Raw genomic sequence first — 72,089 nt, forward strand, 5'->3', positions numbered from 1 at the left:
CGGCTAAGACGTCGTGACGTAAGATGCCGTGGGGCTGCTCTTGGTACGTCTCTCGGCAGGGCGGACCATGTAAGTGGCCTCGTTGGCTAGGTGGGAGTGGGAGGGCTCGCTACTCAAGCCTCCCAGGTGTTTTACACCGGTGGTCAGCGGTGGAGCCAATCATCTTATCCGGCGCAGGGCGTCAGCTTCGTTGACGCCGAAATACATGAGAACTGCTACAATATATTCTCCTAAGTTATAAGAAGAAATGATATTTTATTTAGTTATAAATAAATTTCAGGACTGACCATTGAACTTGGCACCCATTTAGATCTCAATTATTTTGTCGTTGAAGTCAACAACCAAGGCCTATATCTTAATATTGAACTTTTTGATGGGATATTTATATTTTTTTACTATAAATATATTAAAAAAGATATTGATTGCAAAAGAGTTTAAGGTTAACATGTCAAAATAATATATGAGGTGTCTTTAAATAATAAGCCACCACATTAAAAAAGATCTTTATTTAAAAAAAAACAAACGTACTTATCAAGTACAATAAATTCTAACATATACAATTAAATTAGTAAAATTATATAACATTAGGCGTACTTATATGATTTTTAACAGCGATTTTTAAATTGAGACTAAAACATAATTATGGAAAACGACATCAACACCTCTTTAATTTAGTAACCTTTTTTTTTCATTAATGTATATATTTTTGCTTTAAAACTTATCACTTAAATGTAACGATTTTTTTTAACTATTCATAAATGTAAAAGAACAAAAATTATTATCATTTCACGTGGATATGTATGATATTATTCGACAAAATTATTATTTATTATTCAATAATAAAACACGGAAATATAAATTAAAAAAGCCTTAGATTAATCAGCGATGTGTAACATTTAACATAACTTTTATACATATTATATATTACACTTTATTCACGCACACATACATGAAAAAACACACATGAATAAATTATATATAGCACATACCGACAAACATTCTTAAACAATAACATAAAATTAGTGTAAAATATAACATTGGTAATTAGAGATGGCCATGTTGATTATTATAATTACATAAAAAAAATATTATTATATTAAACATTAAATAGACCACGCTTTTCCATCCATTGCATTACAAATTTTCTCATTTATGACATTAGTTCCGGAATAAAGAGCTTAAATGTTACACATGAAAACATATTATTATACAAACGTGTGATTTGATATTAAATCAAAAACAAATGACTACCGAAAATGGCAGTAGTTCAAATATTATTCTATTATTTAACAGGAATATATTTACACATGAATTACATTCGATCTATCTATACAGGGTGTTTTCATATTAATTTATTTAGATTTTTTTAAAAGCCATCTATATACAAAACGACTATATTTTCAAAATGGCTGACAATTAATAAACGGTTTCCAACTGATTTGTGTTGTATTTAAGCAGTTACATCGACGTCGGGGCCATAAATAGCAGAGAATTATAAAATATAAGCTGTGGTCAACTATCAAACGATTGATTTATTCTCTTTGGATGCTACTAGTTCTGATTGCTGGCGTATTTGGAATGAATTGCTTTTAGTAATGAAAATTTAAATAATTTAAAAATGATATTACATTTTCGATATATACCTATTCTGTTTCAAAAAATATTAAGGAAATATAACAGGTTCTTTTATATTGAGGTATATATTTGATCATTAAACATAACATAAATATTTAAGAGCAGGGATGGCCTAGGTATAAAGGTGCATCTTAACTGATGATTGCGGGTTCAACCTAGGTAAGCACCACTGCATTTCGAATTCATTAATTTGTTTTAAATTTATCCCATGCCCTGCGGTGAAGGAAAACGTCGTGAGGAAACCTGCATGTGTCTAATTTCAATGAAATTCTACCACATGTGTATCCGCTAACCCGCAATAGTGGAATTAGCTAAAAACCTTCCCTCATAGGTAGAGGAGGCCTTACCCCAGCAGAGGGTCATTTAGAGGCTGTTACTTTATACTTACTATTATTATGTAAAATATGTTTTTATTTTTGATTCAATCAAAATCAATATGAATATCAATGAAGATTTAGTTGTATATCTCTTTTAATATATCGAAGTTTGTTCGTTACAGAATTAGAATTTAGAACGTGTATTCAAACTTTCATATAAGTTTGTTTCAAGTTATTACTTTGTTGAAACAACGAATGCTTAAGTTTCTCTTGTTCTAAGCCGTAAGTTTAACGAACTTCACTGGCCTAGCTTAATACGGGTCATTTAAATTTCTGATTTTATGTTTGTTGGAAACCGTTTTAACAAATATTTTATTTAATATTGTCTTTACGTTCCACGAGAATCGTTTTAGAAACATATTCATTACCTAATGATTTATTTACAGTCTTCACAATTTGCTTATAAATGAACGATGAAACATTTTTAATATCTATAAATAATTACGCGTGTCGTTCCGTTTGTCGATGTCTTTCAAGTCGTGTATCTTTTCGGATACGCGGTATCTGTAAGAACACGTATTTAGATCAAATGGAATGAATTATGGTAATGTCAATTTGCATAGTACTTTTATACGGTCTGTCGTATGAGTTGTTCGAATTGTTTATATTACATACTTTGAACGTTTTTTTCTTCTAACCGTATTCACTGGTGTTGCTTCGATACACAGCACGATTAGCCTCGTGCTGCACGGATACCTGAATAGAAAGAAAATAAGGTTAGATTTTTTTTTTTTAAATAAAACTGCTTGTAGTAAAATAAACAGTCCAAGACTGACACTCATTATTATATATTTTTTTAAACATTGCTTTAATGATAGGGTTAATTTCATCCAATATCAATTTAGAATTGTAGACCTTAGTTTAATTGAAAATACATATATATATATTTTTTTTATGTATCGATAAATATCATGATTATATAATGTAAATGTTTCATGCGTCACAAACGTGATATTGTTTTAAATATTATTATAATATAAGTTGTTTAAAAAATAGCACGATCATCTTTAGTATTATACATAGGCATTATGTCATTATAATTGTCATACAATTTTTTTTTTTTAAATGTACAAAAATTTACAAATAGCCGAAAATTAACAATATTCGAATCGAAACTATTATTACTCGAATCATATAAAATCGTACTTGCTTTTATGTTTATATTACATAATGACAACTTTTCACGTTTGGTTGTGATTTTTAGTCGAGCCAGCCAGTGTATATATTCGTTATACGTGACCGAAATCTTAGATCGATTCCAAAGCGACTGCATACGAATTACTGTGATAATATTTCTTGAAGGAAGTCGTATTTATCGTGAAAATAACCATCAAGGAGTTACTGTGTTTCAGTACAAGGTTATCAATTAGGCACAAGGGACATATTAACACCTCAAGTAAAATGGTCGGCACCATATTAACGCCGAAATAGATTATTATATATGAATATGTATAAGGTGATTTAACCTGATAATGTCGTCCTAACCGTTGGCCAATCTCAAGAGAGACTCACTAACTACGCAAGACATATTACTTTAGTATACAAGTGCTATACATCCTCATAATCCGATAAGACGGCAAATCCGACACGACCGGAAAAAGTTTAGGTGCAGGAACAACAACTTTACATACATTGCAAAGTACGGGAAGTGCACCCTTTCAGCTTATAGAATTCATGATTTTTCGACAGAAAATCCCTTGTCTGGTGTTTGAATCCATGATGAAGATTTACGGCAGAAGCGATGTTATAGCTAGCAACTAAATCCACGAGACAGTCAAAGATATAGGTACAATTAAAAAGGGTATGAAAAAAATTAGCAAAGGTAGACGAAGAAAACTCGTGTGGTCGACGCTGGAGGACGCGCAGAGCTAGTCAGTTCGTGACAATGACAAATGTGTTAAAACGATGAAAATAAAAAGCTATGATCGTTATTTTACCTCAAATATAATACAGACAATTTGAAACGGTACTTTTGAATTGCATAATACTGAAAATCCTATTTAACAAAACAAAATGTTTCTATAAAGAGATCGCGTTTTCGCATTTGAAAAGAGTCGCGGGCAGAACAGCTCGTGCAATAATAACACTCTAAAAAAAAAAACACAATACAGATTTATCGAATTAACGTAACCGAATATTTTCGATGTTCCAATTTCGAATTAAGAAATGAGAATAAAATTTTCGAGAGAGAATATTGTTTCATTGAGTTGAGCAAAAAATCAGATGACCTAAATACGACACAGGTCGCATTGAAGCCTCGTGGGTTATTTTTCTGTTATATAAGTCATGTCGTAAAGCTATGCCTTACGATCGTCTGCTTGAAGAGGAGGCAGTGTACATCGATTCAGCTATACTGTTACGCAAACATTACTTAAACCCAATCGTTTCTTATGCTTTCAAATGTGTCCTTGATAAACTCATTTTGAGTTTCATTTTTTTTTATAGACGATATAATTTATGCGCTAGAGTCGTAGTAACGATGTTAATACTACTTGTATCAATCATTAATTATATTCTGCTACAATTATGTTACATGTCCTGTTTTATTTGAAATGAAATTCCATAATACGAAAAATATATTTCGTAGTACTTCTTATATTTGTAAATTTACTCACGTTTCTTGGTCCAGTAACTTATTCGAACGCAGTGAAGAGGCAAGTCCGAATTTACTCGGGTTGCTTGTGTGCCAAGCGTCACAGAACGCGTCCATAGCTGGTTCGCCCGTTGGATTCGCACCGTGCCACACCGCTTTTGTTGGCCTGGTTTAAACAATCATTATATATCATTTATTATAAAGACTCAGATTATATTTTCTAACACAGAAGTTTTTTCATGATTATTGCTAATGGATTTTTTTTACTCCGTGGTAGGACTTTGTGCAAGCATGTCTGGACAGGTATAACCCAGACATATTCTACCGCCAAAAAACAATGCTCAGTATTATTGTGGTCCGGTTTGAAGAGTGAATGAATCAGTGTAATCAGGATACAAATTTTAAAACATAATATAAATGTTGATAATTTATAAAATAATATAATTTCATTATAAAAATCTATTCGCTCTAAAATGAGTCAGAAATTATAGTAAATAAAAAAGATATATTTTGATATGAATAAAATTGTTCATAAATACATAACATCGATAACGATCGAAGGGTGAAACCACGACTGATTTTGTTCCAACTAGTTATTATAGTTTACGAGATATTAAATAAATATACGGTATACTCTCTGCTACAATGTTTATGTCGACAATAATTGATGCTTTTATGTTCTTTAATGTTGACTGTGGTTTTAAATTATTTTCGTATAAAAAATAATTTGTATCAATCTACAAGTAAATTTACTAATATATTTGTTATAATAATGAATCTACGATTATATAATGATTGTTTATTTTAAATTAAATTTAGTTAGATTGATCGCATTTAACAGATACCGCCAAAATTAAAAAAGAAAAGGAATTCGGTACAAATAACACAATATTTGTAAATGTCGCTAATTTGGACGGAAGCATCATCCTATCCTATTTGAGAATTATGAATCTTTCAGCTATAAAAAATGAGATAAGTGATCCATCAAAATTGCAATACCTGGTTGATACCTGGCCTATACCAGGATGAAAATCTTTGCTCGAGACGTGTGAAGCAAATTTAAATAATAAGCTTCGCAGATAACTGTGCTGCAACCATATCGGAAACCATAAGGTCGTAAATGTTATTACTATAATAGCAATAGTTTTGATCCATTTTATGGAATAACTAATTGTCCTATTTATCCCTCCAATTATGACTAAATTTTGTGCTCAATATCGAACCTGTGACCTTTTACATCGCTAGGCGGTCTGTGTAAATAAAAAAAAAAGTTATTAAAAAAATCTACTATTTTGCGTGATTGACATAAACAAATTGTTTTAAAAAAAAAAAACAATCCTATCTCTAACGGTGCTGATGTACCAACATGATCCTTTATATTAAAGGAAGATATAAACTGCAATCATAAAATAAACAATGAAATTTTAATAAATACAATATAACATTTCTATCCAATAGTTCTTCGTATTTCCACAACTAATTGAATACGTCACAGTACAACTTACCAATCAGGATCTGTCATCACGTTCTTGCCATTGAAGCTGTAAATCTTGGGCGCATGCGTGAACAGCGCACCTGATCCATCAAACATTTCACCCCAGGAATTGAAGAGCATGTCTCCTCTTATATTCATTACTGGCATTTCTCTATCCACCCAACTCACAATGGCGTCGATATTTTGAACCCTTAATAAAAATATACATAATGCATTAAAAAATGAACATCATTTAACCAAACATCGTCGTGACGTCATATGCTTGATATCTAAGTGTTTTGAATTTCCAATTTAGTACAAAAACATTTAGCTTGAGCGAGTATAAAAATGTCTCTAATTCTTGTTTTATTAATATTACGAATACTTCGAAAGTTTCTACAAAACTAATTTTGAATAAAAATTAAAATAAGACCGTTGTATGAATTATTATAGAAAAAAAACAAATTAAGGTTGGAAAATAATTACTGTCGGACAGTAATACCAGTAATACCGTTGTTTTAAGGACGATAAAACAAAAGGTCAATACAAAGCCTTGGCATAAAAAATTTAAAATAAATTAAAATCTTGAATTTAATATGTAACTGAATTCATTTATACGAGATTTCAAGCAAAGCCACAGTATAGTAATATATAGTAAGATAAGACGGTAAAATTCAAATTTGAAATATATATTATAATTCTATCACGGGCATTTGAAATAATACTTACAAATAAAAGAATGGGCGTATAGGTTGATGAATTAGCGATGAACAAAGCTACTAAAATGTACCGACTAAAAAACAAGTTAATGCAACACACTTATTATATTATTAAAAAAAAAGTCTTTGTGTTAAAATTTAAACAAAATATCGGAAGGGGACAAACAACTGCGCTCTTTAAAAGGTTTCGTTCGGCGACTTCGGTTAAAATGTTTCAAGTAATTTTCGAGTAACTTCGAGGTTTTACGTCAAGTACCATGAAAGTTCAAGTTGACATTTCTATTGTGGGCTATCGCGAAATGGTTTTTACGATGAAAATATATATACATAATATTCAAACTCACGCTGAAATGTAACTTTATATTATTGTATTATTTTATATGTTCTTATGTTTAGTTATTTAAGCGTAACGTAGTTCATTTGTTTTACTCTATATAAATATTTACTGAGTTATATTCAATTTTTTTTTTTTTTTTTAAACTTTGTTGGTTGTTGTTGTATGTCTAGTTGACTTTAATTGTTTTGGGTGGTTTTTTATGTTGAATTTTAGAAGGTATATATTTGTCATGTGGGATTACTAACTTAGCTGTAATTAGCTTAAATAATTTAGAAATGTATTTTTTTTTAATTGATGTATAATGAATATGCCAACTAGTACTAGCAAAGTATCTATTTATTATGTAAAATCTAAAAAATAAAAATTATCTTAAAAACCACTTAGATAATTTCGTACTTATAAAGTTTAACCAAATAACTTTAAAATAACTCGTAAGGGAACGAAATAATTTCACAGTTACTAACCTAGTTTACCCATTGACATGGGAAAAACAAACAAACGTAATTCACATCTACATTATAAATGTAATTATTATATATATATATGTATATATACATCATGAAAAAAAAAAATATTACCTCGAAGCAATAAATGCGTGAAAGTTGCCCTCAAAGCCGGCTCTCTCAGCTTGTCTATGACAATCGTAGTTCGTACTGCTTACTCCGTGTAAATCTCCCGTGTGAGGTTCATTTAATGCCACTAAACGTAACTGGTAAATAAAACAAAAAACAATTATTAATCAAATATAGGGCGAATATGCCAGTGCAACTATAGGCACAAGATACATAACAGAGTTCCCCAGGTGAGTGGCGCATTGGCCATATTAGAAATGGTTAATTTTTCCAATACCGCCAATACCTATGGCCAATACCGTTTTTCCCATACGCGCCAATATCATTAGAGAAATAATATATTTGAGTTTATGATTCTGAATGATGCAATTATGTTACATAGACTTAAATGGTTTACATGCAATTCAAAATAATAAATAGTAAGATATATCATATAAATATAGAAAGAACATAACACCCACATAACATTAAGTAGGATTTGAATGGCAACTTTGATACACACTAAGATAATAATAAAAATTGCTGTATATATTACAGCTGTCGCGGTTGGTTGTTTTCACAACCATACTTATCAAAAACCAATGCCCAATTAAAAATATGATAATATTTCAATGTTAACAGTATCCTTTTAGAGACGCAATTTGTTGGCCCAACATATTGGACCAACGTGAGGCTTTAAATTAATATTTTATATATAGATAATGTTACTAAATTAATAAAGTGCAAAGATTATTTAATTTCTTCATTGTTAAATTATTTTATCAAATAACGTAAGTTTGATATTAATAAATATTAAAAAACTAACTATAAAAAGTACAAAGGAGATATGATTAGACTGCAATTGAAATAGTACGAGGTTGGGCGCCATTTATAAATATTGTCATTATTACTACGGATTAAACAAATATTTATATCAGATTGATAAGATTATACCAATATATAAGGTATAGTATTTTCATAAACAATATATTATTATTAACATTTAAAAAATAATTATAAAATTTCTTACCACAGGACCTCCGCCGCCAGAGTTCTTGTTATGAACTAGGCTAGATGTTTCTAGAATGCTCTGCAATGGTGTTAAGGTTGGACCTTTGCCGAGTGGACTCTGAACTTCCAGCAGCGATCCCATCTGTATTAAAATAAACTTATGTATATTAATATGAATTAAGTAATGAATTTAAAACATATTTTTTCAATTATTATATTATTTCTATTACTTAATATACAAAATATATCCTTTAATGTGGTTGTCAATGGCAAGATCTTTATTCAATATAGTACTATTTATTCATTGTCAAAATTCTATCACAGGTTCATGTTACGCACGTATATTAACTTGTTCAATATATTTATGACACCAGACGAAATACCAGATTTGAAGCGGCTTCCTTCTATCGCGGTTACTTGTTAAGAATAGAACAGGAAAAATATATTTTTGTTATTTCACCATTTATTTACCAGTAAATGACAAATGAAAGAGCTCAGACTCAGGTACAATGTCTACGTAATTTCCGAAGCATGGGAATGTCCCAATTACCAATTCCTAGACTCCAGGCTGCTACTCAGAATTTTTAACACACTCAATATCCTTTTATCTGACCAAGCCGGCGTTTGATCTCAGTATCCCGGGTTCTGCGGCCTTAGAACGAGCAACAAAATCAACGAGGCAGTCAAGTGGTTTATTAAAAGTGCAATAGTAGTAATAATAATCTTGTGATTGAGTTGTAGAATTATTAAAACACTTAACACACAAACACACTACCACCAGCTATGTGTATAAGTATAATAAGCAATTGTACGTATTTACAAATCAAGTAATTGTTTTCGGGTAAAGTACTCAATTTGCATTGCTTTCGCTTACTAAAATCATAAGGAAAAATAATATTTTCCTGTCAACTTAAAACCTCATTGCTATCAAATTTTCGTTGAAACGTATCCTCAAAAGCTAAAGCGAATTTAAAATTTGAGATTCCCTATTCATAGCGTCGTATCCTCAAAATGAATTTTCTGTAACCAAAGCCGTAATAAAGAGAAACTTGGTAAAAAATACTATCGTATAACGTTTGAGGCTTTTTTAAAAGGAATTAAATAACACATTTTCTAAAGAATTACTTACAAAAGTACTTTAATACAAAAGTATTTCCTTCGCAAGTAATAATTACATTATTAGTAGATGTGCTTAAGAAAATAATCTAAGAACATTCTATAAGCTAGCCCTCTCTTTGGCCACTCAGGGTACCTGCTCTATAAATATTCTATCAGCATACATCAATAAGATGGCCTAATGTTTAGAACGCGTATATCTTAACCGAGGACTACCGGTTCAAACCTTCGCTAGCATTGCTAAAATTTCTCGTGCTTAATTTGTGTTGAAAACTTATTGTAATTCGGATACATGGGTATTTACCAACCCGCATTGGAGCCGCGTGGTGGTATTAGCTCCAATTCATTCCGTCAAAGGGAAGTTTCCTTAGTATAGCACTGTGACATTAACAGGATGTTTTTCGATATCAATATCTGATGTACCTGGTGTATCAAATTTTTGATCCTACATTTAGCCGCTTTAGTTGATTTATATAAGTAGTTTATATTGTTGCAGTATTAGACGAAATAATTACATACTGCTCGGACACCCGCAACAATAAATCCTTTAGTGTGCACGACGCGACGTAACGATAGAGTTAAATATGCGTGGTCACGAGTCTATTGAGAGTACGACGCGTCTTCCGCCGTTGATTATACTAGATTTTTTCTCTTTATTCATATTAGATTATTTTTTTTCTACTATGATGTTTTACATTTTACATTAGCAGCCTGTAAATTTCCCACTACTAAAAGGCCTCCTTTCCCTTTGAGGAGAAGGTTTGCATATTCCACCAAGCTGCCCCAATACGGGTTGGTGGAATACACATGTGGCAGAATTTCGTTGAAATCAGACACATGCAGGTTTCCTCACGATGTTTTCCTTCACCGCCGAGCACGAGATGAATTATAAACACAAATTAAGCACATGAAAAATCAGTGGTGCCTGCCTAGGCTTGAACCCGATATCATCGGTTAAGATGCACGCGTTATAACCACTGGGCCATCGCGGGTCACTATGATGTTACAAGCACACTATCATAACTCAATTCATCACATATGTATTGATCTTGGCATATTACTTCACTTCTAAATAATTTATATAGTCCATAATACGTTTTTGTAACCAAAATGTTGCTGTATATTAATAACATTAAATCCTTTCGTAGCAAAGGTTTACATTCAATGTTTCTTAATTTCCATCACTTGGCACTCGACACTACTAGTTTTAATATTTTCCCTTAAGCATATTATCTTAATAGCGGTGAAACTATTAAAGTCACGATCGCGGTTAAATCTTGATTATATTACACTAGATGCAATCGAGGCTTCGCGCAGGTAAAATAAATAAAAGTAAACAAATTCGCTTTATTATTTAATTTTCATACAATTTATTCTTAAACGTTGTGATCATCATTATTATTATCAAACATTTATATTTTCTATTTAGGTGGAATTTTACTTATTTAGGCATTCTAATTAGCATAACTTTCAAAGGTATTAAGTATTCGGAAAGTTCCCTTTGTCAAACATGTCCACGTTGAACTACGAGTATCATGTCATTGAATTTCATGGATTTACTATCGATATATGCCAATTTTTAGAACACGTACTCTTAACCGATGTTTGCGAGTTCAAACCCAGGCAAGTACCACTGAATTTTCATGTGCTTAATTTGTGTTTATAAATCATCTCGAGCTCGGCGGTGAAGGGATTGTGAGGAGAGCTGAATGTGTCTAATTTCAACGAAATTCTGCCACATGTGAGCAGCGTAGGAGAGGAGGCCTTAGCCAAGTAGTGGAAGATTTACAGGCTGTACATGTGAATTACACCGTGAATAGGTTTCGACAGAGTCTACGTAGACCTGTACGAAATTATTAACATATTAATTAATAGAGATAGGCAAAACTTTTTTCACATAATTATCATAATATATTAGTTATGTCTCCAATACATCGTAACGTAAAACATTTAATAACAATCACGTAACAAACGCTCACGGCTCGTTTAGTTAATAAACAATATTAATTAATGAAGCTTAGTTAACGAAAATGTTGCCATCGAAAAATATTTAATATCGCGATAATTAACTCAATTTTCCATGTCACACCGGTATTCCAATTAACCGGCCACAATTGTGTATTATCTACATAGAAAACCACTGAAGCCGCGCGACGTTAGTGTAGGTACTAAAATTAATGTACATTACTCACAGCAACATATTGCCATCCCTTGTTGACTCGCAGGAGGAGAGCTTGCTCTCGTAATACATATGCCAAAGTTCCCCGAGGACTGTTTGTTCCCAGCTATGCGGGACAAAAGAAAAAAATAACAGGTCTATATTCTGTAAGACAGTCTCGCTCATAAAGTTTATTACATGTATAGAAAAAAAAAAGTTTGTTAGATAAATAACATATTAGAAATTAAAGATTAAGAAAATTTATAATCATATTTTAATGAATTAATTTTTATAATCTTTGTCAATATATACATATATTGTGTGAATAAATTGTTTTACAGAAAAAAAAAAAATGTTTAAAACTCACCTCACGAAGATCACTAATAACGATCTTTTATAAATAACATTTTGTTTTTTTATTATTATTATACTCACCCGTAGTAAAGACTCTGTTGATTTATACAGTATCGTACCGACGATAGTTCTTCCGTCATCTTCGTCATCGAATTCCATATTTTCAGAAAGGGGATCCAATGGGTCTCGAAAACCTGTATTATGTTTTTAATTTTTGATAACTCATAAGACAACAAACTTGAATAAATAATACACTTCGAAACATATAGATATGTCTATGTTTCGAAGAACCTTGAAAGTTTCTTGGTCAAGTTGTTGACATACGAGCTATACTATAAAGAATAGAATCAATTGTAAGTTATAAACACGTATATTATTAAATTGGTAGAAAAGATTAAATATAAAGTTTCTTGCCGGTTCTTCTCAGTAGAATCAAAAATCCGAATCGGTTTTATATTGTCGTTGCGAAACGACGATTCAAAGTATACGTAAGAGCCTACTTGAATGAAGTATTTTCGCATATAACATACATGTCACGTAACATACTGCTTACAATTTAACGCATTATTTTTCTGTAGGCTTCTACTTTTCCGTGGGTGTCTATCGAAATGAATTCCAGTTAAATTATAAAAGCTTCAAAGATTATAAATTATCCCAATAAATTCTACGTTTTATAGTAAACAAAATCACCGTTCACTATCTTTCATAAGTTTACAATATCTCGAGATAGATTTTAATATAACGATATTTACAATTTCTAGCATACAAAAAAACCTGTAGAAACTATAATGCTACTAGCATAGTGTCTTGCTACTTTTACTATATGCAATTTGGTTGCTATATTACGTAATTATTATTACCAAAAATGTTACTATTGTTTAACTGTTGTTCAATTAACAAAAATGTTACGTTATTATTAGTACCAAAAATGTAACATCAAGAATCTATCGATACTCTTCTTTGAAAGATTTGTTAACACAATAAAAATCACGTTTGATTACTGAATTTGTTAATGTTTTCCTAATTCTTTTCGAAAACATATTTAAATAGAAATAATCGTTGAATTTGTCAATCACTATGGTACAATGTACGCACTTTACGACGAAGTCATGTTTAATATATATTTCTTAGTAATATGCTTTTCGGTCACAATCATAAGCCTTTAACAAATATTTCACACAACTATTCCGGATATGTCTGTGTGTATAATTATATGACGGTCATTATTATCAGAATAGAGGCCAACACCTAATTTTTCTCTAATATCCTGAAGCACAGATACAGAGTAAACACTATGAAAAACTATTAATAAATGTACTTCCATTCTAGGTCGGGTAGTGGTACTTTTTTCTAAGAAAAAGCAAAGAGCCATGTACCAAAACCCAAGAATATTCAACTATTTAAAAATTATTATCACAGTTGGGCAGTATCATTCTCCTTTCAAAGGGTCGTAATTTCAATTAAATGTTTAAGCTCTTGCAACTATACCATTATTTGTACAGTAGCTAGTTTCAATATTAATGTAAAATTTTAACGTAAGTAAAATAAAATTTCGTAAATGAATATACTTCAAGCAATTTGGACAAAAGTGATGGAATTTAATTTAACTTATAATAAATATTCAGCATTCGTAAATAAAGACAGTTGAATAAAGCTACGGTCTTATTAGTTTTGTTCGAAACTTCGTACTTACCAAATTGTTCTTGCCTGAACTGCATCAAATTATTCAAGTTTCTCAGAATTTGTAACGAATCCCGCGGTTTGCCTATACAAAACAAACCTTCGTTAAAACTTTCATTAAAAAAAAGAATTGTGATCCAATCTCACGTATCTCTTTAAGCATCAGTAATAATTAATACACATTTAAAATTATCATTATCTGATATTTATATTTTAAAACAAATACATAACCACTTCGATGTATCATTTCAATGTAATAACAAAATAATATCACTCACCTGTGCCGGGCTCACGCCGGTTAATCCCTGGGCTATCGGTCAACGTGTCGCTTGGAAGTTCGTTAGTGTATGCACCTGGGGGTCCGGGCGGTCCCGGCGGCCCAGGTGGACCCGGCACGGGTAAATATTGCATGCTTGTAGTTGGCGGACCCGGTGCTCCCGGCGGTCCTCTCGGGCCGTCCTTCCCCGGCGGCCCCTGAGCCCCGTCATACCCACGATCGCCTTTCTCACCTTTTACCTTTCGAGAAATGAATAGCTATCGTAATTTATGTTCTTCCGCTATATAAACGTATTTTGATTTTAGATTTACCTTTTCGAGGTCCGTTGGCGTGATTCCAGAATCTCCCTTTTCACCTTTTGGCCCCGGAGGGCCCTGCTGACCTACGGCGCCCGGTGGACCCTATTAAACCCAAAATATAAGACACTTTATTATTTTATATGGACTAAATGCTTTAATTTTATACCAATTAAATTTTAATAATTTATATGAGAACCTTGTTTTAATGAATATTATAACTTTATGTTTCATACATTTTTACAATTGTAAAACTTTCGGAACGCTCATAATTTATTTTTGCTCGATTTGAAAACTCGCGAACGTTCTCCTTAAAAACCATTTATTACATATTATAATACTACTAAAGCATAATTATGAACAATTATTTTATTAAAAAGCTGTTTTTAAAAATATATATTATGTTTATTCACATACCGTCCAGCCGGGCAGCCCTATGTCACCAGATAGACCATTTGTACCAGGCAAACCAGGGGGACCAGGTAGACCTGGAGGACCTCTTGGTCCAGGGGCTCCTGGATGACCTCGCTTTCCCCTGGGACCAGTTTCACCCTTATCGCCCTAGTAAGGTAAATTATAATAACTGAATGAATTTATACCAAACAAAAGCCAAATATCAAATAGCAGTAGTATTTGGCCGGATTTAGACTCATGATATATCAACTAGGCCATAGTAAAGCAAAGTAACCGCCCGTTAATATCCCACTGCTGTGCTAAAACCTCCTCTTCGTTTGAGTAGAAGGTGAGAAAATTATTCCACCGCCTTGCTTCAATGCGTATTGGTGTACATACCAATAGCATATTTTTATCTGATAGCTCACGATGTTTCACTTCAAACACCGACGATGAGATTATAAAAATCACAAATCAAGCGCATGGAATTGTAAGAATTAAAGTCTTGACCTTCGGACTAGTTTCATCTATTTTATCATCACCATCTTAATATAACTGTATTACCTAATTGTTATTACAAGTAATTATGAAGAGCATTATTTGAAAGAGTATATTTCAAAACCAGATAATTATAAAATATTATTATCAAAAATTCAAAATTTTCTTGCACCAGTTTCTTATGAAAATCTCTGATGATATTAAAAAAATAGGTACGACATATTTCGTTTCTGATATCATGAATCATGTTGCTAAAAATATAATATCAATGAACCTTAGTCATTATGGCAGCTTCTTCTCTTGATATTGCCACTGGTCCTGGCGGACCAGCCTCGCCTTTATCTCCTTTGGTGCCAGGTAGCCCTTGAGTTCCTTGGGTTCCTGGCAGTCCGGATGGTCCGATGTCCCCTCGATCGCCTGGCTTACCATCAGTGCCAGGAAAACCTTGGGGGCCTTCCATTCCTCGTAGGCCCTTTTCACCCTATTTCATAAGTGTTGTAATAATTTCATATAAGAAATAAAGATCATTTCAAAATTATTGGATTAATATAATTGAAAAAATGTTTGCAAGACGAATTCTTCTAACTTTTTGAACAGGAAGGTTTTTTTTTTAATTTGGAAAGGTGGTCAAAAAAAAGAAATGTTCTACTTGCAATTTGGCCCTCCTACATTATATATAACCTTCCACGGAATCAAGTTTAATTCTGCAATTCTTTTAGCTCCAAATAAGTAAGACAAAAATAATTGACACGCTATTTGTGTACAGATAAACACACATATAGATTTTAAATTAAAAGGCCTCAAAACGTTTACCAATTTTTAGAAGTTAAATAATATATTTATAAAAAGGTCTTGTTTTAAATAATACTTGTAAACGAAAAATTAAAAAGTAATTTAATAGTCGTCTGTGCCAGATCAAAATATGCGATGGTAAAGCCTCCTCTTTATAAAGGATTTAGCCTATTTTAGCTACGAGCGGTAACGGGTTTTAAAACTTGATTGAAATATAATCCAAACCCCTAATAAATGACAAAAAAAACCGTGTTATTTTATGAAAATAATGTATTTTTCACGTTACATTTATATGCGAACTCATTATTATGTATGGAAATTATCATTCCACTTCCCATCTCATCTCGCACCAGTTTTTAAATTGGAGGGAACAAGAAATTCTAGACGAAAAAATGTACCCAAACTGGCTTTCATGTTTACATCGGCTTAGTAATTACCTTTTCACCCTTCTCTCCTCTATCGCCTTTCAACTTCGCGACGTCTCGTGGCCCTGAGAACGTAAGTCATTTATATTCTCAGTACATTATGGAAGAGTCATAAAACAAAGGGTTATTAGTTATGCGAGTTCAGGCGGAATGGCAATACGTGTATTTTGTTACATATGTGCTTGTGTGAGGGTGCTTAAAACGTTGCGGTTACCAAAGTTTCATAAGGTGGAAGTAGAATAATGCGTATAAATTTTCCACTGCTGATCCAAGTCCTTCTCTTTGAAAAGATTTGAGTGAAAATTCTCAAGATGTTTTCCTTCACCGTAGATAATGAATAATGTGATTAATTATAAACATAAATTAACCACAAGTATATTCAGTGTATGAGTCCGCAATTATCTGTGAAATTTCACGTGTTCTCGTCACTGAGCCATCTCAGTTGTCGAAATTTAATGCTTAGCTTGTATTTATTGAAATTATAAATTATTACAAACGAAAGTTCATAACAAATGGATGTTCTTTGCGTCAGTTTGATGAATTAAGTATTATAAATCTCACAAGCTGTTGCTCGAAGACAATGAATATTCAAATAATATATTAACGTATACTGTATTTTCAATATAGTTTATCGTCTATCATTTTCAAAATGTATTTTAATACTATAAACATTTCAATCAAGTCAAAATCTTTATTCAATGTAGAAATGAATCATACATTGATTGTTGATTGTAGAAACATCTTAGATATAAGAGAATTGCTAAAAGAAACTCGTCGAGTTATTTTATATAGCTATATCATTTATTGAGATCATATATCAATTTATAAACGTAATAAATGGTTATATAACAACCGTATTATTTTATTTATATAAAGAAGAATATGATAAGATAGTAAATTGTAACAATAATTAGTGAAGAGTAGAAAACAAAGCCTCGAAACTAATGTATTAATAATTCATGAATCTTGACCCCAATTCACGGTAAGTTTCTCGAAATTTCAACCGTATTTTATTATGTATGAAGTACTGGTTAGTTTGAGATTTTTTATGAGATGTAAGGTAAATAGTTAAGTTTGGGACTTGTTAGGGAAATAGACACCGAAACTTCAAGTAATCGCGGACGCTTTTTATATTTTATGTCGAGTCAATAAATTGTCAATAAATAAATTTGTTAACATGTGATGAAAAAACACGCAATCTTTACCTGCTTGAGAAATATCGGTTATTGAATTTTCAGAAATAGCCAGCACTGAAGTTCCGGGAGGACCTGGCAGTCCTCTAGCACCTAAAACAAAAGCTTGTTATAGACATAAAGTATATAATCACTATAACGTGTTAGTTTTTTAGGATAAACAAACTCATCTCCAATCGTCCCGATATTTCGAATTTAATATTGGAGAGAAAAATTACGAATTTTATTCGAATAAAATTTACCATAATGTCGCAATACTAATAATTTTCTTAATAAAAAAACGACGAGCGTAACTCGAAACTATAACATTAAATAATATTTGAACTGTATATTTCGAAATTCGAAGGCATTGGAGAAATAATAAAGATTTGCCGAATCGTTGCCGTAAAGGCCTGAATACTTGCACGTTTCGCATAAATAAAGGGTATAGTGAAACATAAAATTTGATGGCTGAGTTAGTTTGATACCTTTTTCGCCCTTTTCTGCGGGACGACCGTGCGCGCCAGGCAGGCCAGGTGTTCCATCCTTGCCCGTTTGCCCGCGTTCTCCTTTCGCGCCATGTGGTCCACGCATGCCCACATACCCCTAAAACATAGTTATAACCTAAGGTCGAACAAATAACATCACGTTACGAGGGTCGATTTGACGGTTATTGCGTTACTCAGTGTATTTTCCGCATTGCCACTTACTGAATGGAAACAGTTCGGAGCGCAGATTTTATTTTGAATTTGGAATGAGTTACGAGGCTGATAGGCTAGTGAAGATTGTTTCTCAGATATTTTTATAAATAAAAAATAACGATCCAGCTATTTAGCGCCATTATTTATTTTTATTAGAGTTATCTGTAGAAAAACACAACCACGTGAACGGAACGAATTGAATTCGTAACATTAAATTTCGATGATATAACTACTTTTATTGAGCGTGATTTTTAATATCTATTAATATATTTTAAACTAAAGCATAAATTGGATAATTAGAGTTAAAATAAGAAACATAATATTTACTTAAAATTGTTTTGAAAAGTAAAATCTAGAATATTTTAAGATTTTAAGTCTCCGCACTGACGGGTTCGGATTTTTTTATGACGAGATATCATAATCAATAGAAAAACATGTATGTTCCTAAGTGTGTGCTGTATAATAAATTAGCAATTATCATATTGTAGTAAAATTTACTCGTTCATTGTTTTTGGAGAATGTAATTTAATTAACAGAGATATTTTTTAGGTTAATTGATGTCGTCCTCGTGACCGATTTCAGTCACGGTGTCGATTCTCAATTGAAAATTGCCAACTACGTCGTAGTTATATTTTAGTACTAAATTATGTTAGCACAGGTAAGGTAGCACAGGTAAACTCAATATTCTCTCACTCATATAGGCCAATGAGACATGGGGGAAGAGGTCAGGTCTGGGGTTTACGGCTTTACTTGTTTTCTGAGGCATTAGAGTTATAACTACCGACGTGTGATTCTCCTAGCTGATCTAACTGAGCCTTTATTGACAGAAATCTTAATAGGAACTTGAACCCAGAGTCTCGGTTATATTCGGCCCAGAGATATTTGAAATATCCCAAGTCTTTTAATATAGAATTGACGTATAATGTTTTTGCAAACAGGGCCGAACAATATATTCTTTTCTAAAAATATTTTTCGAATTAAAAATCGAATGACCGAACAGATATTCATTAAGATATGAAAATCGAAAGAAACATTTGAAAAGTATCCGTAAATTCACAAACTTAGACAAAAATATTCTGTTACAGAATTCCATCTGACTTACCCGTTCACCTTTATCGCCCTTAGCTCCGTGTAATCCTTTTTCACCTTTATTCCCGGGATAACCTCTTTCTCCTTGAGGCCCTGCGAGCCCCATTGGGCCTCTCTCGCCTGCGGGTCCAGGAATCCCACGATCGTTTGCGTATAATCCCGTTGATTCCTGTCAGAATTTTGTAATGAGAAATAGTTGGAAATTTATTGTGAATTTCGATTTGATGCTAGTAAAAGTTTACGATTTAAAAGATATTTCGAATATATTTTGAAATATTTTTAAAGAAACTGTAGTAATATTTAACCTCCTTGTTTAATATTATTTTGTACAGTTGTTGTTTGACAGATGTAAATTTTTCTGATCGACATAACTTTGCAATGACGAACATGCTATTTTCTTAATTTAATTATTTTAAAAATTGTGAAAATATTTAAAAAAAAACATATAACACAAAAGTTCCTAAAGATTCAAGTGTTATCCGAAAATTTTAAGACTAGTAAAATTTAAATAGAAACACTGATAATAATAATAGACTCTTGTACAATGTTACATCGGTCGGACGGTAGGGACGCGAATAACAGGCAGTAACTGCTTCAAATATCGATTTCAAAAATCCTTATTAAAGATCATTGTTAAGTTATTATTACGAACGGGGGTTCTTTTGGTTGGGGTCTCTTTGGCTAGTGTTTAGCTCTCATTTAAGAAAAATAAGTTAAAAAATAAATTGAATCCTAATTTGAATTACGCATTCCATCGTTCCATTGACTGTTATATATGTTATATTTTCTGTTTCTCATCACTAGCCCGTCTGTCAAAAAGATCAGAACAGGGTATAAAGTCATATGTCAATCTCAAGAACAGTGCACTTTTACTATGTAGAATAAAACCATCTACACGTTGTGTTACCTTATTACAGAAACAAAGACGAAGAAAAAATTTAAGCTTATTTTTCTAAAAGTGTCAATTAAATATGACTTCTTACTTTTTTTTTTTAAGATAATGTAGGCAAATTATCAAAAGGGCCACACGATTGTACATAAACACAATCGTCATTTGACATTGGCACTTTAAGAAATAGTAACCATCCCTTATATCATCGATGCTTCACCAACCTTAGGTTACACCCGTTTACTAATATTCCTACTTTCCTCCGATTAAGCGCAAGGCTTATATTAGGGTTGGGAAAGACAATACCCTAAAGGAACAGGATTTAAACTGCGAGTTTTACATCGTTACATCATCCATTTAGCTTTCGACTCTTTTTTAAATTGTATTAAATCAAATACTTGATGGGCAAATCAGGAAAAGCATTTATTTTAATTTTCTACCCTCCTGTCCTTCGATAATTATTATAAATATCAATTGGGTAAAATAAATTTAATTTGATTTAAGTGATTAAAAACTCAAACAGAATAAGGACATCGTTGATTTCGTTTTTATTTCTCGAAATATAATATTCTTGACCTCGACAGTCGAGCATCGAGGGAAACGAAGAAATAATTTCATTAAGTTTCACATTTTTTTTTGTATCATGTTTCAAAGTCTATATTGTAATGAAGAGATTTTATGATAAAGAAAATGGAAATGGAATGATAACTGATTACAAAGCAACTCATTTACTTAATCCTAAAAATCGTACAAGACCATATTTATTTTTTACATTATTCTTTAAGATGGATTTGAAAATTTAGGGGACGCCTGTTTTGAAAGGAATTGTTTGTAAGATTCTTTTTTGCGCATGAGTAGAAATCTTCAATCAACAATACCACTAGATAGCGTGTCGTGTCAAAAACGGCCGAGCAAATAACGTCTCACTTCGAAGTGAGGTCTTATTTCAGTTTAGTTCACTTTATAAAACTTTAGTCTCTTTATAGTATTATGTTTCATCTCATTATGAATGATCGAATCGAGTAAGACCCGAATGCAAAAACTATACAATAGGTTATTGACTTTCTTTACTTTTTAAAAATAATTGTTTCTTTAAATTGATTGATAGTAGCTTTAATAATCATCTGAACAAATATGCGATAGGTACTTACGATTAGTGCAGATGCAACAGCCCCTGGGGGCCCCGGAGGTCCAGGTGGCCCTTGAAAGCCAGGAGTGCCATCAACACCTGGCTCCCCCTTTGGACCCATTTGTCCTTCAATCCCCGGTACGCCAGTATCTCCTTTTTCTCCCCGGTCACCTTTAGGGCCTGGAGGTCCAACTGGACCCGGGTCTCCCATTTGTCCCTAATGAGTAATTTTCATAAATTAATAATTAAAAATAAGTTGTAAATCAAACAATATATTATAACGTTAATTCTTATAATATAATTATTTCCCAGCAAATATTTTAAATCTATATAATTCGTAGATCCGAAAGGGACCACCGTAAAATATTAAGCCCAAAAACTTCGCTGTAACAGGAGGCTTTTGCTAAACATTTATAGGCTTTATACAACAAGGCGATATATAATAGAAAATAAATAAAACACACAGGCATCACACTTACCGTTTTCCCTGGTACGCCTGTTGTTCCATCAGCACCAGTAGGCCCCTGAGGTCCTGGGGGCCCTACTAATTCCGTCATAGACTCTAATATCCGGGATAGATCATTGACGCTGCACTGGCATTGAGAAGATAACGATACCTAAACCAGAAAATATTTAACAAATAAGGATAGGTTGTTGTAAAATTTCTGAGTCAGTGATACTATCAATTATTTGAACGATTTTTGTATTCGATGTCCTTAAAATAATCAGAACATATAATTAAATATTGTAAACAACGGATAACAATGAAACCAGCTACATTTCTATACGATACATAAAACTTACATGTTCGTCTGTCCGGTCCTTTCCGGATGGGCTAATTTCTCCGAAACCCTAGCAAGACAATACAGTTTTAAAGGGTCACGTCATAATGTTATGTATTATGCGGAGGCGAGTAAGCAGAGAGATTAAGTGTTCTTTATCTCTTGTGTTGATTTATTAAAATTAATTACTTTATGCATGAAGGAAATTAGACTAATGATATGAGATACTAGTAGCTTAACGCGGATATTCTCTTACCTATATATTGTTTACATCTAGGTTAGTAGTCTGAAGATAATGTATCGCAAGTTTGTATTAACATTTTATTTTTTGCCATTAATGGTTACCGGTCACTAGACATCGGTACTGTTATAAATAATCACACTCATATCACCAATGCACCACCATAATTGAAAACTAAGATGTTACGTCTTTTTTACTGTAGTTATACTGGCCCACTCTCCTTTCAAACCGGAACGCGACAATACTAAGTGTTGGTGTATGGCAGTAGAATATATGGGTGGTATCTATGGTGGTGGGTGATTGGTATCTTTGGTACCCAGACGGTGACTAAGCCCTACCAAGTAAAAATATACATTTAAAAGCGTTGCTTAAGCGAGAATTCCAAATATTTATTTAGACATGCAATACTTATTATAAAATCAAGTAATCGATATTGTTTTATTATTTAAAGCTTTGTTTTTAAATGGTTTGCGTTTCAAAGTATTTACAATGTAAATAATTCCGATTTTTGAACTATATTCGTTTCTTAAAATTGTACCATAATTATTACTTATGTGTATCTGTGTGCTGATGTATGTGTTGCAATGAACTAAACAATAATTTATTTATTCATTGAAACAAAATTAATGTGACGCAAATTGATGTCATTTCATAGAAATAAAGCGATATTATATTGAGCCGCAGTATTAATCGTGATTCTAACACACTTTATTATATGTATGTATGTACATATAATATAGAATTTGAACATTTTTTACTAATATAATAGATAAAAAAACATTATTATGTTTTCAATTACCTAGTTACTACCGACAATATCATTATATTGTCATTATCTTTGTGGTAGCCTGTCTGGGTAGGTACCACCCACTCATCAGATATTCTACCGCCAAATAACAGTACTCTGTATTGTTGTGTTCCGGTAAGAAGGGTGAGTGAGCCAGTGTAATCACAGGTAGAAGGGACATAACATCTTAGTTTCCAAGGTTGTTGGTACATTGGTGATGTAAGGAATAGTTTTAGCGCCTTTGTCTAAGGGCGGTGGTGACCACTTACCATCAGGTGGCGGGCGGTGGTGGTGGGTATTTTATACAGTTGTTAATATCACTTGCATATACCTACCAGAAAACTTGCTGGAACGGTATTTAAAACCGCGAATTATATCTGTATAATTGTTTATATCAAACAATGAAATAGGCATTGGAATGCATACTGATATTAGCATAGAAATAATGATAATAACAATATAATTGACTATAGAATATGAAACAGTAATAATAATAATAATGATTACGTCAGTAATACTAAGCATTATCAATCTCTATGATTTATAAACGAACTAAATAATAAACAAATTAACACAACAGTTATAGACAGAACAGTAGTGTGGAGCTAATACGTGTTGACTTCCAGGGATATATTATATAAAAATATAATTGTATTGAATTAACATAACTTTGTATTTTAAATGATGGAATAGAATAACTTCTAAGCTTTTTGCCGGTTCCTCTCTTTAGAAAATCCCGAACCGGTGGTATCTCTACTTGATATAGTTTTGTTAAATGTCAATTTCAAAGTGCTATTTTGATTTTTAATTTTTAGATAATAAAAGTCGAATTCGAAACAAACATAGTCTAGGTCTATTTTAATATGTACATTAGGTATGTATAACACTATATATTATTGTGTTAGAAAGAAGGTACTCTAGGTAGTCTCACATAATTTGACAAGGAACTAAAAATTGAACATTGTCATTGCCATTAGAACATTATCAAACTATTGAATTTTCATATGTGTCTACACTACTGTATGGGCGAATAATTCTTTACGAGGTTAATCGAAAACGATGATTATTTTTACGTTAGCAGTTTAAGGCAATACTTCAAGCGTAGTTTCGAGTATATTACAAATATTTTGATGAAATCTTTGAAAATATTTTCAATGACTTTGATTTAATAAAACAGTGTTATTAAATATTTTGGTGTTGTAGAAAATTGAACGATTAAATAATATAATACTTACGATTTCATCTTTTCCTCCTTTATGGACATCTGTAGAATATTGTTATTATTAAAATCACTCGAAATATTATTAGTATTATGTACCAAAGAAAAACCTTTTTTTAATTATATTATTTAATAAATAATTTTATTGACACATGTTAAGAATATATCTAGCCCAGTCAAGATAGCCCAGAAAATTGGGACAATAACCTTGAACGTCTATTTTGTCCGCATTAATAATTAAAAATGTTGTTACTTAAACAATATTTACAAATATTTGCACAAATATTAGCATAACGGCCCACACAATTGTGTGTTAAGGAGTAATATGCCCATTTGTCTGAATAACATAAGCGGTACGTGTGTTGGGAAATGGCGTGCTAATTTTCCAAGGCAGCAGGACCAAACATGCAACTGTTATATCACTAAGCAACCTATTTACTGTCGAGCTGTTGATATTTTAATTGGTTTTTTATAAATAATTTTACTATAAGTACTCACACGGTGATGAATGTGATATGACTGGTAATCTGTTCTCATCCGGATTTACCTGAAACAAATAAATAAGTATTGTAAATGACAATAAAAATACTACTTCAACCATATTCAAAAAATATTATCTGTTAAGGAAAAACTAATAAATTAATTACATACTATATAATTAATAAAAGTCCTTTCTAAGAAACTTGTTTACACTTCTGATAACCCTCGAGCTGGTGCTTATTTGGCTCAAAAAACTGGTACAATGCTTCAGGACAATATTTTGGATGGCATATCTGTATATCTGTTATTTCATTTCGTTTGTTATTATTATTTATGCATATATTGTAAGTTTAACTTTGTTAATAAATTAAATAAAACACCACATAACTTAGTCTTTCTGCTTAGAATACCTGATGAGTCTGTGCTAGCCAGGCGGACTTGCACTAGTCATAAATAAGAATTGTATCTTAATTTCTGATTAAGTTTCCTCGTGTGTATTTAATTTATATCTAATTTTCATGAAGTATTAAACTAAACAGGCAGGTAGGCATTATGATCTGAAATGACTTTAATTATATCTAAATGTAGTCTAAGTTGGTGGAACTAATAATATAATTATTTGATAATAAAATTATAAGAAGTAATCGTTTATTTAATGACAACTTATTATTAATTAAAAAAAGGCGTTAACTTCATATTACGTTGAATAAATAATATCTCTATCATAAATTTTAGTTATTCGTTAATGTGTGTTTATAAATAAAATTGAATTAAATAAGTTAATTGAAGATGGTCTGATAAAATCAACTTTATATCGACACAGATTATAAATTAAAATTGTAGTAGAAACAGCCATTTTTTTCTTCTCTAGGTAAAAGGTTTAAGTTCATTTCAATATGCTGTCCCTGCTTGGAATACCCATTCGACACACGCATGTTCCCCTACGATGTTTTCATTCGTTAAGTAACTATGTTAAACGAAAATTAATTACGTAAATAAAAACTTCACGGTGCTTACAAATGTAAACTCGTGATCTGTGGAGCTTACATTTGGCACTAAAAATGAATTTTCCATTATCTGATATTAATTTGTTGATATAAAAAATTATATTCATATTTTACTTTTATTCTGAGTAAAAATACATTATTGATTGTCTATCATTGTCAAAATCTATTTTAAAATATTGAAGTATGTAATTAATAACAAAGTTGTGTAATGATAAAATAATGTACCATAAAACTTTATTCTCTTAGCAATACAAAATACATAATTTATTAATAACGGTTTTAATTATAATTACGAGTGACGGCATGTAAGGTACAAAATAAAGTTGTAAATTTTCCAGAGCTTGGCATCGACTTCAAACTGTTTTGTAGTACATACAAAGCCTTTTAGTAAAAATAATTTAATTGAATTATTTTCAACTTTATAGTGCATTTTGTGCTATTTATGAAGTGGATATAATTTTATATTTAATTTTTTCATTTCTGTTCGAAACGAATCGAAAAATAATCGTGGTCTTTAAAAACAGTTCTAAATATAATGAAACTCAAGAATACTTGCTTCTATATTTACGATATGAATAAAAAAAACACCCATCCAAATAGATCCAGTCGTTTTCGATATTAACATTTATAATAAATATTAAAATATAATGTCAATTTTTAATTTGAAATTTTTATGAGGGATATACTAGTAACTATTTAGTAAAATTGAATTTAAGTAAACCTTGATTATATTTGATTGCAACTTAAAGTAACACGCTGTATATTTCCCACTTCTGATTTAAGGCTCCCCTTCCTTTAATTCGAAGGTTTATAGCTGTATCCAACTAGGTGCTCCAATGAGAGTTGGCATGGCGTGTATCTGTGTACACGCGTGGGAAGAATTTCATTAAAATTAAAATTATGATGATTAAGTTTCCACACGATGTTTTCCTTTACCGCCTTAATTACACACACAAATTAAGCACATGAAAATTAATTGGCGCACCCGCTATCATCGGCTGAAATTCATGCTTAGCCATTTCGACTGAAACGTGTCTGAAGAAAAAGTTCTAACATAAGTTTCTCGTGTTTTTTATTCATTTCTTTGTTTATTCTAAAGAATCACGAAAAAATTATAATAACAATAAATCATATTATCGGAGTGTCTCAGTGACTCATCGGCATATTATCGTGGACACAATCTATCTAACGATAGTTTTTCGTGTTCTGGAACATTCATTTTTAGTGCCATAATTCTTTTTATATCCAATGATAAGTCAAAAGAAATTTGTTTTACAACCGTTTATAATTTATTCCGTCGTTGACAGAACTAAGTTAAACAAAAATGATTAATAGTTATTTTTATTATTTCCTATTTGTTTATAAACATACAGAAATCACTTTCAAATTTCGTTATTGTTATTGATTTTTATCGTAGTCTTTCATTCTTCTACCAAAGTGAATAATAATTTAAAATAAGTCTGTTATTCGGTAGTCTTTTTGGGGTTTATCAGAGTGTTGGAATAGAGAGTGCACCTGTGTTCGCACACACTTTTGCACAATATAATATATGTCCTGTATCGTGAGTTGATCTCCTATGAGATTAGTCACCGTGTCTGAAATCGACCGGACATCATAGAAATATCTTACGATTAGTGCTGTTATTGCTAACCATTAAGTGATCCACTTGCTTGTTTGCCGTGCTTCCTCCGTTTTAATTTAATTATCCATTTAATTTCAAAAGACCCTATAACCTACAAAACGTTTAATTACACTTAAAATATACCACTTATATTACAATTCGCCATTCTCCAAAAAATAATTAACTCGTATTCAAAAGAAAAGTGAAGTAAAAACCCATTCTAATGCAGTTCTTCTTGTCCTTTAGAAGGTATGGCTTAGGTAAAAGGTTACCACTATAGAATTATTCCACTATGCTATTTAACTTCAATGTGGGTTGGTGGATACAATTAATACACTCAGGCAAATTTTCATCTGACTCATGCATGTTTACTCACGTTATTTTCCTTTACTGAGCACGAGATGAACCATTAACTCAAATGAATAACACATAAAAATTCAATGATGCTTGCGTAGGTTTGAACCCGCAACTATTAGGTTAGTTTAGGTTATTCACGTGTTTTAACCACTGGACCATCTACATTTTTCCTTATATTTAAATCGAGTGTATTAGGTGTTTGTGTTTACGACAGAACACATTTCCATTTAGGATTGTCACCTTCGTTTAAAATTTTAATAATGCTGTAAACCGTTGACTACCTGTCAATTAACCGAGGTTTTGCGGTTTGGCAACCAACCGATCCTTTTATTGCTGTTTCACGTTAAGGTTTACATATAATTAAGTTAAAAAGGGACAGAAGAAGAAGGGTGAGGTTTATTTCTCTATGAAATATTAATGTTTATTTACATTTTTATGCAAATCTAAAAGGAAACATTTGCACAGTTTTTACGGAGGATAATTTTGCCTTCGTTCCGTGTAATTACTATGTAAAAGATTTTGTTGTTCTAAAGCCTTATTTTTTTATAATTGTTAACAATTACTTTTTATGTTTCAATTAATAGTTTGTTAAATTTTCATACGGCTTTTATTATAAGTGAGTACTTGAATTTATAATTCCAATTATAATGCTAATGGACTAAAGCTTGTCGAGCAGTGTGGTAGGTACCGCTGATGTATCGGCACGATCCCGCAGCCTCTCAGATCGTAAGGTAATAGTTAATATAATATTCATAGTAATAGGTAAGGATCTCACGTAAGATTATTATACTCCTCTGTTCATGGAACAGCTACTTTAAGTAAGTTTGAGTTGCTAGCTGATAAGGCAACAGATACAGGGCATAGTTTTTTGGGTGCGTGTTATTTTCGGTCTTGTTTATTAGCGCATTTTTTTTTATGGCATTGGTTGGCGGACGAGCATATGGGCCACCTGATGGTAAGTGGTCACCACCGCCCATAGACAAAGGCGCTAAAACTATTCCTTACATCACCTATGCGCCACCAACTTTGGGAACTAAGATGTTATGTCCCTTCTACCTGTGATTACACTGGCTCACTCACCCTTCTAACCGGAACACAGCAATACAGTGTACTGTTATTTGGCGGTAGAATATCTGATGAGTGGGTGGTACCTACCCAGACGGGCTTGCACAAAGCCATACCACCAAGTAAATTTAATAAAGCATTTGCGATTTATTAAATTTGCGTACTATAAGAACAGAATAATAGAAAGGTCAACTGTGATACATGTGCATTATATCATGTATGTGATCGCTAGTCTTCGAGGTTTGCTCTAAATTGTTCAGTAATATATACTGGCCTATAGATGTAACTATTGAGTATCCATTAGTGCGTGGCACGATCCACTTTCCATACGGATGGTGTTGGTTTCACAATTAATTTTGCAAACGACTGGATGAAAAATGTAGTAAAAAATTATATTTGAATAAAGCAATTTAAGCCGAGATGGCCCAGTGGTTAGAACGCGTACATCTTAACCGATGAATTCGGGTTCAAACCCAGGCAAGCATCACTGAATTTTCTTGCTTAATTTGTGTTTATAATTTATCTCATGCTCGGCGGTGAAGGAAAACATCGTGAGGAAACCTGCATGTGTTTAATTTCAACGAAATTCTGCCACATGTGTATTCCACCAACCCGCACTGGAGCAGCGTGGTGGAGTATGCTCCAAACTCTCTCCTCCAAGAGAGAGGTGACCTTAGCCCAGCAGTGGGAAAAATTACAGGCTGTTAATGTAATGTAATTTAAAAAAAAAAAATTCACAATTAATTCAAATTCCAAAGTACCAAAGTTTAAACTTTAACCACAGTTATAAGTTCGTTTCTTTCGTAACAACTGTCAAATTCGTTGTCATAAATATTTTTAATAGCTGCAAATTACTTTTTCGACATTTTTCTCCATCACTTAAAAAAAAAGTATTTATAGCATTGAAACAACAAATTCTTTTCAAAAAGGCCTATTTCCATTTCCGTGACGGTGACAGTAGATTAATGAAACGAGACATGCGATGGAAGAACAAAAAATACGCCTTAAGAGAGTCACGACCAGACTTCGACGAAGTTTGTTTAGATATAAATAATTCATACAAGTGTTTTAGAAACGAAAATTGCACACAATTATATTATTTTATAAAAGCAATACACGCATCGTATCATGAGAAACGCTTTATTCATACTCGTCCTTGAGTTGACACTTGACATTTGAAGTTATAGAATATCATGTTACAAAAAAGTTCATAAAGAATATTATTATACGTATAAAATTGTTTTATTAATATCAAGGCCTAGAAATATAAACTGAGATATCTAAGAGAGAGAATAGATACAATATATTTATTAAATAAAACATTATCAGCGTGCTGTTTGGTCTACCCGTACTCCAACATGTGAAATAAAACAAATAACTTATCCGAAGGTAGCGAGACTTGGACCATCGGTGAGATATATGCAGCTGTTACAAGCATCAAACTATCCAGTATAACTTCTTAAATAAAATCACAAGTAAACATCAGAAACATTTTATAAATCTAAAGTAATTTACCCTTACATTAGGAGTGTAAGACTGGAGTTAGTTTATTGATTTCACGTAGTATATATAATTTAATTTGTTCTTAATTAAAATAATCACTTCATTTCATTGGTGGAAAAGAGTAACTACTGACTGTCTCATTGGTTCTTCTCTATATATTTATTATTACCAGCCGTTTGCTTTACGGTTAATAATATTATAATAGCGTTTGATCTCAATTATTAAAAAGTAATTGTAAAGATATTTGGAATCAAATATATAATTTTGCTACGCGTTAACTTCGTCTTTGTATGAGGTCATGCGAGTCCTCCGTTCATTAGCATTAGCAGCCCGTAAATGTCCTCCTCTCCCTTTGAGGTTCTCCTCAAAGGGAGAGGAGGAGGAGGTGGAATATGCTCCAAAACCTTCTGGTTTTGGAGCATATTCCACCACGCTGCTCCAATGCGGGTTGGCGGAACGGTTCCTCCGTTCATCTGAAGGAAAATCTCTTCTCATATATATTTTATAAGTTATGAGTTGAATCTTAGTGGAAGGCCTCATGCAAGTCCGCCAAGTAGGTACCAATACTTAGTATTGTTGTGGGTGCGAGTGTGTGGGAGAGTGTACTAGTGTAACTCCGGGACAAACCATCTTGTTTTCCAACGTTGGCGCATTGGCGATATAAAGAATTACTAATATACTTATAGCGTACAGCGTAGTGGGCGATTATGAACATGTAACATCGGTTTGCCCATTTGCTCGGCCTAGTTATGCCATAAAAAATCTAATTTAGTCCTGTTTTTACCTCTAAAATGGGTCCAATGTTTGGTACACAAAGTTCAGATTTCTAAGTTAGTTCTAAGGATTCCTTTCTAGAACCACTGGTACTAGAGTCTTAGAAGCCATTATTCTACATAACACAATGTATATATTTGGTGAGTATGCTAGTAAATTCTAAAACCAGGAGAGTACCAGCGCATTTACTATCTCGGTATACTTGATCAGGCTTTTTACGAACAACGCCCTGTTATGTGATATTCATATTTACGTAACCTATGATTTACATCAAAGTTTTGTTTTATTGTTAAGTCTCTTTTAATTTCAATTTATTTTATTTTCAAATAAGTTTTATTCGTTTTTAATTATTATGTAATAATTTGATATAGTTTTATTTATAATCAAAGCGCCTTAAGTACTTAAGGCCTTAATATTGTTTTAAACATTTAATTTAATATAAAAGTACAATAATACCCGTTAATATCCCATTGCTTAAGGGTTCAAGAAAGTTCCAGTTAAGGCTATGGATTAGGAGCTTAATCGAACTCTCAGCTGGAGTATGGATTGACGGATATACATTTCTTAGTCAAGAAACATTCAAGTTTCTTCTTAAATGTTCCCTTACCTTTAATTGTACTTATATATTATTAATTCTACGATGTTCAAAATTATTTGTAAGTATGTTATCGTATTTCGAAGAGTCAAAAATATTGGACTTTTAAAATAAAAAAAAGTAACGCATCGTCATTGACCTAGTATTCTTGTAACGTAATTTTATTAAGGGTTGTAAGCTAAATATGATGACAAAATAATCAGACTTATTTTCTCACCACCAAATACGATTCGATGATATTTGGTTAATAACCACGTGCTCAGTCCATTTCAACTCGATAGTTTTAAACACGAAGGGTTCTGTACCATTATCTATAAAAACGGCAAAAAAAACAAGTTTGTTGTATGGGTAATGGTAGCCTTTAAATATTTTTTTATTCTGCTTCTTAGTATTTGTTGTTATAGCGACAACAGAACTACGTCATCTGTGAAAAATTCAACTGTCTAACTATCACGGATCATGAGATACAGCCTGGTGACAGACGGACGGACAGACGGACGGGCAGCAGTGTCTTAGCGGAGTAATAGGGTTCTGTTTTACCCTTTGGGTACAGAATTCTAATAAGTACAGTGACATTATGTATGTATGTATGTGTTGTATATTTTTAATTAATGTAATGTATGTATGTATGCCCTAGATAAGAATTACAGAACAAAGCAATATCAATCCTTTATTGGCTAAGCATTTCATAAAATTAAAAATTAAAGGTATACTTCAAATTGATATAAAAATTGGAGTAGTTAATAAATCATCTAACAAATATTTACAAACTTATAAAAGTGATACAAAACGAAGCATTTTATCGACGAATAAACGAACATGGATTCCTTACTCAGAACATTATTATGAACGACATAAATATTTCCAGTAATATAGTCGACTTATTTACTGTTACATGATTATCAAAATAAGCCAATGCTAACGATTTTGGTCACGGAACTCGTTTCAGTTCGTCACGCTGATACTTATTAAATATTCATATGCAATGATTTTTAAGCATCAACGAAATTATGATTTATAATAGGAATGTGCTCATAAATATTAATATATTCCCCCTAAAAGAAAAATAGTAACCCCTGTGTATGTGACTTAAGTTTCTGTAGCCTCACTGGCTACTTGTATTCTTATTGTTGTGTCCCGATTTGAAGGGTAAGTGAGCAGAGTGAGAAATAGCAATGTAAATACGGACATAACTTACAATGGTTGACCAAAACATATTTTTGGCCAACCCTTGGAACAAATATCTTATGCCCCTTCTGTCTGTATTTACATCGCTTCTTCTGTATCACTGTCACTGTCTAGTTTAGCCTATCAGAAGTTATTATAACGGAAAGTACAAGCTGGTCCTAAACTATTAATTAAATTATATTAAAGAAAAAAAAAAACATAATATGTTGACATCGACAGTCTTATACTATATATAATTTGATTGTGTCTGTGTGCGACTGTATGGCAATACGTAGCTCGTTTTGGCATGTCACACTAAAATAATTAAAAATGGTATATTAATCTTGTATTTTATCAACAAATAACTCGGATAGTCGTTTCTGATTAAAAAGAAAATATTGTTAAAATTCAAGTGGTGAATAATTTTGTATATCTTTAATACAATCTCGAAGCAATTAGCGTCACTACCCGGCACACGCGATACGAACACAAAAAGATCTAAGGAAACACGCCTCAAAGCCTTTCATCTACACATTATAATATTATAACTACATCGTTGGACTATTAGTTAGCTTATACGGCTGTAATCTCAAGGTGCTAGGTTCAAACCGTTCGAGCCGGTAAAAATATGGAGTCTTTCCGTCAGTAAATTCTCAGTAGAAGCCTGAAGAATCAGATTGCCGTCCCATCGGATTATATGAGTAATAGAATTGAAATTGTATCTGTGTGTGTATGTTACCTGTATGTATGTGTTCATTAATTCTATATTATACTTTTACTAATGTAGGTATATTTGCGAACAAAAATATTTTTTTCTTGTAAAATATATTTTGAATTCGTCAAATTAACTTCTATAGTCGACTTAGATTAGTCAATGTTATTAATTAATGATTGAATCATAAATACCTAACTAGCTTCCGCCCACTTCTATGCCTACATGTGAGGTCAGTGATAGGTACCCTATGTGATAAGCAATCTTTATTCCAAATTTGTCCTGTAGTTATTGCGTGAAACTATAGCAAAGAAGCATCCATCCTCAGAAGCTTTCTCGCTTATAACATTAGTTTATACAGGATTAAGACTGAAACTTAGTATATAATTGTTGTACTGGAACGAAGTTCTTTTACGCGCGGAAAAAGGTGTTATAACCCCTCCCGACTACCTTCCCCTCTATTATCTTTCTATTTTATATAATATTGTTTAAGCTATTATTTTTTTTATTGCTATAACAATTTCGTCACATTTAATTATTCTCAAACGCTGCCAATTTAATTTATTGGGTCTATTGTTTAATACATTATATATATATACATAGCGAAAGCTACTTCGTTCATTTAACTGGGTGTCCCATGAGACCACTCGTTCTTTCAACATTAAATATATTTAACAAAAATGAGAAACATAGATAAATAAAACTCGTACTATATAACATAACGAAGTAATTGAAAAAGTACTAAAAGTACCGACTTTCATAATTTATGAGTAATAAAACGTGTTTATTTTTCACTTTTACAACATTATTCATTAACATAAAAACTCAGTTATAAAAAGAGCAATAAAATGAAACGAAAACGAATTTTAAAAGACTAACGCTTTTAATAATTTCAGACAAAATAAAAAGCCTAAAATATTTTATACGACTACATTTGCCTGGTATGTAATTTCCATATTTGTATAAATTGCAACGAAAAAAAAAATCGCCAAACTAAACAATAAAAAAATGTACTTTCATAAAATATATTTATTATCTTCGTATAGTCAAAATATACACACATATATTTTGAATGTATAGTATATTATTTTAATTATTATATTTCAAATGGCAATTAGCAAATTCTGCCACATGTGTATTCTGCCAACCCGCATTGGAGCAGCGTGGTGGAATATGCTCCAAACCTTCTCCTCAAAGGGAGAGGAGGCCTTTATCCCAGCAGTGGGACATTTACGGGCTGCTACTGTAAATGGCAATTAGATTATTAAGTATTTTAACAAGTTTTGGCGTCAGTTAATATTTAACGGTAATGAGATTTATAGTTGAATCTTTAATTTGATAATAATTACACAAGTTACATTAATAACATATTGAGGGTCCACCTTATTGAACTATATTAAACTACATTAAGAAATATATTTTTTTAAATATTTCTATATAATATTTTAATAATTTAATTATAGGTATATTTAAAGTAGTCAAGGTAATATAATAAATTATCACTAAAAGTATATTCTCAAGTTCGTTATTTTTAATTCTTTAAAAACCCAACCCATGTTACGGTATGCATACTAATTTTGCTTTTTGGATATGCAAATGAGGTCGGGAGAAAGTCTTGTTAAAGTGCTATACATATTGCCTTCGGCTTTACAGAACATATATAACTTTTGATGTTGTAATATTATGTAAGGTAGTTTTTCAACTCCACGAACACGAGCACGTGGGCCACTTGATGGTATGTGGTGACCACTGTCCATAGACATTGGAGATGTAACAATATGTTATGTCCCTTGTGTTCTTGGTTACACTGGCTAACTTTAGCTTTAAGTCGAAACACACTAATACTAAGTATTGCTGTTAGACGGTAGAATGGCTTATGAATGGTTGCCTTAGGTAGGCAACCATTCATAAGCCATTCTACCTAAATATACTTACCTAAATATACCGATATACTTGCACATAACCAAAACCTTACGCCAATGCATGCTGTTGTTTTTTATTATTAAAAGAGCTTATAGACATATGATCTCGTAATTCTTAAGATATTACTGTAACAAAAAAATAATAAAACAAAAACATCTCAATGTCGACATAACATATTTTTTAATCTGTAGTGTAAAATTTACTATGTTATTAATGAGGTTAGTGCGGACAGAACTCTCCAAACAATAGTATTCTTACGATCTTTAGAATTATTATTACATTGTCGCTATGATCGCGGACTTGGTCCAATTTGGTTAATTTCGACGCGGTAATTCTCTGTCCTCGTTACTTTGATAGAATTTTAGATATTATAGTACTAAGTATAAAAGTCCCTAATTTTCTTATTTTTTGTACGATCAATGGCATCTTAATCTGTTCGTTTTTTACTAATCAAGATATTATGGTGTCACTGGAAAATTAAAAGATTTATTTGCAAATAAGCATTTGCCCGATTTTTTTGTTTTTTACATAAATTTTCCTTCCTATCGTGCACTTATCGTTTGAAAATCATTATGATTACATATATGACATTATAATTCGTTATAAAAAATCAATTGTTGAACAGTCTTATATTTCAATAAATAAAAGTTAAACCCAATGTGTAGTGTATTTTTATATTCAAATCAAGGATACTCAACCCTATTGTTATAATTTTATTCTACTATAAATACATATAGTAAAACTTCAAATTTAATCTTCAATCAAGTAAACTGAAGTATTCAAAATCTGACAAATAATAATTTAAATAATACACAATCTTATATTAAGCGTTGTTTGGTCAGGATTTATTTTACAATATAAAGTAAACAAGTTAAGACCAAATCCTAACTCCTATTCTTATACGACGTAAGCCCGCAACAGGACAGTATAGCTCTACCCTTACCCATACTAAGACGTGGGTAAGGGTAGAGCTTAAGAGCTTTTATCGATTGATCACAAACAACAGACATTTCTCTGAAGTCAATACTCGGTCTGACTTCAAACTGTATAAATTTTACCTGAATGTAAAACGGTACTAGAATATTATCAAACACAAATTACTGTACAGCGAATTCATATAGCTTAATGATAATAACTAGAATTTCCACTAAGCTTTGAATTTGTTGTTAAAGTAATATCATAAGTATAGTTTATAATTTTTGTAGATTTATCTCGGTATTACAATTTCGGAAGCGGTAGTAGATCTTGACGATTAAAATTTACTATTATAAAATACACTGAATGTCTAAAAATCAAAATCAAAATTTACTTTATTCAAGTAGGCTTTTACAAGCTATTTAATAGTCATTTAACAAACTATTTAACGTAAAGTTACCACCGGTTCGGAATGTAGATTCTACCGAGAAGAACCGGCAAGAAACTTATTAGTTATTCTTTTTTAACATCTAGAGAGAACAATATATTCATAAATTATTAAAGTATTTTTGGCTGATCAATTGCAAACCCTTCAGAAATTCTGAAGTTTATGAAAACTCGAACTAGTTTATGATGACGTCAATAATTACCACAAACATGTTAATTAAACATTAGACACATAAACGCCGCATACTTTATAATATTAATTTATAAATGATGAAAAAAAACTCGACATTGTTATTTCATACTAGCTGTGCCCGCGAATTCGTGCGCGTTGTTTGAATTTAAGTTATTTGGATATTGTATCGTGATTTTATTTTTATTCTATATATAATTCTAAAATAAAAGTAGTCTAAGTTACTCCGTTTTACATTCGCTATCTGCCAATGAAAGTCCCGTGGAAATCGGTTAGCCGTTCCAGAGATTATCCGGAACAAACAGACAAAAATTGAAAAAAATGTTATTTTGGTATATGTACCGTGTATGCATATGCATTTAGTACCGTGTACCTATGCATTTAGTAAAAATTGATTATTTTAATATCACAAACAGACACTCCAATTTTATTATATGTTCTATACATAAGAACTTATTATGTACCTCACTCTGGAAATGTTCATGTTTTATATGTGGATCCTTTAAATGTTATACTTAACAACGCATCACATTTCAACATTTCTGCGATGAATTTAAGATTTTTTTTATGTGATATGTGGCAAACGAGCAGGAGGCCTGATGGAAAGTGATTACCATCGCCCATGCACATCTGCAACACCGGAGGCTTTCAGGTGCGTTGCCGGCCTTTAAGGAATGACGTACGCTCTCTTTTTAATATCGACTAAATAGGTACTTATACTTTATCACAAATATATAAAAAAACGGTCTGTATTATGTGATATTATTGAAGACATGTTATGTTATGTCAAAACTTAAAATCGCAGAGACATGCGTAGATATAAATTTGAAAAAAAAATTAGCTGGCGTGATGTTAAATTTACTTTAATAAGAAATTTTGTAACACTAAATACGGGTTGAAATTTATTTTATAAACAATTTAAATAGCAGATTAAAACAGTTGTTCTAAACACATTCTGCTCTGAGTTGAATACAATATTAGGTACATTTTCGGCAAGAGTACCGCTTCAGCAAATCTTAGTAATTAGTATTCCACAAGTTTGACTAATGAAAATGCTTAAATGTTACGAAATTTGAATGGTTTAATTTAAATAATCATTTACATGCTTAGAATATATAACATAACTAGTTACTTTTAAAGCTATAACGTTTAGGGATAACCTGAAACACGGCTGATGAAATTAAACATTGCATCAGGTAGGCAACAATGTTACTTGTACGTATAAATAAATAAAAATTGGACAACATCATATTCATTACGCTGATCCCAATGTAAGTAGCTAAAGCACTTGTGTTATGGAAAATCAGAAGTAACGACATCCAGACCCAAGACAACATAGAAAACTAATTAACTTTTTCACCATCGACTCGGCCGGGATTCGAACCCGGGACTACTCGACCGCGGAGGTCGTCGTATGAGCTTTGTCTCTCACTTTATAGTATTAGTCAAACGTAGTTACAGTTAAAATTGTAAGTTAATACTATCCATTCCTTCTTGATCTTGTATATTTTAGATACAGAAACCTTTAAAGGTTCCGTTACATCACTAATATCAATATAATTAATTGCTAATAATTAGAATTTATTTACATAATTGTATAGCTGTAATGCTATTTAGTAGTAGGGAAACAATAATATGAGTCAATTAGAATAAATGTTAATTTATTTCGTAAAGTGTATAGTTGTATTTTATTTATAATATAATAATTAATGTTATTTAAATGTATCTTCATGGTTATACTATTTCAGTTTCAAAAACTAATTAAAACTAACTCTAACCCTGTTTATATAATCTGAAACATGAAGCAAGAAGTAGCACTAAGTAAAAGTACGATGCAGTGTCTCTCAAATATATACTCATTTATTATTAATTGTTGTTAAACTTAAAGAGATATTTCCACTAAAAGCTCAAACTAGTAAAATATATAATTATACTCACAGCTCTATGAGTGACAAACGATGTCCTTCCTTGAAGTCTAGCGCTGATTTTCGCTGGTGTATCTTCATCTTCTCTCTTAGGATCGAACCAGCCGAAGGCTGCACCAACAACCAGAACAGCACCAAGTATCATCAGCGCTAAGAATCCGCCGATCGCAGCTTTAGTCGTTTGTGATATAACCATAGCCATATTGTTAGCACTTATCACCTTTTAATCATAATTAATCACAGGCACACGCGTTGATACAATAAAACCTCCTTCTGTTTTTGTTAAATTATAAATTCTCACGAAGTTCGCTTCGTACATTTCAATTTCCACGTCATATTTTTTCTCCTATATTGGAATCAAAGGAACTTTCACAGCTCGTCAGTTATTGGGTTATGAATTAGAACGTCACTCGACCTAAGCGTTTTTTTTTTCTATTATTAATAACGTAGGCTGATATAAATTTAACGGATTTAAGGACTGTTTTAGACTTGCTAATTGTCCACTCAGTGGGTATGTTTTAATTGAAAATAGACTTAATTTCGTATCAGAAAAAAAAAACCAACGCAAATTTACAGACAAGAAGAGCCGTTGCTCTACTTATCCGACCGCCATTATTATTACTCCTGGTGTAATCATTTTAAGATTCATAAATCTGTGACGTACGTTTTATTTCGGTACAAATGGTAAATCTTGAAAATAAATTTGAGATATCTTGGACAAAAACTGCGCATAGTATTAAAACTGAAATCCATTATTATTTTCATGTTAGTTTAATGGTAAGGATCGGCGAGATTTTTATTTAAATTTGGAACAAATACTCTCATATCCAAGATCCTAATCTTGGGTACGAATGTATTTGGTCTTATTCCTAATTTAAATAAAAAAATCGCCGAAAAAATTATTGAACGTTGATATAATTCATACTCCTGGCACGTCCTTTCTACTTGTAGATGAATATATCCGCATAGTTATGCAAGAACAAGTAGAAGTTGAAGCACAGTGACGGAAAGTTTTGTGTTTTGTTGCTTTATGAAAAGTTACGACGATAACACAAGACAAGATTTTACGCGAGCTTGTTTGGGTAAAGACCAATAACGAATCACATATTCTACCGGTGAACAGAAATACTAAATATTGTTATGCTTCGGTTTAAGAGTGAATGAGTACTTCGTTCCCAAAGGAGGTTATCAGATAAACCCATTCGCCCGTACATCTACCTATTTTATAAAATAAAAATATATGAAAATAAAATGTGTCAAGAGAATCATGTCAATTCACCTATTTTAAAGATTTACACGAATAATTTTATAACATTCAAATTGATATTTCGAACTAAACTTATCATTGTAGCTATTGAACAAAAGGCCGTAATTTCAAATCGACGTTGCTGCTGTTTATTTCGCTTAAAACTAGTAATACGCGAATTGTGGTATCTAATCGAAAATTCTCTACAGTAATTACATTCTGATATATATACGAGAATAATAAGGCTTTGTGCATGATATATTTCTCCATTGTGATAAAACGTTATTGGATCTTAATAGGTACACGATAAAATTACGTATGGTTTATAAATTGGGAAAAAAGAAATTGCTACCTATTATTATTTAAAAGTATGATTACTGAACGTTCGTTTGTATTTCGAAAATAGAAAGAAAAAAAAATTAATCATGTAAGATTATTTATTTTTCATTAAATATTTCACCCTGAATACTTCATAAAAGATAAATAAATATAGGTATTTTTAACTTATCAATAGAGTTGATTGTAGACTATGTTTTTTATGAATAGAAAAATCAACATTGAGAAAAAATACTATATTATAATTTATACTCGCTTTAAAAGTGTACTTAAATCTACAGAATCACAGACGGATACATATTTCAATATGTATCCGTTATTATTACGTTCTGTTGGACAAACAGACAAATAGAGTAAAATAATTCATAGGTATTATGTGCTCATGTATATTGGACATAAATTGAGCCGAAATAGCACAGCGCTACGAACACATATGTATGTACATACAATCTTACTACAATTGAATTTTCCTGTGCTTGATTTGTGCTTATGATTCATCTCGTAATCGGTGCTCGAGAAAAACATTGTGTGAGAGCATATAGTAGATAAAAAACCGCCACAAGTGCGACCAGAACACAGATCCAAACTTCCTCAAAAAGAGGAAAAGCCTTAAAGCTAATTGGCTACAAAGGAATTTACACTTATGGAAATATAAGATATTGTTTACACCCTCAATGTCCCACTAAAGCCATGAGATTGAAAATCCGAAAATATTTCATGATCACTAAATATTAATGAAGTAATACGACCTTGTTATTCCAAAAGACTTTCGTGTATAATGCACTAGAATTTAAATCCCAAGAGCTTTATAAACATTGTCATTGACCAAGGACCAAAGGTGTAAGCTTACCTTCAAGTGACCTATCCATGATGTAAGCAAGCCGTAATAATATCATGTCAAACAAATTAATTTTAACAAATACATGGAAAGATTATTACTTGATTGTAAGTGGTCGCCTGTGACTCTAGGCAGTCTCTTTAGCCCCATTCTTTTAACATGATAGACAATTTACCCTTTATGTGGAACATTGCAATCAACTTAATTTGTTAGGCCGTCTGGGCAGGTACCACCCACTATTTCACATATTGTACCGCCAAACAATACTTAGTATTTTCGTATTCCGAAAAGAAGGATAAATGAACTATTTCAACTACAGGTAAATCGAACATTTGGTGGTGATAAAAAACGTTTAATATTTTTTATCAGCTTGCCTACTATTTTAAATTTCAAAATATCTTTAATATGGTAAAAAAATTGGTTATAGTAAGTATAATTTTAACAAGAACGATATACTCGGTCACATCTTATGATCCATACCATTAACTTGCTTTTATTTACTAAAGTGCATAGAAGTCGTTTCATCGTTAATTATCGAAAACTGTACTCAGATTTGACCCTGAATTTTTACTCTAGTATAGGAGTTTAAATTAAATAAATATGCGATGTTACCATTAATAAAAACATACACAGAAGCATATTCAGTTATACGTGATTTGGATTGCATACATTATACGAAAATGTTGAATAAGAAGTAGGTATCCATACAAATTTATTACAGTCTGAATGTATGAGTACTGCTCAGCCCACTTTTTGCTTTCGAGTCTAGTGTGTTAAGTGGGATGATATGAGTGCAACGCGGTCGTGGAGTGAGAATTTTCTCGTCTCTAGTTAGCCATTGGGTTCTTTTATGAATACAAGCTATGTGTTCTGATTTTTCACGTTTATAGTGGGTAATTTTTTTTGAAGACTTGTTTTTAATAGACAGTAAATTTTACTGTGAAGTGTCAGATCGCAATTTTTGCTTTATAAATAAAGTAGTTTATAACAAAGGAATACAACTTGAGGAAATCTGAATGTGGCGGACAAATCTGCCATGTGTAACAAGTATTGGAGCCGCCTGGTGGAGTAAGTTCCAAGCCTTCTCCCCAAAAAAGAAAATATTATAGCCCAGCAAGCTTGCAGCAGCATCATGGAAAGTGATTACCACCGTATACACATATACATAAACGTCTGCAATACAGGGGTTTGCAGATGCGTTACCGGCCTTTAAGGAAGGTTCCCAAGTCGTATCGGTTCGGAAAAACCGCAGACGAAAGCTGGTTCCACAGAGTGATTGTGCGAGGCAGTATCTTAAAAATCGCGCTATTGTGGATTTTTGGACACCTAGACTACCCGTGAAAAATTCGGTAGAAGATGCAGAGTGATCCAATACCTCTATGCAAAGCCAAAGGATCAAGCAGATCGGAAAGGGTTTGATCGTCGATAATTCGAACCGCTCTGCGTTGAATACGGTCAAATGGAAGAAGCTGGTACTGGGGAGCACCCGCCGAGAGATGGGAGCAGTACTCCATGTGAGGCCGAATTTGCGCCTTATATACTCTTAGGTGATGAGCCAACATGAAATACTGTCCTGCCTTGATGAGCACACCGAGCTTTTTTGATGCCAATTTAGCTTTAACTTCCAATTAACAACGGAACTGAACGAGGCTCGAAATAACAACGCCAAGTACCGATATTATCTGACGGCTATCGGAATATTTTCAAATCATGGAGATATGACAAATGGTGATTTTTTAGCGATTAACGTACAAACTTGCGTCTTTTTGGGGTTGAAGTGGACTGATATTTACAGGCTGTTATTATTAATTTACAATAAATACATTATATGGAGGAAAATATGTAAAGACATAGTTTCCTATTTTATTTTATTTTTATTATTTATATTATAGTAACGCAGAATATAGTAAGACAACCATGTACATAACGACATACATAATGCTGGCTGAGAGACTATCGTTAACCGAAACGGCTTACGATTCAGTCTTACAAGCTGTTCTAATAAATGTTTCACGCATAAAACCAATGTTACTCTCGTGTTCAATAAGACAAAATTTTCTGATAATAACTACTCTATCTTGTAATTGAAAATTGTTCGACATAATGGCTGTCAAAATTTATAACGATAAAACATAGTGAGCGGGTTAAGCCAATTAATCGCATGCCTACGATAGTCATCACCGTTGGCCATCCTAATCGGCTTATGATAGATTGGCTTAATATGAACTTTCAAGAGGGGGGAATCCCCTGTTTTGAAAACGTAGAATATAATCATCACTATCCAGCTAACGGAGTAGCCAAAAAAGTTATTACATGTTCGGATATTTCATACGGTTACAAAAATAGCTTTAATAAAATATAATAACCCTCTTACCAAAGTATAGTTTATTCATTTATTTTTTATACACATTATTTAGAAAAAAAAAACATGCACTTAAATTTTTTTATTCAATAAACTAGCATTATATTTACTTATTGACTATGATCGGTTCGGAAAAGAAAATATCCTGCCCTCAGAAAAACTGGCGGAACAAACTCAGCGGATTTTTGTATGCTTTGTATGTAAGTCTTATAAATGATACCAGGTTAAGAATAACATTTTTTGCTGTAGTATTACTTGTACAGACTGTTTTTATAGTCTTTACTAATTTTATAAATGTGGAAGTAACTATATCAGTCTGTTTGTCTGCCACTCTTACACAGCCAAACCATTGAGCGAAAATTAGAACAATTTGGTATGAAAGCATACTTGAACTCCATAGGCTACGTTTCATACCTAACATCTGTCGAATAAAATAAAATCGATAAGCATAAAACTTTTATTATGTTTCATTGTTTTGGTTGTTGTTGCTATCACTTCCTATTCAGCAGAAAATTTTATAAGAAAACTCGAAAAGTTTATTTTACCAAATCAGTATAAATTATACTGATTTGGTAAAATAAAAAGCAGTCTAGAGTCTGGAAGCTGGACTGTGTTTAAGCTGCGATGTCTCCGCGAGCCCGTGGTGTTCTAGAATCTGTGTTTCCGGCCGTGTCAAATTTGCTATCCTATTTCATACTGAGAGTAAGGAAACAGACAATGCATAGTCCATGTGTCGATATAGACACTCATACCTATAGCATTTGATTTGTAAATTTTGGTATATATTTTGTAAGAACAGTTTATATCTCATATTTATATCTCATATCATCTCATATATGGAATTGGTAATTGTAACGTGGATTGGAATTAAAATAATAAACAATACGTAGGTACATCGTTATATAAATTATCACGCGTCGTAGACAAAAACATTTCCAATTTTAAAAATACACTCTGTTTCAATGGATTGAATTTAATTTAGATTTTTTACACAGCTAAATTAATTTTATTTATTTATGAACACTTTTAATGGACTAAGTGGTCGTGTTTCGTTTGTAACAGCGAAAATTGTCAATCATTTCGTATATACACTTTATAAAAATAACAATGTTTGTTTTATCGAAAGGTGGCTGCAAATAATTTAATACATTTATAAAAATCCCAACTGATAGATACGAGAGGGTTTCAAAAGGTACTAATTTTTTTATCATAAGATTTGTGAAAATTCTAAAATAAAAATAGCTTGAAATTTGAAATATACAACAATAAGGTATAATTAGTTGTTAATCAGTAACGTTTTGACCATCTTGTTTATCGTGACAAGCTGACTCACTGAGGCACGCTCAAGCTCAATACCTCACATGAATCTTAAAAACTTCATACCGCTTCAATCATCACACGAACGTGGTAATATTATTCTATTGGCACTAAATTGAAATTGCTTTCGAAGGATGTAAAGTTTTATAAGATCTTACTATGTTACAGGTTAACATAATATAAGATAGTAAAGAATATATCATCTTCAAAATATTTTTACTCATTTATCCAAAGTTATCTAATTAGACATATAATTAAGAATATTAAGCAAATCGTTTGAATGTTTTTTAAAACTTTAACCGTTAAAGTAATGGTGAGTAGGAATGTTTTACTTTGAAGTACTTTGGTCACAATCAATTACTTTGTAACAAACTTATTTTAAATACAAATATAAGGGAGAAAGTTAACGTATCGTGAGAGCTGACGCCATACGCCATACGGGCAGGGAGTTACAAATACAAATATTCGACCTACTTTTAGTTGTAATTTAGTTTTCGGTCATCACCGCATCTAACAGTTGTTCTGTTTACTGACCTCGGAACTTTGTAAATCTTAAATACTATTAATTTAGAATATCCAATAGAAAATAATAAATAAATATTATTGGAGTACCTATACATTTAATAAAAAACTGTTTAAATAACACACAAAATTATTTATTTATAGTATTTTTGACGCTAAATAAGTATAAAGCAATGTATATTTATTCATGCCCCCATAAACAAGCAAAAGCAATAGCAACGAATCCCCTTGTTCCATAGGGGTTTGTAACCCTTATAAAACAAGGGGGGTGTTATAAATATTATTGCACGCCCTCGAGACCACGAAGCCGATTCGATTAATTTTTTAATTTTTAATCTTCAAATTCAATTCACAATCCGTGAAATATCTTCACGATTCACGATTTATGATCATCATACTATATTTTTAATGTGTTTTATGTATGAGGTGTTTTTTTTATGGTGACTGTGGGTGTCACCTGATAACGAGTCACCACAGGCACCACAGATATTAGAATTGTATGAAATATTTACCATTCCTTACATCGCCAATGCGCCACCAACCTTGGAAACTAAGATGTCTCCCGTGCCTGTAGTTACGCTGAGTCACTCACCGTCACGCATTGGTCGTGGAATATCTGAATATCTAATGTTATGCTACAGGAGAATCCTTAATTGGTCTTGGGATGTTGGATTTGAAATGGCAATTTTTTTTTTAATTCACACTTTCTAGCCATTAAACTTCCTTATCACTCCTTGTTTGGTAATATGACATCTGAATAAACCGTTATTATTACATAGAGTATATAAATAGACAAGACTTCCAATATCCTGAGGTATACTACCTCCATCCTGCATCTGCCTACATTTAAATAAAATAAAAGAGACATCCACATTAAAACACAACAGTTATTTAAAAAAGTGCTACTAATACTAATGAGTTAGAATTATAAATACTGTTTGCGAACAGTAGAAAACATGTTTGTATGTCAAAACAAATACGTACAAAGCGAGGTCGGAAAGGAAGGACAGCACTTGACGTGTATTGAATGTACAGGGAACTTGATAACCTAGATGTTATGAAAAGCTCTAATAAACAGCAACATGACATAGATATTCCTACACATTATACTACCAAGTATAATTGGTACTCTATATTTAATGGTTTGATTGTGTGTAGGTTATTCATAAATGGGCTATATTTAGGCACATACGTGAATGTGTGCGTCTTTTATGTTAACTCGTAAGAAATCCGTGCTTATAAAACATTACCACATTTAAATATTTAAGAGCGTTTTTAACGGAAAAGCCGAGATAGCCCAGCTAGAACGCCTGCATCTTAACCGATGATTTCGGGTTCAAATCCAGGCAAGCACCATTGAATTTTCATGTGCTTAATTTGTGTTTATAATTCATCTCGTGCTCGGCGGTGAAGGAAAACATCTTGAGGAAACCTGCATGTGTCTAATTTCAACGAAATTCTGCCACATGCTTACTTCACCAACCCGCATTGGAGCAGCGTGGTATATGCTCCAAACCTTCTCCTCAAAGAAAGAGGATGCCGTATCCCAGCAGTGAGAAATTTACAGGCTGCTTATGTTATGTATGTTTTTAACGGATTCGCTATTTACACGGCCATTCTTTTTTTTCTAAAGGGAATTGTTAACCTTAAATTGATATACATATATATTACTGACTTATTAATAGAAGTTATTGATAATATCAAAAATAAATATTACTGATATTTGACGTTTTTAAAAAGACTACAAATCTGTGTTATTTGCTTTTCCTAACCCTAAAAATTTGTCGTAAGTTATTTCAGAAAGCCAAATTAAATGAGCACATTATTTACCGAAAAACCAATTTAATATATGTACATAATATCTATGAGAAAATAAGGAACGAAATTTGACTCCTACATAATTATACTGAAGGTTATTATTACTTGAAATGAACGATTCTTTTCCCGTTAACCAATCGTAGCTTTTAAAAATACCTAATAATTAATAATCATAAAAATTCTGAATGAATTTCACATAGATAACTGATATATAGATGTATATTTTGCGCTCGTATAAAAAACACTTATGACTTCACGCTTCGCCGAATTAATTAAAAAAATTATGACGTTTAAACCAATATTCTATAAATTTAAAGAATAGTTTTCATTTGTTTTTTTGTAAGTAAGGTTATGTTTAATATTTATATAGTGGTGGTGATGTCGTCATGATCAATTTCGGCTAAGGCGGTTAGTCTCAAGGGAGACCAGCGAACTACGCAGTATATACAATAGTGTACAAGTATGTGTCGAAACACGTGGTCACTCCATTTCCTTACTCTCATAATCTGACGGCGGAAAACCTGATACAACTGCAAAGAGTTCAGACGCAGCACCAATTACAAGTGCTTATGAAAGTGTACTTACTTCCAACTTCCAGACTACGACTTTTTATTGGGCCGATCTTAATTTTTTTTATTTTATAATCTACAATACAAAATGACAGTCAAAAAGTACATATAATTACATTTCTATTGACATAGACACGACCTACGTTTATTATTTAAGTATAAATTAGCGTCTATCGTATGACAGAAACAAAGACCAAGCTTAAATTTTTTTTTTAAATATGTTATGGTTTTGAACCCTGAACCTTGTGATCTGTGACCTTATATCTAGCCACTAGACTAACAAGGCAGTCATTTGATGCATATATACTATAAACAGTTCTAGTGTAGCTAGATAAGCTATGTAATTATCTACTTGTAGAATGTCTGTATAAGCACAGCTGCTGTTGTTAAGCCAGCCTCCAACCATATTCAAATTTGAAATATAATATACGAGATTTGTAAAATGGAATATATTAAAATTTTAATATTCATTCGTTTTTAAACTAACTACTAAAACTAAATAGAACATAGATTTCAAGCAAAATTGGGTCAGATTTTTTTTTAAATTTAATTTTTACTATAAAGTACATATTATAAAATTATGTTGAAAATATTTATTATCTCTATAAACAGTATGAAAGTAAATATATATCTACATATATATTTATATATTCTCTATATCTACATAGGCACGTAGAAATAGTTTTTAAAATTTTGATCTGAGTGTGTTTGTCGAAATTGTTTAATGATTTTTCGATAATAATGTAAATAAATAAATATATAAAAACATACATTACTTAAGGTAAAAAGGAATTATAATACATGTATTAAACCAAAATTAAGTTACTTCGGGTATGCGTAACATCACTATTTTCATATTGTAACGGACTATACTATACTATTTACATAAATACGTGAGAATGAATTATTGTTATTTTAATACATTTTTTTTTATATATAAAACATAACATCGGTCGCAGCGCCACCTACCGGGTCCAATATAAGCTGTCCGTAGACTTAGTTAAGCACATATTAAAATTTAATCAAAATTGGTCAAGTTGTTTTGAAGAGTTTACATACATGCATACATACATACATATATAGAATTATATGTCATATATAGAAACATAAAAACATACATACAAATAAATTCATGAGATTGCATAGTAAATGTATACATATACATGGAATAATAAATTAATGACATTATATCAAGCTTACCTTTTTTCATACGTTTTTGGTGAAATCGTTCGTGTATTCATGGATATGTTCGTGTATTGGCGAAGAAAATGACGTGCCACTTTTTTAAGGAAAAATCTCGGCGCCAGCCTTTTTCCATACAAAATTCTATAGATTTAAGGCTGACCTGCGCCGAATGTCATACTCTCGTGAAAGCATATATAGGGGTATGATGCTTGGCAGCTCGGTTCAAATTGGACGCGTGCAGTGATGCGCTCGCCGCATCGGCCGCGTGCAATAATGCATATCAAATTACATAATAAGAAATGATACTAGGCGGTGCAGTTGTGCGGGTTATACTGCGAGGCTGCTAGCTATGGTTGATTATTCTGAAATATAGGAGTGGCGCAGATCCGTGTGTCGGTGTAGTGCCTACTCATATATTAATGGTGGATGCATGGCAAAATATAATTATAATGAGAATGTGGTTCGTGCACTTTACCTATAAATAATATAAATTATTATTACAAATGACGGTATGGCAGGCCGTCATATGAATGAGTGTTCTCTATGAGACATCATATTTATTATATAAAAGCGATATAAAGAAGGTCGGGGTTAACCTCGAATAAAATATAATAATGAAATTAATATGATATAGAAACGGTTTGATGGTAGCCGTCTTGCGATAATATCTAATTACAAAAAAGTATGTATTGGGCGATACATACTGATAGTAGAGGGTTACCTCGGTGACTATTAATTATGAAATTTAAATCAAGTATATTAACAAATAGCAATAAGGCTATAAATAATGATTGAACTTCTTTCAATAATAATTAATTTGTAAAATAACTAAACATATTGCTTGTCAACTTTGTCTTCCATGTTGCAGATTCTTGTAAACCGTAAGCGGAGCAAGTTGTAGCGATATTATATTGTAAAACTGTGACGATCGACGGATGTAAGTTCGTATAGCGGTCGAAATCAATAATCTTCATGTAAAACTGTGACGATCGACGGATGTAAGTTCGTATAGCGGTCGAAATAAATACTCTTCATGTAAAACTGTGTCGATCGACGGACGTAAGTTCGTAAATCGGTCGTTCTAAAACTCCACAATTATTATCAGTAAACAAATCCAAGTTTGGTATAACTGTTTGATACGATCACGACGACAACGATCTAATGATGTTGATGTTTTAAGATTTTTATTGTTAAATAACAAAACCTTTATAATATATTTGTACTATGCACATGCAAAATGAGCGCGCACGAGTACTGTACTGAATATACTCTGGTGGATTCTTGAAGATTCGACGCGTGGTCTGAGGCTGTGTGGCTCGACCGAGAGTCGCTGCATTAGTGTCCCTCGTGGCGATGTCGTCTTGAATTTGCTTAGGTGATGCAGTTGCGAGGTGTGATGTTACTGTATAACGTCTTCGGCGATACGGTAGTGTCCCTCCTTCTGTTACCAATGAGGCTGCCTACGTGAGATAGTTTCGGGGTTTGAGGTTACTGTATAACGTCTTTGGCGATACGGTAATGTCCCTCACTCTGTCTTACCGGGTTACTAGAGTAGTGTATGTGCTATGTGGTACTGAGCTATGGCTGGTTGACGTTACGATGTCGTTATTGATGTTTCTCATCAATCGGTAGTACCAGAATCACGACCGAATGTTGCAGGGCGTTGCGGAGGCTGTAATAATGCTGAAGTGATACGTTCATGCAGTGAAGGACCCAAATAATGGATTTCATCCAGGCTGGCATCACTATACATATATGGCGCACTAATCGCTTTATACGAGAAGTGTCGTTTGTAGCAAAATGTTCGTCCTTTTAGGGACGCCTCCTAAGCTTAATGTTAAGGATATTATAAGAAATATTGTAGTAGGACACCTAGTTTAGTAATAAGACTGCGTATATCTCTTTGAAGTTAATTATCACGTGCAAATAATGATCTGAGTTCAAAGCTGATTTAAGTAATCGACTGTCGGGTGTGTGCCTGTTGTAGAGTTAAGTATTTCCACTGTATAGTTATAGATTTAAGTAAAACGTGATACGCGAAGCGTATACAAGGTTTATAAGCTAGTTAAGAAAACGTTCGATTTAGTGATAAGTCTTAGTTATAAGTCTTAGATATAAGTCTTAGATATAAGTCTTAGTTATAAGAAAGAATACGATTATACGTTTATGATACATGATATATATATATTCATACTTTATAACCTACTACGGTAGAAAATATAGCAAATTATGCTAAATCCACTTAAATGATTCCTACGCGGTAATCTATGAGTTTAATTGAATATTATTCCACTATGTTTGGAATTAATACGTATTATCTTACGATAAAACGACACTCTGCGACAGTGGATATAGCAACGAATAACGTTGTGCTTGCATTAGGCCGCCTGATGGTCGTGCACTTGAACTGGTATGAGAAACAGTGATTTAATGCAATGATAATCCAGGGTTAAGCCCATTGACTACAGATTTCCTCATCTATGACTGATTGACTATTTATGGGACTTTGATCCTTATTTTTATTATTATTGTTGTAGCATTGGCTACTTTATAAACACCGCAGTTACGACTGTGAAACCCACTGGACCACGGTCTAGTTTGTTGATTTATTTTTAAGTCTAATCGTCGATTTGAATAACATAGTTATTACTGTGCTATCCACTAGACTACGGATTTATTTATAAGACTATTAGTCTTTTATACACCTCAGCTACGGCTGTGATACCTGCTGGACTTTAGTTCTAGTTCATATATTATTTAACAAAGTGTTTGCACACTATAAAATTGCACTTCCCATGTTCGAGGAAGGTTCACCGATCTATGGTTGGAATCTACAGTTGATGGCGGGCGCGGGGCCATTTCAACCTCCTCCCCCTTTTATATTTTTTTCAAAACAGTTAAATATATAAAGATGGGTAGGAGCGACATCCTTCAGCTACTCGTAAGAGGTGTTAAAGGAAATGGGACCGGTATCTCATACATTCGATTATTATTATTCAAATTAATTAAACAAAATATTTATATTAAAACCGCATTTAAAAGATAAACCTGACTTGTTTTATTTGACTCCTCTATAGTCGATTGAACTTATAATCTCTGACGCTCTAAAAGAACACGGTTATTACACAAAGTCAACGTTATATGGATCCTAACTAACTAGACGAAATCACGAGCCAAACCGATATTTAAATATAAGAAATTTAAACGTAAAATTATATTTTAACTAAGATAGGCAGGGAATAGTCACAATATCAAACGCCCATGAGATTGAAGTCGACCAAGCTCTAAAATAAACCAGTTTAAAACAAATTAACCGTTACATGTAGAATATCTATCCTTTAATCTATCCCTGTTACAAATGAACGAATGAATAAAACAACACAGTCGTTGAACGGACTTACGTTATCTCAAATTACTTTATTAGCAGTAGCTAGTGATGTAACGTTGACTTGTAATTCCGTCGGGTCGAGGTCAGACTTGCTTTATTGTGATTACATCTATTCCCAACTAGTAAATGTCGAACAAATCCTATCAGGATATATTGGACCTTTTAACATGTGTCTCGATCAGAATACATATTGCCTTTTACACGTATTGTTGTATGAACTAATGAAGATGACGCAAATTAAATTTTGCCTTCTGATGTTATTATTTTAACTAATTATGGTGTTATATATATTATAGTAAAACAAAATAATATGAATGTATGTCTCAATTCATTTGAATGAGTTTGAATTAGATATTATATGAAAAAAAATTAACCAAACGTAAAAATTTATATAGTTTATATGGTCTGAAGATGGTGCGAAAAAAAATATAGAATCATCTATGAACCTACTTTGACATAATAATGTTTAACCATCCAAAAAAGTTGTTTCGATTTCCAGCAACCAGAGAACAAAAAATACGCGTCAAAAATGTAACCACCCACGCTCTGGAGTATTTTTAAAGGTAAACTGGACGTGTATTTGTCTCCTAATTGGCGCGATGCTCTATGCGATCAACACTAAAGCCCTACGGATTGGTTTTGATCTTGATAAATATTTATATGAACTAGTAGAGTTTGTAAGTTGTTTCAACTTTGTGTTTTTAAAATGTGCACGAATATTCTATAAAATTGCCAAAAAAGTATTGTATGTGTTGCACTTCATTATATCAAATATTTCTTATAAGTTTTATTGATGGGTTGAGGTTGGTTCATTACAAGAAAAAGTGTACAGTATCTCACTGAGCTACTGTAGTTGCAATATTTGCAAGTAAAGTGTGTGTTTGTGAGTTTATGTGAGCGAGAATGATTTAAAAATATTAGAGCACTATAACAGGTAGAATGCTGTACATAAAAATATATTCACATGATATGAGGATTACATAAAAATAGTCTATTTAAAAACTTGAGTTTCGTAGGTAGTAAGTGGGTAATAATAGAAAATACCTATAAAAAATATGGGGGGGGGGATTTAGACCTATAAATAGTTATAGGTTGTTTAAGTTGTATTAATTTTATTATATAAACATACTGTTGAAATCCTGAGATGTGATTAATGTAGAAACACGAAAAAAAACGAGTGGTGATATTTTGATTGGTAACCTCACCAATTTTGTTAGCAACAATACAAACCAGTAATTAATCACACAAGAATCCACTCATTTCAAAGACAAGGCTATCTGGCTACTCCACAACGCTTTTCAAAGCATTTTAGTGGCTTCTTCAGGATTATCGTTGTTCATTAGATGAATTACAAACAAATTGGGCACATTAAAATTGAAAATATTTATTATCCGGTTTTGAACTTGCAGACTTTTGCAAATCGTGCTATCTACTAGACCAACTTGGCTTAGTTGCTAATATTCGAATATATAAATGAATAAGCATCTTGTACAATGAAGCCATAAACACTATTAGCACAGTGACGTAGCATTCCCGGAGTAATTTAACCGTCATTACTACATTTCTGAACAAGAAATAGGTTAGTGGACTCGTCCCATTATTACCGGACAACTTCCATTGACTTGAATTCGGCTTAATTTATGTTTATTCTACTCACTGGCTCGTTATTCTAGAGAATAGGTTATAAGGGTTTAAGTCTCGAGGGTCTGAATTTAAATCATGGGTCAGAACAACAAAAATATTGAGTAAAACCGACTTGCATGAAAAGACATGACGCTCGGTTTTTGTTGTCATTTTTGCTTTCTGTGATGAATATGTGAATCTCTGTGTACGTGTTTGTACATAAGGTTTCATATGAGATGTCGGACAAGAAATTTGGACCAATATATGTGCAATAATATAACTTGGTGGTAGGGCTTTGTGCAAGCTCGTCTGGGTAGGTACCTCCCATCAGATATTCTACCGCTAAATAACAGTAATCAGTACTGTTGTGTTCTGGTTTGAAAGGTGAGTTAGCCAGTGTAACTACAGGGCATAGGTTGTTGGTGCATAGGCAATGTAAGGAATGTGCTGTAAATGAGGTGTCATTATTGTAGATGAGGGTATTGAAGAGACAAGCTCTTTTGGGAGCAGAGTCCTCTATGCGTATGTATATGTATAACCAGAATATCCGACAAGAAACTTCAATCATGTAATAGTAACAACGAACTAATATATAAGAAATTGGAACAACAAAGAATACGCCAAAATAAAAACAAGTGGTTTTATATATACAAAAGTTAATATTACACTAACAATAATATCGAGCCTAATAATTCGCCACTATAAAATAATAGAATATACCGAGCAATTAATAAAAATAGGGTGTGACGGTACAGTGGGAGGCACTGCCACTAGGGAATGACATGAATACGCATTAAGTTTTTTCAATGAACGTAATTGTTAGATAAAATAATAGTATATTACACTCAAACTGTTAATTCTACTATTTGAAACACTGATCGAGGAAAATTACATAACCAATGTTACTTCAATCTAAAATGTAATTCGTTCCTCTCTTTTCGAGGAAATGATATAGATCTTGTATATTGTATAATGCGTTTTTGGGTCCAAATGTGGTATAATTTAATCTGACATACGCAGATTTCAAAATCTATTTTGGTCGCTGCCAAGCAAAAATATTTATGTATAAGAAAACTGCAATCTTATGCCATTTTGGGTCAGCAATATCATTATGTTTGTTGATGCGATGAAGTCTGTTTCAACAAATATAGTGTCATTGTTACTTATATTGAAGACAGTATCTTAAAAGAGGGCAAAAATGTGATACATTTTTTTGGCATAGCGAGCAACTTACTTAAGAAATTAACATAATGTGATCGACTTAGTAAATAAAATTAACAGGGAGAGGTTCTGCCTGGAAATTTCTATTCCGGTACATGGCAGTGCATAAGTGTGATGGAGGCGGACAGTGAGGAAAATTGACTTAGTACTAGAGCATTGTGCAAGTCCGTCTGCGTAGGTATCACCCACTCATCAAAATATTAAATATTGTAAAACAGGCACAAAGGAGTATAACGGTGTAATCTATCGGCGGAGGTGGTTCATTTGCCAGAATGCCTAAATATTATCAAAAAATATATGAAGACTGAAATCAATAAAGGTTATTCAAATGTACATAATAAAATATCAATTACACAATCCTTTTAATCAAACTGCGTTACTACTCGCGATTACAAATCATCGCCTGATCGCGTAGAAATGGCATTTTTGCGCCATAATTATTATACGCAAACGAAAACTGCTATCGACATGATAAACTCACGGTTGAGACAATTCATACTAGTTTTATTACGAGCGATCGTTGTTACGATCGGGACGCAATAATTTACTTTCTTATCGGCTAACCCGATCTGCTGAGTAAGATTCGATCCTACAAACTATAAGACGATGCTATATCTTGGGTAAAGGAATTCGAGACAAGCAGTGTTTGAATGATTGGACATTTTTTTTTGTTTTGGGGTCAAATTTATAACTTGGTATAAAGAAACTGTTAACTTTATCTATAGACAAGTTGTAACCTGCCCCCCATGGTGAAAAATGAAGAGAAATTGTCAGGCCCCATATTTTGACAATGACGTAGAGTTAGTAAAGTTAGGCCTTGTATAGTGAGGGTGTGTAGAGTTAGAAGGTTGGCTCTACAAGAGATAGAGCTGATAATGTTTTTGACAGAGCGAGTCATACAGTCTTGTCTTGGCAACATTTTATTGTGAAAATGTTTTTATTGTCACTTATACATGATATCGGTGATGATATACACGAATATGTCATATCATTCGGATTTTGATTTTTTCGCTTCACTCTTTAAATGGTACTGTAAGCGGCTGGGATAAGGATCACTCGCCTGTTAAATTGAAGAAGGCTTGAAGCTTATTTCACTAGGCGGCTCGAATACGAAGATACACGTGTGACAGAATTTCATTCGTAATAGATTCCTTTACGATGTTTTCTTCTACCGTTTTACTGTATCACGCATATTATTTTAATTTAAAGATGAAAATCTTAATTGTAATTGTTGTATGTGTGTTTACTATATATACTATATATTTCGATTTAATATCTGTACATCTATTTATAAAAAAAAATCGCTTTCTGTCGGATTTTAATGCGACTTTCATCAATAAATACTGTTCAGATGTATAGCACATACGTATTATATATAGCGAAAGGCCGGGAAAACAGAAAAAAAGCTTTTTCTGTTTGTTTTTCATACTAAAGATGGAATATATTCATTATAATAATAATAAGAAAAATATATTTATTTTGTCAATGAAACTCTTTGTTCTCGTTTATTTTACTACATATAAATCCATATCATATCAACAAATAAACAATTGCGAAGTTTCGCACGCGTTGCCGTTGCGTTGATAAAATTAATGCATGAATGCTATTCACAAAAAATATCTATTACAGAAATACCCAATTCAGTTATTAGCCTCTCAAACTAGTGTCACTAAAAATATTTACGCTTATAACTATTATTTAAATGAACATAAATTTAGAATAGATTCGTTCAGTAGACGAAAACTAATTGGTATAACTTAAAATAACATTTAATGGAAATTAAAAATGACACGATATAAAAATCGTTTCTTTGAAATCTAGTACTAAATTAATTTTAATATTTATACAACTGTATTTGACTGCAATTCATTTAATATTAATATCTATTTTATTTACATTAAAGTATTCGCTTGTTATTGAAATATCGTTTTAATAAATGTTTAATAGAATAAATGAAATTGTAAAACATGTTCTTAATTTAAATATTTTTTGATCTGAATAAAGATTTTTTATTACGTTACTCTTGTAAGTAAATATAATTAAGGCCAATATCAAAATTCATCATTACATCTGTTCGTAATAATTAATTTTGTGATTAATAAAATCAATTTTTAGTAAATATCTTTCTTGGTAAGTTTCTGATGAATTGAATAGGTTACATAGATTCAGATTTCAGTTAAAGCAAACCGTAATACGTAAATTTATTTATCATATTTTCCAATACCAATTGAGATTCACAATTCAACACGACCGAAGAGTGACGAGGTGAATGATGAACGGGTTTACGCCGCACAGGACTTCAAACCTTTTTTTTTTTATGGCATTGGTTGGCGGACGAGCATATGGGCCACCTGCTGGAAAGTGGTCACCACCGCCCATAGACAAAGGCGCTGTAAGGATTATTAACCATTCCTTACATCACCTATGCGCCATCAACCTTGGGAACTAAGATTTTATGTCCCTTGTGCCTGTGATTACACTGGCTCACTCTCCTTCTAACCGGAACACAACAATACAGTGTACTGTTATTTGGCGGTAGAATATCTGATGAGTGGGTGGTACCTACCCAGACGGGCTTGCACAAAGCCCTACCACCAAGTAAACCTTGCCAACTTTCATCTGTTTTTCTAAAAAAAAAAAAACTTTTTTATAGAAATAACGTTTTTTGTCCTAATCTGGGGTTTCATTCCAGGATTTTGGCTACGCATTCTCATACGCTAGCTATTTGACCAACGAAGCAGTTGTGTAATTACAGGTACGAGAGCCATAACATGTTTGATCCCGTGGTTTAGGCAAATTTCTGGTTGAGGATTTTTTTAGGTCAATTTATAGCAGTGCTATTATTTATAGGCAAATGGTTCATTTGCCTTACAAAATCAATAAAATTAAATTTTACATATAAAACCTCCTTCTTGCGTTAAACTGTTAAATTTCCTTATCGTAAAACAAGATTTTAATGTCAAATTATACAGCAAATGAAAAACAACTTTATAAGGGTTACTGGGCCAAACTTACTTAAGTTATAACCGTTTTTTATATTTCCACTTAATTCATGTTAAATTCACATAAGTTATACTTAACCACTCTTTCAGACACTCGTATGCGTGTTAGTCGTTTATTTTAAGCGTTTCCTAAGTTACTAAATATTAGGAAAACTGCCATACATTAAACATTTACATTCTGTATTTTGTAATTTATTACAAGTTTTAGACCTGATGGTTCACTGATAAGAACAGGTGGATTTTAATCGCGATTTATGGGTTAATGTCGTTGCTGATTTTCTTATATTTATGTACATTATTATCTTGTAATTTTATGTAATTACTAATATACCTTTAAATCTTCAATAAAAGATCAAAAATCTTCAAGAGTGTGTAGGCAAATTGTTTGCACTCTATATTCCATTTTTTGGTCGGAGTTGATATTGGTTAGCTGAAGTCAGCACAAGCAACTTCCAAATAAAAGGATGTTAATAAGAATTTACAGTCCAATACCAATACCTAATACTGAGTTCGGAACTATACTGGGTATTAGGACTATGTGCAAGCTATCTGGATAGGTGCCATCCACTGATAACATATTTTACCGCCAAGCAATACTTACTATTATTCTGTATCAGTTTGAAGTGTGAGTGAGCTAGTGTAACTAAATACATAAAGGAAATAATATCTTAGTTCCCAAGGCACATTGGCAGTGTAAGCAATGTTTATTTTTTTTACGGTGTAATTGTCTGTGTGTAGTAGTGATCACTTGCCATAAGGTGGCCCAGTCTGTACGCCGACCAATGCCATATCGAAAATTTCTGAAGTAGGTCAGTGTTAAATAAACATATTTATCTTAAAAGAACCGTTATAATATATGTTTATCGCTTAAATGTCCCATCTCTAATTGTAATCGAAATATTCCAAATATATAGTTTAGTGTACTGTTGCAATACTTTCCATGTTACGGGGAGAGTTTACATCGTGAATTATAATGAAAACAAAACATTCTTTAACATCCTGTTGAAGCACAGATAACAAATTATGCACCCCAAACATTAACTCGCAAACAATGATTCGAATCCGTGGCAAAAAGTCGCCTAGTACGCAAAACCAAGTGTGAATAAAAAACAAAAATTGTCAAACATATTCAGTGTATTTCGACTACTGAGACTTTCGACGACTACTAAGCGATTGATTTTAATTGATTTAACATAGCCAATGTGTCACTAATATTGGGAAATAAGATGTTATGTCTCTTGTGTCTAACTGGCTAGTAGTTACACTGGCTTACTCACCCTTCAAATGGAAAACAACAATACTGGGTACGGTTGTTTGTTGGTAGAATATAAGGTCTGATTAGTGGATGGTACCTACCCAGACGGGCTTGCACAAAGCCGTACTAAGAAAATGTCTAGTGTAGTATCCCTAAAAATTTTAAATCACCTCGAGTAATCAATTGAAACCAAGAAAATATATATATTACTAACAACTCAAAATAAAAATCGCTAAATATGTATTGTTAATTTCATTTCAGAACTTAATTCTTGCAAAATGTAAAAAACCCTCTGATTTGAACGAAACTTGAATACGCAAAATAAATTGAGATCTAAAATACCAATTTTTATGATAAAAGTGACCACAGATGGTTTACTCCGCTTTCTTAATAAAAATATTTAAGATTCCAGATTACGATTTTTAGAAGAAAAATCAAATGTATCTCGTAAAGGATCACCGTAATAGCACGGACCCTAATTGAATAACTTTTGAATAAAAATCATGTTACTGAATTTTATATGAAGTCTCCTTCGTGAGATTTATTCCGGATTTATTTAAAACGTATAAAATACTAACTGTTCATCTCGACTTTGTACGGTTTTTTACGTCGAAAGTCGTTATTTTTAAAGATTTCACCCCAAAGCATTTTATAACCCATTACTGAATAATTACATTGTAAAACAAGTACTGAAATGTTAAAATTAAGGATCATATTATAGTTTGTGAAATAAAAGCAAACATCGCCGGGTCCCACTAAATCTATAAACAATTAAAATGACGGTATAGGTATAAACAAATCCAGTGGTTAGAACGCGTGCATCTTAACCGATGATTTCGGGTTCAAACCCAGGCAAGCACCACTGATTTTCATGTGCGTAATTTGTGTTTATAATTCATCTCGTGTTTGGCGGTGAAGAAAAACATTGTGAGGAAACCTACATGTGTCTAAATTCAAAGAAATTCTGCCACGTGTGTATTCCACCAATCCGCATTGGAATAGCGTGGTAGGATATACTCTGAAGCTTCTTCTCCTGGCCTTTTCCCAACAGTGGGAAATTTACAAGCAGTTAATATTATGTTCAATCATCAACATCGGTCGAGTTATTTCGGAAGAGAAAAACGAACCCACGCTCTTGAGAATTTAGTGTAACTAAACAGCGTGCACACAAGGAAAATAACAAAATCATAAAAGATTCATGGCTCAAATCAACATATGGTGATTCAAATATAACATATTGTTATCTGTTCGTAATAAAAATAATTTTCTTTCAAGAATTTCGTTTGAATGTATGACGCAATATTACAAAAGTAAATCATTCATGTAGACTGATTTTTATGTAAATGTACATGAAAAGATGTAACTATTATAAGTTTTGTAAGCTTAATTGTAATTTGGAACTCATTATGAAGCCAAGTCGGTAGAACTTCAATGGCTACTCATTTCGGTTATTTAGTTTTTATGAGACTCTTATATTACGCGGCGTATTTCCTCGTTCATAAGGTGTCAAAAAAGTAAAGTTACAGCCGGTAATTGCTCCTCTACTGAACTTTGGCCTGATCTCCTTTTAAGGAGAAAGTTTTAAGAAAATAATCGCAATTATATTGGAGGACAAGTGGTCGTCATCGTTTGAAATTCTAAAAAATTTTCTTATACCTCGATTGTTGTAGTCAGTTGTTTTTATTTATAAATAATTATTATGATTCATAACAACATTTAAAAAAAAAAAGTGTGACGTGTGATTTTATTTTTTTCAAGTCCAATTAAAATTCGGACGAAACTCCGCTCCTGTGCCTCCAATTATGCGAGTAACAATGGATTTTTAATCGATTTTCAAATAACAAATATAGGCGTGTCACGATTTTTGATAACCGCTCTCATTTTTATATATATCGACTATAACGAACAAGCTCGAGTAATAACGGGAGGTTAATGATTAAATCACAAACATCTTTATTCACAAGAGTATTTTTTAAAACATCTATGAATGTTTCTGCGAAATTACTGTTGAAATATACCTACTATTGATGGCTCACCTACCCACGATGGTGCTAATTTGCCAGTTCGCCTAACTATTATAAATTTAAAAAAAAACGCTGCAAATATATTTTTTAGATTTCATGACAAAAATACTTAATAATATACTAATGGTCCGACCCAGGATCCGAAACGAGGCGCTTGTTATTATAATTTACTACTACACTAAGAAAAAAAAAACATATATACAGGATATATTAAAATCGTTTTCATTCTTATACCAAGCATTAACTTTTAAAGTAGTAGCAGCAAACTTTGAAATTATTCGTATTATACTAACTGTATATAGATCACATATATTTTACGAAAATTATGTAATTTAATTTCAATTTTAAAAAGTAGCTAGTGAGGGGCTTTTACGCAGACTACAAAAAAAACTGTCTTATACAGGGTTATTGGTAATAAGGGTGACTATTTGCGATAATTTTAACCCCTCCATATGCATGATGCAAAAGATAAACATTTTTGAGTTATCATGTTTTTAGTTTTTTTTAAAATAAGTAAAATTTGCAACTTAAAAAATTTATTTAAAAAAAGGTAGCAATTATAATACAACTTTTTCTTCTGATTTATAAAAACTAATAAACAATGGTTATTTGTCAATATTAAAACAATAATTTTATCCGACCAAATTTAAAAATGCGAGAAGTAAAATGATATTATTTCAATTAAAAACAAAAAAAAAAAAAAATCGTTATAAAACTTATCCTGCGGATTATTTTAAAAACATAACCATTATCTTAGCTCTTCAAAAATGTATAACAACTAGGAACTTATTTCAAAGTAACCGAAGTAAAATTACCACAAAGGACGAAATTTGTCAAATTACCAAAAACCGAGTATAATAATTATATGGCTTTCTAAATATAATTATAAAGTACCATTTACAAATAGTAATGATATTATTAAAAATATATTATATAAACATTACGTAATATCTTATTTGACGTATATAAAAAAGCCAGTAATGTTCAGTTACGAAATGGGCTTAAATGTATGATATTTACCTCAACTCAACGCCAAATGAACCCGTATCAAAAACATGTCAAAGAATATTCCAGAAGTTTCGTGTTCGTTCTTACATTCGACTAAAGGGAAGAAAGAATGTATTATATTTTTTTGTGAAAATCTTAACGTTGGATAACAATATTTATGTATATATATTAACGTTGATATAATATAGGTTACCTATTCGAACAATAATAACATACATTATAACTCAATAAAATAGTCCAAGCCTTATAATTAAAAATAAAATAGTACAGAGCACATTTATATAGCTGTTTTAAAATAGTTTTTATTAACATTAAAACAGTATCAAGGCTATAATAAAGGAACGAACGACGTATGTAACAGAGCTGGTGACAGGACACGTCGGAATAGGAAAAAGTTAACAGCAAAACTTGGACGATACAGGAAACGCTTAGGAGACATACGTTTGTCTGTCTAGAACACGAACTTTTATAAATTTCCATGAAACAGTTGAACTAAGGAAGTTAATGAATTAATTCCGTTCAAAATAAAGTTAAATACCAAATATAATGACAATTTTAGAATATGATTCGTGTCATAGAATGACAAATATGGACAATATATTATTTATTAGTCATAATGAAAGTACGTTAACTTTTCATGTCAATTTGACATAAAAGCATGACATGTACGGTTAGTTGTCAGTCAAGGCGTACAAACTTTATAGTTCTATACGTTATGCAGTTTTTGATGCAATGTTGATAATACTATTACAGACTTGCCGTAAAAACAGTGCAACGTTGATATTTGACTTATAAACACAAGCCAAAAGACCGAGAGATTTTCATTTATCTGACTGAGAAGTCTAATTACCGATTTACACATCTAACTTTTAAAAATGACGAAATCCTATATCAACTTTAATCAAAGTTTTATCTGCTTATTTGAATTTTGAAAGATACTTTTTTTTTTACTTTTCAAAACAAACAACTGTGAAAAATATCATCCTATTAGATCTGTTTTAGGTTGTGCGTTGTAAGTCAGTCGGATATATTAAAATCTTATTAAGGAGATATAATGCCATAACTTATGTTCCAGGCAACATATCTCATAACAATTTTGTAGTGATAAATCACTGTAAACAGTTTTGTAATGTTAAAAAATATTGGGCCCTGTTTTATCATTAAAAATATTTAAAAAAAACTCATCTTAAATATATATAATTCAAGTAAAACACTTGAATATCTATCTTTAACATCTAGATCTAGAAATATTAAGAAGACATTAGGTAGCTTAATATGTAACTATTGAAGTCATTGTTTGTATGAATAATGGATACTTGCACAGCGGCGACTACGAATAATTTCAAAAAATTATCATAAAAGGAATGGATAATATAAGTAATCATAGTATTTTTTTCAATACTATTGAATTAAGTTACTATAGCTAATGTGTCACCGGATGACGAATTCCGTGGTCGAGTAGTGTGTCCGGTTTTCATGGGTACGCCACTCCGAGGTCCCGGGTTCGATCCCCGGCTGAGTCGATGTAGAAAAAGTTCATTAGTTTTCTATGTTGTCTTAGGTCTGGGTGTTTGTGGTACCGTCATTACTTCTGATTTCCATAACACAAATGCTTTAGCTACTTCCATTGGGTACAGAGTAATGTATGTGATGTTATAGTCGAGATGGCACGACGATGCTGACGTTAACGTTGATGATACGCAGTTATAACTGCCCTTAGATATTAGCGCTTTATTAATCACCTTTCCAATACGTCACCAGTCTTGGGAGTTATAGCATCGTAGCTTGGTGGTAGGGCTTTGTGCAAGCCCGTCTGGGTAGGTACCACCCACTCATCAGATATTCTACCGCCAAATAACAGTACACTGTATTGTTGTGTTCCAGTTTAGAAGGGTGAGTGAGCCAGTGTAATCACAGGCACAAGGGACATAACATCTTAGTTCCCAAGGTCGGTGGCGCATAGTTGATGTAAGGAATGGTTAATATTTCTTCCAGCGCCTTTGTCTATGGGCTGTGGTGACCACTTACCATCAGGTGGCCCATATGCTCGTCCGCCAAACAATGCCATAAAAAAAGCTCCGGTCCCTTGTATATCATAAATATTTCATATAGCATTAAAGGTATAATGCAATTTAAATTCTAGATTGAATACCATACAAGTCAAACTAATGTGTCAAAGGAAATTAAAGTTATAAGTCAGCAGTACTACTTTGTGAGAACTTAGTTCGCATCTTACTCGTGTGATGTCGAAAGCCGACTAACTGTGATACACTCATTTGATATGTGTATCCTTGATATGCTATAATTAAAACGATACTGAATGTCACTTATCAATTTCTGACATTCATTCATGATTTTACTCTAAGGTGAAATGGAATCATGTAAAAAAAAAATTACTAATTTATAAATTTATAAAAAAAAAATAGATATATTTATTAATGACCCTCGCTTAATTTATTCGTCGAGTAATCCTCAACATGTTAAGGAAATATTCAATTCGACATAGTCACGTGACTTAAACGCTCATGATAACAATGAAACCGTAGCCTTTTTGATATATAATTATAAAACTATTCCATGAAACGCCTAGAGTTACTTAATTAAGGTTAACTACTTAAATAACGTAAGAGAAATTAGAACATTTAATTATTGAAACAATTATACGCTTAAAATCCTACCAAGTACATTTAAATTGTCATTTTACACGTCTATTAAGTCGATTAAACTATAAAGTTTCTTTCGGTTCGAAATATAAATTCTATGTAGCATGAAACTTTCATTACAATTTCGTATTAAATGCTCTAAATTTTTAGGTATGACAATAAAATATATATATATATACTAGAATTATTGGCACGAAAACATTTTTGTATTAATTTCGAAAATATACTTTGTGGGTGAAAGATTTGTTTTTGAAATATATGTAACTGTGATCCACTAACCCGCATTGGAGTAGCATGGTGGAATATGCTCCAAACCTTCTCCTCAAAAAAAGAGAGGAGGCCTTAGCCCAGCAGTGGGAAATTTACAGACTGTTAAATGTTAAATTAAATGGAAGTGAACTTGCGGCTTTACTCGCGCCAAATTTATAAAACACAAAAAAAAATATTATATTATATTTTTTTAAATACTATAGATTTAATTTCGAAACATAAAAATAATCAAGTCATTATTTATGCGCGATTACATGCGTGTCAAATTCAAAAGACTATTGAGCTAACAAACCTATCGTTCTCACTCGGTGATCCTGGATTAAAGGCGATAATTATATTATTATACGTTGCACGCCATTCTTTAGTCACGACAGGTGATGTAATTATTGCGATGTTCAACATTAGATTAATCCAAAGTAAGTAGTGAATATTTTATGTATTCCGTTTTCTAATATAGACGCATTTACCTACCACGTAAGTAAAATAAAAAATAAAAACGTAGTAACATATTGATTATAAGGAACCGACTCCTTAAACTTTAACTCGCAAGTGTCCATTTTATGTTAACTAATAAATTATAACAGCTACATAATAATGATAGTCAATGACGTTTTATATGAAAAATCTAACTTATATTTATTAAATAGTCGTCAAACGCGCAAAATCACTTGATGGAAAGTGATTACCACCGCCCATAGACATCTCCAACAGATGAGTTTCCTCCGTATTTCAATTGCTTTTATTACCATCCATTTGTTTTCAATATATTTCGCTTGATATACTCATAAGTGTCTATTTATTTTGCTATTGACATCAGTGGAGTTAATATAATCGTAATATTTTATTATTTTTGTATATGGCATACTATTGTATATAATATTTTATTGATTACAAAAAGGCGTGGGGTCAATATTCAACTTACATGCAAGATATATATATTTAAACATAATTATTGATTAATTCACGTATATGGATATACTAACTGTTTTTTTTTTCTAGTCCACAATGAATAAACAGAGCTTTAAATGTATATTTAAATTATAAAATGACCATTCAAAAGTTTTCGAAGTGTATACTTGAAATAATTAGATTTTCATTCGATTTAATAAACTCGGATTATGTCAATCTGTGAAGAACTGGATTAGCATCTCAATTACTTGGTAACCCAATTAAATTTACCAAATTTTCGTTCAAAAATTTTAACTTAATATAGTATCGTTGTAAAAATATGGTTAATTGATAATTTTATTTATCGTTGACGTAAAAAGTTTGGATTCGAATTTGGGCTTAGAATCGATTTTATTGTATTAAGAATCGACTCTCACGGAATAATATATTTATAAAGATTATTTATTATCTAAAACTCATTGAATAGTGGGTGATTGACATCATAATACAAGTAAATAATAACATTTGACATTATACTAATCAAGAAAAAAAGTCAATAAAATGGATAATAAATTATTATTAGTTTCATCAGATACTTATATACACTATTACAAAATAGGTCAAGACACTAGGACAAAGTCAATATCGAACATTCTTCCACCAAGAATTCTTAAAGTGTAAAGGAATATTCACTTATTTTGAATGTATGTATTTACGTATAGATGCTGAATTACCATTGAAAAGCTTACGTGAGTAATGAGATAAGATCAAAGCTCCTTTTGAGTCATGATTCTCTCGACATCGAGCTCAAATTTTTAACTCGACTGTTAAATTTACCGTGAAAGTATTAGGTAGCGCCTGGGTCTTTGTGTGCATGAATGACTCTTTGCTTTTTTATTACTTTGTTTAATAACACTTAACCAATTTAAAGATGATAGTTATAACGTCCTAAAATACGTTATAAATCCGTAAGTTTTATTTTCGTATTTTATTTTGTGATATAAGTATGTGGATGGTCAAATAGATAGTTTGATGGTAAGTGGTCACCACTAACCATAGTCATTGACCCTTTAAGAAATATTAACCAGTAACCTTTCCTTACATCGCCTTTTTGTCACCAACCTTAGGAACTAAGATGGTACGTTCCATGTGCCTTATACTACTTTCCCGGAATACAACACTACTAAATATTTCTATGTGGTGGTAGAATATATGATGTGTTCACATATTCTACCACCTTGGCTTTGATTAAGTCTTGCTGGTATTCACACTTAACATATTTTAGGGCTAAACAGAACTTTTTAGTATAGTTATTATCTGGTTTGGAGGGTGGGTAAGCCAGTGTAACAGTGCCAATGTCCAATAACCATGCACTATCATACTGACTATCTGCCAGTCCATCTTTCAATATAAATTTTATGATTTATATTTGTTATATTATGATAGGAAATGATGAATTATATACAATCGTACTATTTGTATATATTTTAACAAAGAATTTTTAATGTCGATTTTTTTCTAATTTGTAGGTAGGTCATTGTAACATTGAGATGGAGTCAAATATTCGATGAATAACGAAGAAAGATATCGACACTCGTTCCAACGGTCGTTTGATTCAGATTAAACTAAAATAAAATTCGTTATATTGCAGCAAATAAAAGCAGAGTAGTAATATTATAACTAATGTAATATATATATATATCGCAAATATGAAAATAGAAGATGATCTAAGCGAGGTCGCCAAAATAGATAAGTCGCCGGTCTGTATATTTTATTTGTATTCCATGTAATAGCCTTGAGAATCACAAAAATATTAGAAGTGTACCATATAATAGAAAGATAATATGAATTTTCTTTCAAACAGAAGATATATTCGACTCGAAAAATATATAGAAATTACGCTGTTCAAAATATAGTAGACCAAAAAAAATATTCAACTTGAATTGACCTTATATCGGAAATTAAATAAAATATCACTTCAATTGCGTCTGTTTATAAACGCTCCATATTAATTTGAGTGTCCTTGCTTCAAATATAGAAATTATTTTACACACACATACAAACGATGTTGTCGAGTAATTTTGACTAAATAAAGATGTCAGTTATCTTTTATTAACTAAAGATATGACAGGAGTCAAACTATCACTCATATTATATACTAAGTATATAAATAATCATGTTCCCATATACGATATTAATACATAATTAAAGTAAATCTATTCGATGTTTGTTTAAAAAAAAAAGGAAACAAATATTAAGCCCAATCTTAATAAAGGTAATACTAAAAAACACAATAAAATAAAGTAATTCCCATTTTGAAACAATTGTGAAACGAATCTTTTGTTAACTTAAGTAATAGCAAAAGTTTTAATTGTTGCTCGCAGTTGTTTGTTTTTATCACGAACATTTTTAAAGTAAATTTGAATGGTACGAAGTCTTTTTGATAGCTACTCTTTTTTTCTTATCAAATTTTAATTATTGTTTCTGAAGTAAGCTCTGTAACGTTTAAAAAATGTTATAAATTTTTAATTATTATTTCTAAAGTAAGCCTTATAACGTTCAAAATCATCATATATATTATTATTAACGTGATAAGTTACATGTATAGAAGACATTTGATTAAAACTTGGAATTAATCTATTGGCATCATTTGGCAATTGCCAAACACGCATAAATTATTTCCCCAAATTTATTCATAGTAAAATAAAAAAGATAGACATTTCGGCGTTAACAGCTAACTAGAAACGCTCAGGGTAAAATCGACTGACGTTATCTTAACACACCATTAGACCGAAACGCTTAACGTACCGTAGAATAAAACGAAATAAAATTGTGGGTACTGTTTCCTAACCATTTACGGCGCACTTTTTATGTCCGCATTACAGTTTACCTGTGCTATTATCCTCGCTATAACGTCCTTTTTTCGTTAAAAAAATAATAATTAATATGATACACTGCAATTATTATAACACTACACAATCACTGGGTACATTTTATTTTTTCGTTAAATAACGAGTTTTACGAGTCACTGTAGGACAGCTACGAGATCACGTAGCGCGGAGCGTACGTCTATCTCGCTACGATGCCGCGGTGGTACTGCCTACGGTGAACTACAATCCGGCGCTACTCTTTAGTTTAGATTTCTCGTAGCACAGATTTCACAATCAATAGACTTACGAATTTTGAGTATATGATTACATTAATATTATAACATAACTTGTTCGTGTCTCACTGAAATATAGAAAATTGTTTTGGTTTTAATTAACACTTTACAATCAAAATACAATTGATACAATTAACAAGCTTCACTTACCTCAAGTAAACCTTATAAAATATTTTAGTTTTCGAAAGTTGCAATAATAATAAGTTACATATAATTTGCTCCGTAATCCTCCGTGCTACGCATATCCGTAATTGTGTAAATTATTTTTTAACATCTTATATACATATTATTATATTTTGTGTATATATGTATATGATAATTATGATTATTTTCGATATTGTGTGGATTAGATATAATAATGAAAAAGGAACAATTAGATCATGCGTGTTTGATTACTGAATTATAAAAACTGTGTTTTGTCAAACAAATTTCAACCATGATAGTAACTTTGTCAAACCTTAAAGTTAACCGGTTATTATAACAAAAAAAAGTGTAGTATACTTTATGTCCTCATAGCGATATTTCGAAACAGAACACATATTTATTTATAGGTTTTATCGTATCAAATTGTGTATTAATGTTTTCATTTGATGACGGACACGGCGTTGGTGTTCATTTAAATTTTCTTGCAAGCTATAAGTGAAATAGGGCGTTATTCAGTATTTTAAAATGTCAGCTTCATTAAAGTGTGAAATGTGAGCGGAAAATTGTAGAATGCTCGTATTTGCATTTATCATAAAGAGCCTTTTACTTTGTCATTGTTATTCGATATGCCTGTTTTGTTTGTAAATTGACAACGCACTCTACCAAGGTAGTAGATGCTTATTCACATTCCTTATAATACATAATATACCACTTCTAATAATATTGGCCTTATAATTTGATGATAGAGATTTGTGTAAGCAAGTAGATACCACCCAATTTTTCTACCGCCAATTGCAAAACTTAGTATAGTTGTTTTTCGTTTTAAAGGGTGAGTGGACCAGTGTACCTACAGGCACTAATGCACATAAAACTTAGATCTTTAGATTGGTGGCGCAATGGTAACGTAAAGAATTATTAAAATTTTGTACTGTACCAATTTCTCGGGATACCAAGAAGACGACAACCAAGGATATAAAAAATAGTATTATTTACAAAATTTTTCATCCATTTTTCTTTTCAATCGAGAAAATAATTTTGACGATCCGTAGATTTTCAGATTTCAGAGGGTTGATTGTTTGATTTACTTCCGATGAAATTAAAATCCTTAAATTTTTTTGTAGATTTTAGAGGATTTTTTTGTAAAATGTATTGTATCTATGTATGTATTTTATTTCAACATTGAACCTAAGGTATCCAAATTACTATAAAAATGGAAAAAAGATAAATATTTGTGCCTACATAAATGCTTTTATTTCGTTAAGTAAACACATTTCTTGAAAATAATTTAAAAAAATAACTTCAGAGATATAATAGCACGTATTTTAATAAAGTGACTAATCATTATTTTTTTATTTCTAAATTGTTAGGAAAACGCCTAATGAAAAAAATATTTGAATTCTAAGTTTTATTTTTAGCAAACACTTAAAACATCGCACTGAGCCATCGATCGGTTCTTAGTCAGCCAGACTCATTGTTAATGCCTACATCTTACTGCAAGTCCTAAAAGTAGTCTGCTGCGTTTCAACAACATTTAATGACAGTTACAGACTAAATATTTTTATTTTTTTTCTTAAACTATAATAATGATAACGGAACTTTGACCACTAGGCGAACACGTTTTATACAAATTTAAAACTGAAGGGGAGAAAAAAGGCGAACGACCAGCGGTGTTTACGCACTTTCCGAGGCACGGAAGTGTAACGCTGAACTTGCTGAAAAGCTTTCAGGCTTCTACTTAGGAGTTTTCATCGAAAAAGATCAATAAATTTATACGCCTACTAGCCTATCAGGTACCTAGTCTAGGCTTGAAAAAATTAGTTAATTAATTATTTACTCATAAGCACTATTCATGATTTTGTCCTCACCTTGTT

The 72,089-nt window shown here is 31.8% G+C and overlaps 1 protein-coding gene across 1 annotated transcript; it reads right to left on the reverse strand.

Annotated features, from left to right (window-relative positions):
- Positions 1–2,065: 2,065 nt before the first annotated feature.
- Positions 2,066–39,741, reverse strand: LOC125069321 (collagen alpha-4(IV) chain-like). The gene is made up of 23 exons (XM_047678772.1): positions 39,390–39,741; positions 25,194–25,242; positions 24,712–24,740; positions 22,471–22,518; positions 22,146–22,283; positions 21,689–21,883; positions 19,662–19,817; positions 18,347–18,464; positions 17,892–17,972; positions 16,699–16,742; positions 15,744–15,950; positions 14,996–15,139; positions 14,594–14,683; positions 14,284–14,521; positions 14,019–14,090; positions 12,407–12,519; positions 12,006–12,098; positions 8,717–8,839; positions 7,714–7,844; positions 6,111–6,290; positions 4,628–4,771; positions 2,628–2,708; positions 2,066–2,516 (listed from the first exon to the last, which is right to left on the reverse strand). Exons 1-23 carry the CDS (start codon positions 39,576–39,578, stop codon positions 2,444–2,446), a joined length of 2,736 nt encoding a protein of 911 aa, XP_047534728.1. The 5' UTR covers positions 39,579–39,741; the 3' UTR covers positions 2,066–2,443.
- Positions 39,742–72,089: the final 32,348 nt, after the last annotated feature.

The sequence above is a fragment of the Vanessa atalanta genome, chromosome 15 (assembly GCF_905147765.1).
Source record: "Vanessa atalanta chromosome 15, ilVanAtal1.2, whole genome shotgun sequence".
In the NCBI taxonomy this organism is placed as follows: Eukaryota; Metazoa; Arthropoda; class Insecta; order Lepidoptera; family Nymphalidae; genus Vanessa; species Vanessa atalanta.

Bases quoted from the DNA above. Each gene is read 5' to 3' on its own strand.
- LOC125069321 (XM_047678772.1), bottom strand. From the start codon at position 39,578: ATGGCTATGGTTATATCACAAACGACTAAAGCTGCGATCGGCGGATTC. The intron at 14,684-14,995 runs GTATGTGAATAA...TGGGTTTAATAG, and splicing joins TAGGGCTGCCCGGCTGGACG to GGTCCACCGGGCGCCGTAGG. The intron at 6,291-7,713 runs GTAATATTTTTT...ATTTTTATTAAG, and splicing joins CACGCATTTATTGCTTCGAG to GGTTCAAAATATCGACGCCA.